The 61,521-nt window shown below is 45.7% G+C and overlaps 4 non-coding genes across 4 annotated transcripts; all 4 read right to left on the bottom strand.

Moving 5' to 3' along the window:
* Window positions 1-20,926: 20,926 nt before the first annotated feature.
* TRNAW-CCA (transfer RNA tryptophan (anticodon CCA)) lies at window positions 20,927-20,998 on the bottom strand. Its single transcript has one exon. It is a non-coding gene; the product is annotated as a tRNA-Trp (tRNA).
* Window positions 20,999-49,326: 28,328 nt separating this feature from the next.
* Window positions 49,327-49,398, bottom strand: TRNAW-CCA (transfer RNA tryptophan (anticodon CCA)). The gene has a single exon. It is a non-coding gene; the product is annotated as a tRNA-Trp (tRNA).
* Window positions 49,399-50,328: 930 nt separating this feature from the next.
* On the bottom strand, window positions 50,329-50,400 carry TRNAW-CCA (transfer RNA tryptophan (anticodon CCA)). Its single transcript has one exon. It is a non-coding gene; the product is annotated as a tRNA-Trp (tRNA).
* Window positions 50,401-50,822: 422 nt separating this feature from the next.
* TRNAW-CCA (transfer RNA tryptophan (anticodon CCA)) lies at window positions 50,823-50,894 on the bottom strand. The gene has a single exon. It is a non-coding gene; the product is annotated as a tRNA-Trp (tRNA).
* Window positions 50,895-61,521: the final 10,627 nt, after the last annotated feature.

The following is a 61,521-nucleotide window of genomic DNA, read 5'->3' on the forward strand; positions in this document are numbered from 1 at the left end:
AATTAAAAATAATTTTTTTCTTCATTTATCTCTGAAAAAATATTTGGGCTTCTAGCAGCGTGTGGGACTTGTTCTATTAGTCCATCTATACTGACCTCCATCAGGTTGCAAATTAAAAATAATTTTTTTATGCATCTAGCTCTGAAAAAATATTTGGGCTTCTAGCAGTGTGTGGGACTTGGTCTATTAGTCCATCTATACTGACCTCCATCAGGTTGCAAATTGAATAAAAAAATTTTCTGCATCTAGCTCTGAAAAAATATTTGGGCTTCTAGCGCTGTGTGGGACTTGGTCTATTAGTCCATCTATACTGACCTCCATCAGGTTGCAAATTAAAAATAATTTTTTTCTTCATTTATCTCTGAAAAAATATTTGGGCTTCTAGCAGCGTGTGGGACTTGTTCTATTAGTCCATCTATACTGACCTCCATCAGGTTGCAAATTAAAAATAATTTTTTTATGCATCTAGCTCTGAAAAAATATTTGGGCTTCTAGCAGTGTGTGGGACTTGGTCTATTAGTCCATCTATACTGACCTCCATCAGGTTGCAAATTGAATAAAAAAATTTTCTGCATCTAGCTCTGAAAAAATATTTGGGCTTCTAGCGGTGTGTGGGACTTGGTCTATTAGTCCATCTATACTGACCTCCATCAGGTTGCAAATTAAAAATAATTTTTTTCTTCATTTATCTCTGAAAAAATATTTGGGCTTCTAGCAGCGTGTGGGACTTGTTCTATTAGTCCATCTATACTGACCTCCATCAGGTTGCAAATTAAAAATAATTTTTTTATGCATCTAGCTCTGAAAAAATATTTGGGCTTCTAGCAGTGTGTGGGACTTGGTCTATTAGTCCATCTATACTGACCTCCATCAGGTTGCAAATTGAATAAAAAAATTTTCTGCATCTAGCTCTGAAAAAATATTTGGGCTTCTAGCGGTGTGTGGGACTTGGTCTATTAGTCCATCTATACTGACCTCCATCAGGTTGCAAATTAAAAATAATTTTTTTCTGCATCTAACCCAGCCAATAGTTTTGGCCTAATACCACAGTTTGGCCACTCAGCTCTGCTCGGTTACCATCCATTGTTTTTTTGTGCAAACAACTCCAGGGTTGTGAATTAGTTAACCACCAAAATGAGTGGAAAAAGGCCTGCTGCTGGTGGAAAGGGGAATAGGCGTGTTGGGAAGGGGAAAAAAGGTTGTGTCCGTGGGGTAGGTGCAGAAGAAAGACCATCTTCCAGCCAAACTAAAATGTCTACTTCTTTTAGCGGACAATGTGATAAGATCCCTTTCTTACGGCCACGCCAATCGCTACAAATTCCAGATGAGGCACAAAAACAGCAGGTGCTTCAACGGATATCAAGTGCTCCTTTAAGTGGGCTCTCCTCCACATCAACTTCAACATCACAAATACTCCAGTCCTCAAAGGTGTCACCCAAATCGCACTTGCTTCCTCACAGCTCCCAAATCTCCAGCTGCCGTCTGAGTATGAGGTATAACAGATGGTTGAGTCTGCAGAGCTGTTTACTCATACTATAGCCTGGGAATCAGAGGTCGACTCCAGCGCTTCTGTGAATCCAGACGAGGAAATGATCTGCACTGATGCCCAGAATCTTTATGAGTCGGATCCAGGACCAGACGCAGAAGGTTCTGACCATAATGTAGACCCTCATTCCCAAAGTGTAACTCCTGTTGGTGGAGACAATGAGGAAGACGATGATAAGACTCAAATACCTGATTATAGCGACAACTTTAGTTTTTTGTCAGGGCAGGAACAGGTTGGCTCTGAGGACGACGGGTGTGATAACGCACAGGGTGATGATGATGAGGTCGGAGATCCCACTTACTGTCAACCCACAGTCAGCCAAGAGATGAGGTCAGCAGAGGAGGTGGAGGAAGATGCTAGTGACGACGAGGTCAGGTTGCGCCTTCCTGGACAGAGACGTAGTACTGGAAGCACGTCAACAACTGCATCCTCAAACACAACTCTGCCTCTCACCACAAGTCGTGGTGGCTCTTCAGGTCGCATGGGTGCTAAGCCTTGCATAGCCTGGGCATTTTTTCAGATCGATAAAGATGACCCAACTCGTGTTATCTGTAACATTTGTCAGCAAAAGCTAAGTAGAGGCCAAAAAATACATAGTTTGAGTACTTCATGCATGAACCGGCACATGGACATGAAGCATAAGTTGCAGTGGGAAGCTCAGTGTGCTACAATGCGGTCTAGCCGGCCGGGCCAACCACCGTCTGCCATATCTTGTGCATCCGCGGCCTCTTCATCCTCTGTGACTGGGGGGACAGCAGTCACACCTGTTTTGGGGCGCAGACCTGCCACCTCTTTACCCGCAACAGCCAGCGTGATTGGCAGGTCATCATTTTCTTTGGAGGTGGTAACACCAGCTGGTCTTGAGCGCTGTCCGACATCGATAGCACCAAATTTGGATCAAGGCAACCTAACATGTCCGCCTGCATCTTCCTCACAGACCGGCAGTTTGCCGGGGACGCCCTTATCAACACCGTCTAAGCACAATAGCCAGCCCTCGGTCCCTCAGATGTGGACAAGTAAAAGACCATTTCCTCCTAGCCATGAGAAAGCTAAGAGGTTGAATTTCACCATCTGCAAGCTCTTGGCTACAGAAATGCTGCCTTTCCGCCTGGTGGACACAGATGATTTTCGAGACCTTATGTCCGTCGCAGTGCCCCAGTACCAGATGCCCAGTCGGCACTACTTCTCAAAGAAAGGTGTGCCTGCGCTCCACCAGCATGTCGCACACAACATCAACGCTTCTTTGAGAAACTCTGTGTGTGACAGGGTGCATTTCACCACAGACACTTGGACGAGTAGGCATGGACAGGGGCGTTACATGTCGCTGACTGGGCACTGGGTAACTATGGTGACAGCAGGACAAGGGGCTGCTGTCGAAGTCTTGCCGTCCCCACGAGTTGTGCGTCAATCCTCTTTATGTCATTTTTCCTCCACTGCTTCTGCCTCCTCAACCTCCTCTCGGTCTTCCACCTGCACCCAAAGGCTGTCTGGTCATGCCACAAGCTTTCTAACTGCGCAGAAGGGATCCTGCACACCTCCTTACTATGCTGGCAGTAGGGCTCAACGTCATCAGGCGGTTTTTACATTGAAATGTCTGGGAAATGTGAGTCACACAGCTGAGGAGTTGTGGTCAGCTCTGGAGAACCAATTTCATGAATGGTTGTCTCCACTGGACCTGAAACCAGGGAAGGCCGTGTGCGACAATGCTGCAAACCTGGGTGCGGCCCTTCGCCGGGGCAATGTCACACACGTGCCTTGTATGGCTCACGTGTTGAACCTGGTTGTTCAGCAATTTTTAGCCCACTATCCCAGACTAGATGGCCTTCTGCAGAGGGCACGGTCGCTGTGTGCTCACTTCCGCCGTTCGCATCCCGCAGCTCAGCGACTTACATCTCTACAGAAGTCGTTGGGCCTGCCACTTCACCGGCTAAAATGCGATGTGCCTACCCGGTGGAATTCAACTCTGCACATGTTGCAGCGACTGTGGCAGCACCAACAAGCCCTGGTGCAATACGTTCTGACGTATAGCCTGGGCCAACGAGATTCAGAGGTGGGGCAAATCACGCTGGAGGAGTGGTCTCAGATCAGGGACCTATGCACCCTTCTGCACAGTTTTGAAATGGCGACGAAGATGTTTAGTGCTGACGATGCCATTATCAGCATGACTATTCCGGTGATTTACATGCTGGAGCACATGTTAAACAGAATTCGGAGTCAGGTGGTGGCACAAGAGGAGGTGGAGGAAGTAGATGAGGAGGAGTTGTATGCGGAAGGGCTAACATCTGCAAGGTCCAGACGGTCGGCAGCACCAAGGCGGCAGGCATGTGAGGGTGGGGGAGATGATTTTACCAGGGCGCATGGTAGCAGCCAAACTAGTGAGGAAGGTGCAGGAGCCCAGGAAGAAGTGGAGGACGAACTGATGGAAGACTCATCAGATGAGGGAGACCTTGATCACATTTCTGTTGTGCGAGGTTGGGGGTAGAGGACAGAGGAAGGAAGCATGATTGTTACCTCGCCACCAACACAACAGGGACTTGGTGCTCCTGGATGCGCAACACACATGAGTGCCTTCTTGCTGCACTACCTGCAACATGACCCTCGAATTGTGAGAATTAGAAATAATCCTGACTACTGGGTTGCCTCACTGTTAGATCCCCGGTACAAAAGTAAATTTGCAGAAATTATTCCTGCCATAGAAAGGGATGCACGCATGCAGGAGTATCAGCAGAGACTGTTGCAGAATCTTACATGTGCTTTTCCACAAAATACCAGTGGTTCACGTAGTGAATCTTACAGTTCTAACTTGCCAACCGTGGTCTGTATGGAATTGTTCAATAAAGGGCCCAAAATTAAGATAACATAGATGGGAGAGGTCTCTATGAATAGGAATTCCTAAGTATTTGATACCCTGTGAGGGCCAGGCAAAGGGAAAGTTGGACTGGATGGAATCCTATATGGATTTAGGGAGGGAGACATCGAGGGCCTCAGACTTCGCTGCATTGATTTTAAAATTTGACCATGTAACAAAGTGATCTATTTCAGCCATAACAGCAGGGATGGATATATGTGATTGAGTGATATATACTAGGACATCATCAGCAAATAGAGAGCACTTGTACTCGGTGCCTCCCACCTCAATCCACCTAATATTGGGGTTATGGCGAATTGATGAGAGCAGGTGCTCCGTCACTAGGATGTATAAGAGAGGGGACAGAGGACATCCCTGCCTTGTCCCATTGGTGATTGTGAAAGGTGATGAAAATGTTCTGACGCACCCCCTGGGCCTTGGGACACCCGGAGCCGGACCCTTTTTGGTGGATGCTGGTGGTTGTAGTCTTCGTGGCGGCGATCCGGTTCCGTGGCTCAGGGCGGTCAAACCAGTGGCGGAACTATTTATGTGGTTTTGATGTTTAAATGTCCGACTACGCCACCCGTGGATTGCGGTCAGAGTGAACCGCCGCTACAGGGCAGACCGCTAAGGCTGGTGTTGTGGGTGCAGCAGAGCGTAGCATAACTCCCCACGGGAGGAGTATAGCCTCAGGGCAGTGTATGCGGAGGATGGGGGTGATGGAGCAGGGCAGCAGCAGTAACGACACGGAGTCAGTGATGCAGTTCAGGGCCTTTACTCACAGTTCTTATTATCCAGACCACTTCTGCAGGTAACGGCTGCCCACGTCGTACTGTGCTCACCAGGTGAGGGGCTCAGACAACTCCCAGATAACTTTGGAGCGCTTCACAGGACCCCCTTTGTGTGTCCTTTGTCTGGCCTTTCTTACCAACACTTCTGTCCGGCTGCCTCGGGCCTCCTCTTAGTAAACTTGGCGCCAGTTTCCCTGACCCTATGTGGTGCCTTCCTAGCGGGTGGAGCAAGGGGCTGCGCCACATAAAATGTCAGAGCCTCCGGTTTCTAGCTGAGGGTCGTTTCCTGCCTCCACTAGTTCGGGGACCGGTCTCCCCCTTTGGCCTGACCCCTCCACGCAGGTGGATTCGGGCGTGCGGTGGCGACTCGCCCGTCCGCACCCCTGGGATCCCTTCATTCCTCGTTCCTGGAGCCTTCTCCGCTCCTCTTCCTTCCTTCTCCCTCTTGCAGGCCTGGGCCTCTGTTACTAGGCCCGCCTCCGGAGCAGAGCTCATGCAGAGCCCCTGCTCCCTGCCACTTCTGCTCAGACTTCTCTGCACTGAACTAAGATGGTGCCCACCTTTTATACTCCCTTCTCAATGCACCCAGGAACTGCTTCCTCCCTGCCCCTGCACTGCAGGGTTCCCCTTCCTCAGTGTTCCCTCCCCCCACTCCAGCCAGGGACAGGGACTGTCGTGCCCATCTCAGGGGCATATTGGTCGCTGTGCCCCACGGCAATGTGGTGTAATGCATGCAGGTGTCGGGTCCTGATCCACACTCCATCCTTATCTGAGAGTGAGATATCACACCTCTGTGTGAGGTGCAATACGTCTGTAGCAACCGAGCCCTCGGTGCTACAGTTCCATTTATCTTCAGCCTAGGTGACGTATTGTGATACAGGGCCGTGATTTTGGCTATAAAAGGGTCCCCTAGACCCCTACCCCAAGCTTTTTAAGAGAATCATATATGGCGTGCCAGGAGACTCTATGGAATGCTTTCTCAGCATCCAACGAGAGTATCTACTTACAAATTTTTAACTGCATCTAGCCCAGGAAATACTTTGTGCCTAGTAGCAGTGTCTGCTAGTCAGCGGATTATCCCGGCTGTTAAGCAAGCTACACCACCTGTAGTTTGGACACTTAATTTTTTCAAAGGAAATGCTTCGGGACCACGGGATACTTAGTGAAGAGCATCAGGAGGCACCCCAAGGCATAGGGGCTGGGACTGGCACTAGGATGCCTTGCGGTGGACAGCCGAGCTCGATCCTTATAAAAGCTTTTTAACTGCAGCAGCTTTAGTGGACGCTACTGGAGCTGGAATTACGCGGCTGCTGGCATGAGACTTGCCCTCCAATAGATCCTTGTAAATGGATTTAAAGTGTATTCATTCAAATTAGAGGGACAATTTAAATTAAAAAGCTTAGAGCTGCCTCCACCACAGGGGGGCTCTCTCGACCCACCAGCGGACAGGCACCAGTATTGGGAGAGGGGGGCTGGCCGTCAGGGTTCACCGCGGCTCTGGCACAAACCCGGCGACACGGAGGTGGCACGGGCAGGAGCGGACTGGCCGTCTCGGCTTCTCACTTTTTGGATTTTAGAAGGGCATGACATGCCTATATCTGTGTCTCCCCCTCCTTTTACTCCTCCACCTCTTTTCTTTTCGCATGACTATATGTACTTGTCACTTTTCCATGTGTTAGTTGTGTCTTCTGAGCAGTTTGTCAGCTTTTGGACACCTTTGAAGGTGTTTTCTATGTGTTTCTATGTGTTTTTGTTTGCCTGCCATTGGTTTTAACGGTGTTCGAAGGTGTTCGACGAACAGTTCGACGAACAGTTCGACGAACACACGGGTGTTCGACGAACCGAACCGAACTCGAACACTACGGGGGTGGCTCAACACTAGTTTCTAGCTGTGTGTGGGACTTGTTCTATTAATCCATCTATACTGACATCCATCAGGTTGCAAATTGAATATAATTTTTATCTGCATCTAGCTCTGAAAAAATATTTGGCCTTCTAGCAGTGTGTGGGACTTTCTCTATTAGTCCATCTATACTGACCTCCATCAGGTTGCAAATTAAAAATAATTTTTATCTGCATCTACCTCTGAAAAAATATTTGGGCTTCTAGCTGTGTGTGGGACTTGTTCTATTAATCCATCTATACAGAACTCCATCAGGTTGCAAACTGAATATAATTTTTTTCTGCATCTAGCTCTGAAAAAATATTTGGCCTTCTAGCAGTGTGTGGGACTTGTTCTATTAGTCCACCTATACTGACCTCCATCAGGTTGCAAATTCAAAATAATTTTTTGTCTGTATCTAGCTCTGAAAAAATATTTGGCCTTCTAGCAGTGTGTGGGACTTTCTCTATTAGTCCATCTATACTGACCTCCATCAGGTTGCAAACTGAATATATTTTTTTTCTGCATCTACCTCTGAAAAAATATTGGGCTTGTAGCTGTGTGTGGGACTTGTTCTATTAATCCATCTACACAGACCTCCATCAGGTTGCAAACTGAATAAAAAATTTTTCTGCATCTACCTCTGAAAAAATATTTGGGCTTCTAGCTGTGTGTGGGACTTGTTCTATTAGTCCATCTATACTGACCTCCATCAGGTTGCAAATTGAATATAATTTTTTTCTGCATCTAACCCAGCCAATAGTTTTGGCCTAATACCACAGTTTGGCCACTCAGCTCTGCTTGGTTCTCATCCATTGTTTTTTTGTGCAAACAACTCCAGAGTTGTGAATTAGTTAACCACCAAAATGAGTGGAAAAAGGCCTGCTGCTGGTGGAAAGGGGAATAGGCGTGTTGGGAAGGGGAAAAAAGGTTGTGTCCGTGGGGTAGGTGTTAAAGCAACATTAACATCTGCAGAAGAAAGACCATCTTCCAGCCAAACTAAAATGTCTACTTCTTTTAGCGGACAATGTGATAAGATCCCTTTCTTACGGCCACGCCAATCGCTAAAAATTCCAGATGAGGCACAAAAACAGCAGGTGCTTCAACGGATATCAAGTGCTCCTTTAAGTGGGCTCTCCTCCACATCAACTTCAACATCACAAATACTCCAGTCCTCAAAGGTGTCACCCCAATCGCACTTGCTTCCTCACAGCTCCCAAATCTCCAGCTGCCCGTCTGAGTATGAGGTATAACAGATGGTTGAGTCTGCAGAGCTGTTTGCTCATACTATAGCCTGGGAATCAGAGGTTGACTCCAGCGCTTCTGTGAATCCAGACGAGGAAATGATCTGCACTGATGCCCAGAATCTTTATGAGTCGGATCCAGGACCAGACGCAGAAGGTTCTGACCATAATGTAGACCCTCATTCCCAAACTGTAACTCCTGTTGGTGGAGACAATGAGGAAGACGATGATAAGACTCAAATACCTGATTGGAGCGACAACTTTAGTTTTTTGTCAGGGCAGGAACAGGTTGGCTCTGAGGACGACGGGTGTGATAACGCACAGGGTGATGATGATGAGGTTGGAGATCCGACTTACTGTCAACCCACAGTCAGCCAAGAGATGAGGTCAGCAGAGGAGGTGGAGGAAGATGCTAGTGACGACGAGGTCAGGTTGCGCCTTCCTGGACAGAGACGTAGTACTGGAAGCACGTCAACAACTGCATCCTCAAACACAACTCTGCCTCTCACCACAAGTCGTGGTGGCTCTTCAGGTCGCATGGGTGCTAAGCCTTGCATAGCCTGGGCATTTTTTCAGATCGATAAAGATGACCCAACTCGTGTTATCTGTAACATTTGTCAGCAAAAGCTAAGTAGAGGCCAAAAAATACATAGTTTGAGTACTTCATGCATGAACCGGCACATGGACATGAAGCATAAGTTGCAGTGGGAAGCTCAGTGTGCTACAATGCGGCCTAGCCGGCCGGGCCAACCACCGTCTGCCATATCTTGTGCATCCGCGGCCTCTTCATCCTCTGTGACTGGGGGGACAGCAGTCACACCTGTTTTGGGGCGCAGACCTGCCACCTCTTTACCCGCAACAGCCAGCGTGATTGGCAGGTCATCATTTTCTTTGGAGGTGGTAACACCAGCTGGTGTTGAGCGCTGTCCGACATCGATAGCACCACCTTTGGATCAAGGCAACCTAACATGTCCGCCTGCATCTTCCTCACAGACCGGCAGTTTTCCGAGGACACCCTTATCAACCCCGTCTAAGCACAATAGCCAGCCCTTGGTCCCTCAGATGTGGACAAGTAAAAGACTATTTCCTCCGAGCCATGAGAAAGCTAAGAGGTTGAATTTCACCATCTGCAAGCTCTTGGCTACAGATATGCTGCCTTTCCGCCTGGTGGACACAGAGGATTTTTGAGACCTTATGTCCGTCGCAGTGCCCCAGTACCAGATGCCCAGTCGGCACTACTTCTCAAAGAAAGGTGTGCCTGCGCTCCACCAGCATGTCGCACACAACATCACCGCTTCTTTGAGAAACTCTGTGTGTGACAGGGTGCATTTCACCACAGACACTTGGACGAGTAGGCATGGACAGGGGCATTACATGTCGCTGACTGGGCACTGGGTAACTATGGTGACAGCAGGACAAGGGGCTGCTGTCCAAGTCTTGCCGTCCCCATGAGTTGTGCGTCAATTCTCTTTATGTCAAAGTTCCTCCACTGCTTCTGCCTCCTCAACCTCCTCTCGGTCTTCCACCTGCACCCAAAGCCTGTCTGGTCATGCCACAAGCTTTCTAACTGCGCAGAAGGGATCCTGCACACCTCCTTACTATGCTGGCAGTAGGGCTCAACGTCATCAGGCGGTTTTTACATTGAAATGTCTGGGAAATGTGAGTCACACAGCTGAGGAGTTGTGGTCAGCTCTGGAGAACCAATTTCATGAATGGTTTTCTCCTCTGGACCTGAAACCAGGGAAGGCCGTGTGCGACAATGCTGCAAACCTGGGTGCGGCCCTTCGCCGGGGCAATGTCACACACGTGCCTTGTATGGCTCACGTGTTGAACCTGGTTGTCCAGCAATTTTTAGCCCACTATCCCAGACTAGATGGCCTTCTGCAGAGGGCACGGTCGCTGTGTGCTCACTTCCGCCGTTCGTATCCCGCAGCTCAGCGACTTACATCTCTACAGAAGTCGTTGGGCCTGCCACTTCACCGGCTAAAATGCGATGTGCCTACCCGGTGGAATTCAACTCTGCACATGTTGCAGCGACTGTGGCAGCACCGACAAGCCCTGGTGCAATACGTTCTGACGTATAGCCTGGGCCAACGAGATCCAGAGGTGGGGCAAATCACGCTGGAGGAGTGGTCTCAGATCAGGGACCTATGCACCCTTCTGCACAGTTTTGAAATGGCGACGAAGATGTTTAGTGCTGACGATGCCATTATCAGCATGACTATTCCGGTGATTTACATGCTGGAGCACATGTTAAACAGAATTCGGAGTCAGGTGGTGGCACAAGAGGAGGTGGAGGAAGTAGAGGAGGAGGAGTTGTATGCGGAAGGGCTAACATCTGCAAGGTCCAGACGGTCGGCAGCACCAAGGCGGCAGGCATGTGAGGGTGGAGGAGATGGTTTTAACAGGGCGCATGGTAGCAGCCAAACTAGTGAGGAAGGTGCAGGAGCCCTGGAAGAAGTGGAGGACGAACTGATGGAAGACTCATCAGATGAGGGAGATCTTGATCACATTTCTGTTGTGCGAGGTTGGGGGGAGAGGACAGAGGAAGGAAGCATGATTGTTACCTCGCCACCAACACAACAGGGTCTTGGTGCTCCTGGATGCGCAAGACACATGAGTGCCTTCTTGCTGCACTACCTGCAACATGACCCTCGAATTGTGAGAATTAGAAATAATCCTGACTACTGGGTTGCCACACTGTTAGATCCCCGGTACAAAAGTAAATTTGCAGAAATTATTCCTGCCATAGAAAGGGATGCACGCATGCAGGAGTATCAGCAGAGACTGTTGCAGAATCTTACATGTGCTTTTCCACAAAATACCAGTGGTGCACGTAGTGAATCTCACAGTTCCAACTTGCCAACCATGGGACCGTCAAGTGTTCAGCACTCAAACCGTAACAGAACCACAGTATCTGCTGGTAACATCAATTTTGCGGAATCATTTCACCACTTTTTTAGCCCATCCTTTGCAAGGCCACAGGAGACAAGAAGTCTGACACATAGTCAACGCCTAGAGACGATGGTACAGGAGTATCTCCAAGTAAACATTGAAGCCATGACTGTGTCACTGGACCCTTGCTCTTTTTGGGCTTCCAATCTGGATAAATGGCCGGAGCTAGCCACTTACGCCTTGGAGATCTTGTCATGCCCCGCAGCCAGCGTTCTGTCTGAATGTGTGTTCAGCGCTGCTGCTTGTGTGCTGACAGATAAGCGCACGCGGCTCTCCACTGATAATGTAGACAGACTCACGTTCATAAAGATGAACAAATCATGGATCCGAAACGACTTTTCTACCCCTGTGTCATCCTGGGGAGAGTAAAAGCTTGATGATTGGTTAAAATCACCCTACCAACCGTTTTAAGCTTTCAAATTACTAATCATGTTTATCTGTATCTTGGCTGGAAAATAATTTGGGCTTTGTAGCAGTGTGCAGCACTGATTCTATTAGGCCATCTATAATAAGCTCCACCTGATTTAAAATTACTAATCATGTTTATCTGTATCTTGACTGGAAAATAATTTGGGCTTTGTAGCAGTGTGCAGCACTGATCCTATTAGGCCATCTATACTAAAGCTTCACCAGATTTAAAATTAATAATAATTTTTAGCTGCATCTAGCACGGAAAATAATTTTGGGGCTCCGAGATGCGCAAGACACATAAGTGCCTTCTTGCTGCACTACCTGCAGCATGACCCTCATATTGTCAGAATTCGAAGTAATCATGACTACTGGGTTGCCACACTCTTAGATCCCCCAAACTTTTCGATCAACCTTTTCATTTTAATAAAGACCAAAAAAATGGTCATTTTTGAAATTTTAAGCATTAGCAGGTTATTAGAAACTGAAATCAAACAGTTTTCAACTCAAAACTTTATTCTAGGTGATGTTACATTTTCACATAGGACCCCTTGTTCGAAAGGAGCTTCTGAACTCTCTCGTCCATTGAATTTGTCAGGTTTTGGATGGTTTCTGCTTCAATTGTTTTGCATGAGGACAGAATACCCTCCCAGAGCTGTTGCTTAGATGTGAACTGCATCCCGCCATCATAGACACTCCTTTTAATGATGCTCCAAAGGTTCTGAATGGGGTAGAGGTCAGGGGAGCATGGGGGTCACACCATAAGTTTGTCCCCTTTTATGCCCATATAAGCCAGAGATGCAGATGTTTTAAGTGCAGCATGAGATGGTGCATTATCATGCAAAAAAATGATCTTGCTGTGAAATACACGGTTCTTCTTCTTGATCCATGGCAGGAAGTGCTATTTGAGAAAATCCACATGCATTATGGAGTTCATCTTTAGCGCCTTCAGGGATCCTAAAGGGGCCGACAATCTCTCTCCCCATGATTCCAGCCCAAAACATTACTCCACCTCCTCCTTGTTGGCGCTGTAGCCGTGTTTGCGTGGGGTGTCCATCAACCAGCCATCCTCCACTCCATCCATCTGTACCATCGAGCGCTGCACGGCACTCATCCGTGAACAAAACAGTTTTGAAATCAGTCTTCATGTAATGTTTGGCCCACTGGAGCCGTTTCTGCTTGTGTGAAGTGGATAGAGGAGGTCGACAGGATGGCGTATGCACAGCTGCAAACCTCTGAAGGACCCTGCATCTTGTTGTTTGGGGGACGTTGGAGGCACCAGCAGCTTCAAAAACTTGTCTGCTGCTATGACAAGGCTTTTTTGCCGCTGCTCTTTCAACCTGACGTAATTGCCTGTAGGAAAGAGTCCTCAATTTGCCCTTATCAGCACGCACACGTGTGTACTGTGAATCAGCTACATACTTCTTGATTGCCAAGACACTTCATCCTGATCATCTCACAATGTTGATTGTAGTCATGCCTTGACCTAAACACTCCACAATTTGTTGCTTCTCAGCAGCCGACACATCCTTTTTCTTTCCCATTTTGGCAGAAAATGTAGGCTGCTTAATAATGTGAGACAGCCTTCTTAAGTAGTCTTGCCTTTCATTGGACACACCTGCCAAACTAATTAGCACAGGTGTCTGCAATTGCTTACAGTGATATAAAGAGCCCTGACACACATCACCATCAATGAGTTTAACTGACAAACAAACAAATTCTTCCCTTATCACTCCTAAACACTTTTTGCATAATAATTTGGAACACAGTGTACATGTGCTCTTCCACAAACACCAGTGGTTCAAGTAGTGAATCTTACAGTTCTAACTTGCCAACCGTGGTCTGTATGGAGTTGTTCAATAAAGGGCCCATAATTAAGATAACATAGATGGGAGAGGTCTCTATGAATAGGAATTCCTAAGTATTTGATACCCTGTGAGGGCCAGGCAAAGGGAAAGTTGGACTGGATGGAATCCTATATGGATTTGGGGAGGGAGACATCGAGGGCCTCAGACTTCGCTGCATTGATTTTAAAATTTGACCATGTAACAAAGTGATCTATTTCAGCCATAACAGCATGGATGGATATATGTGATTGAGTGATATATACTAGGACATCATCAGCAAATAGAGAGCACTTGTACTCGGTGCCTCCCACCTCAATCCACCTAATACTGGGGTTATGGCGAATTGATGAGAGCAGGTGCTCCGTCACTAGGATGTATAAGAGAGGGGACAGAGAACATCCCTGCCTTGTCCCATTGGTGATTGTGAAAGGTGATGAAAATGTTCTGACGCGCCCCCTGGGCCTTGGGACACCCGGAGCCGGACCCTTTTTGGTGGATGCTGGTGATTGTAGTCTCCGTGGCGGCCACCCGGTTCCGTGGCTCAGGGCGGTCAAACCAGTGGCGGAACTATTTATGTGGTTTTGATGTTTAAATGTCCGACTACGCCACCCGTGGATTGCGGTCAGAGTGAACCGCCACTCCAGGGCAGACCGCTGAGGCTGGTGTTGTGGGTGCAGCAGAGCGTAGCATAACTCCCCACGGGAGGAGTATAGCCTCAGGGCAGTGTATGCGGAGGATGGGGGTGATGGTGCAGGGCAGCAGCAGTAATGACACGGAGTCAGTGATGCTGTCCAGGGCCTTTACTCACAGTTCTTATTATCCAGACCACGTCTGCAGGTAACGGCTGCCCACGTCGTACTGTGCTCACCAGGTGAGGGGCTCAGACAACTCCCAGATAACTTTGGAGCGCTTCACAGGACCCCCTTTGTGTGTCCTTTGTCTGGCCTTTCTTACCAACCCTTCTGTCCGGCTGCCTCGGGCCTCCTCTTGGTAAACTTGGCGCCAGTTTCCCTGACCCTATGTGGTGCCTTCCTAGCGGGTGTAGCGAGGGGCTGCGCCACATAAAATGTCACAGCCTCCTGTTTCTAGCTGAGTGTCGTTTCCTGCCTCCACTAGTTTCGGGGACCGGTCTCCCCCTTTGGCCTGACCCCTCCACGCAGGTGAAGTCGGGTGTGCGGTGGCGACTCGCCCGTCCGCACCCCTGGGATCCCTTCGTTCCTCGTTCCTGGAGCCTTCTCCGCTCCTCTTCCTTCCTTCTCCCTCTTCCAGGCATGGGCGTCTGTTACTAGGCCCGCCTCCGGAGCAGAGCTCATGCAGAGCCCCTGCTCCCTGCCACTTCTGCTCAGACTTCTCTGCACTTAACTAAGATGGTGCCCACCTTTTATACTCCCTTCTCAATGCACCCAGAAACTGCTTCCTCCCTGCTCCTGCACTACAGGGTTCCCCTTCATCAGTGTTCCCTCCCCCCACTCCAGCCAGGGACAGGGACTGTCGTGCCCATCTCAGGGGCATATTGGTCGCCCTGCCCCACGGCAATGTGGTGTAATGCATGCAGGTGTCGGGTCCTGATCCACACTACATCCTTACCTGAGAGTGAGATATCACACCTCTGGGTGAGGTGCAATACCTCTGTAGCAACCGAGCCCTCAGGGTGCTACAGTTCCATTTATCTTCAGCCTAGGTGACGTATTGCGATACAGGGCCGTGATTTTGGCTATAAAAGGGTCCCCTAGACCCCTACCCCAAGCTTTTTAAGAGAATCATATATGGCGTGCCAGGAGACTCTATGGAATGCTTTCTCAGCATCCAACGAGAGTATCTAATTACAAATTTTTAACTGCATCTAGCCCAGGAAATACTTTGTGCCTAGTAGCAGTGTCTGCTAGTCAGCGGATTATCCCGGCTGTTAAGCAAGCTACACCACCTGTAGTTTGGACACTTAATTTTTTCAAAGGAAATGCTTCGGGACCACGGGATACTCAGTGAAGAGCATCAGGAGGCACCCCAAGGCATAGGGGCTGGGACTGGCAGTAGGATGCCTTGCGGTGGACAGCCGAGCTCGATCCTTATAAAAGCTTTTTAACTGCAGCAGCTTTAGTGGACGCTACTGGAGCTGGAATTACGCGGCTGCTGGCATGAGACTTGCCCTCCAATAGATCCTTGTAAATGGATTTAAAGTGTATTCATTCAAATTAGAGAGACAATTTAAATTAAAAAGCTTAGAGCTGCCTCCACCACAGGGGGGCTCGCTCGACCCACCAGCGGACAGGCACCAGTATTGGGAGAGGGGGGCTGGCCGTCAGGGTTCACCGCGGCTCTGGCACAAACCCGGCGGCGCGGAGGTGGCACGGACAGGAGCGGACTGAACGTGTCGGCTTCTCACTTTTTGGATTTTAGAAGGGCATGACATGCCTATATCTGTGTCTCCCCCTCCTTTTACTCCTCCACCTCTTTTCTTTTCGCATGACTATATGTACTTGTCACTTTTCCATGTGTTAGTTGTGTCTTCTGAGCAGTTTGTCAGCTTTTGGACACCTTTGAAGGTGTTTTCTATGTGTTTCTATGTGTTTTTGTTTGCCTGCCATTGGTTTTAACGGTGTTCGAAGGTGTTCGACGAACAGTTCGACGAACATTTCGGCGAACACATGGGTGTTCGACGAACCGAACCAAACTCGAACACTACGGGGGTGGCTCAACACTACTACCCAGCTTATCCAAATCCCTCTGTAGGTCTGCACTGTCCTCTTTAGTATTAATTGTTTTATATAACTTTGTGTCATCTGCAAATATTGATATTTTACTATTTATCCCGTTGACTATGTCATTAATAAAGATATTAAATAACATTGGGCCTAGTACAGACCCCTGTGGTCCCCCTCTAGTGACGCTTACCCAATCTGAGTATATTCCATTATAACCACGCTCTGCCTTCTATCCTTTAGCCAGTTAGCTACCCACTTGCAAACATTTTCCCCCAGCCCCATCATTCTCATTTTGTATACCAACCTATTATGTGGCACACTATCGAACGCTTTTGAGAAGTCGAGATACACAACATCCACTGGTTCCCCCTGATCTACTCGAGAGCTAACCTCCTCGTAGAAGTCAATCAGGTTTGTTTGGCAGGAGCGATTCCTCATGAATCCATGTTGGTTCAGGGTTAATAGATTATTAGCATCAAGATGCTCCATAATTGCCTCATTAATAAAGCCTTCAAAAATTTTGCCCACAACGGACGTCAGACTCACCGGCCGATAGTTTCCGGCGTCACTTTTTGCTTCCTTTTTGAATATTGGCACTACATTCGCCTGTCGCCAATCAAGTGGTACAGACCCAGTCTCAACAGAGTCCTTAAATATAAGATATAACGGTCTGTCTATCACATTACTTAGTTCCCTTAGTACCCGTGGGTGTATGCCATCAGGTTCTGGTGATTTGTTTATTTTAATGTTACTGAGGCGTTTCTGTACCTCAACTTGGGCTAGATTAGTCATACTTAGTGGAGGATTAAGCTTGTCACTTCTCATTTCACCTGTTAGTTCTTTTTCCTTTGTGAAAGTTGACGAAAAAAATTTATTTAATATATTAGCTTTATCCTCATCTTTCTCTATGATTTTGCCTTCCTCACTTTTTATCGGTCCAATATTATCAGATTTCATCCTTTTATTATTTATATACGTAAAGAACAGTTTGGGATTTGATCTACTTTCCCTAGCAATACATCTCTCTGTTTCCTCCTTTGCTATTTTTATTTGCTTTTTTGCAGGTTCTCGTTTTTACCTTGTAACACATTAGTGCCTCCTTACTGTTTTCCTGTTTTAATCTCTTGAATGCCTCTTTTTTGCTATTTAACGCCCCTTTTACGTTCTTATTCATCCATATTGGTTTCTTCTTATTTCTGGCCCTTTTATTCCCATACGGTATATACCTCTCGCACTGAGTATTCAGAATTCTTTTGAAAGTTTCCCATTTACTATTCGTATTTCCTTGATTAAGAACTTTGTTCCAGTCAATAAGTTGAAGGTTTTCTTTCAGCTGATCAAACTTCGCCCTCCTAAAGTTTAATGTTTTAGTTGTTCCCTTATTGATAACCCTACTGAAGGGCATTTTGAAATTGATAATATTATGATCGCTATTACCTAGGTGCCCCCCTATCTGTACCTCAGTTATTCTATCAGGCCTATTAGTCAATATTAAGTCCAACACGGCCTTCCCTCTCGTTGGTTCCTGCACTAGTTGGGAGAGATAATTATCCTTGATATTTGTCAAGAACCTTTTTCCTTTCTGCGCTCTACAGGTTTCTGTTTCCCAGTCAATATCCGGGTAGTTGAAATCCCCCATTACAATCACTTCATTATGTTTAGCTACTTTGTCTATTTGTCCTAATAGCAGATTCTCATTCTCCTCTGTTATATTTGGTGGCTTATAGTAGACCCCCAGTAATATTTTATTATTATTTTTTGCCCCCTCTATCTCTACCCACATGGACTCGACCCCCTCTTCTCCCTCTCCTATATCTTCCCTTAGTCTGGGCTTTAGACGTGACTTTACATATAAGCAGACTCCTCCGCCCTTCCCCTGTTTCCGGTCCCTTCTAAATAATCTATAATCTATTAAATTTACCGCCCAGTCGTAGCTATCATCTAGCCAAGTCTCTGTTATACCTACGATGTCATACCTCACCTCCGATATAAGCGCCCGCAGCTCATCCGCCTTATTGGTCAGGCTTCTTGCGTTGGTCAGCATGCAAGATAAAACTTTGGGGTTATTTAGCATCCTATTCTTCTCTAACGATCTAACTGTACTATCCCCACCCCCCTCTCCACCCTCATTATATTCACTTCTCCCCTTCCCCCTTGCTTGCCTCACATCCCACCTATTTCCTTGGTTTCCCCCCCGTCTCTAGTTTAAAAACTCCTCCAACCTATTAGCCATCTTCTTCCCCAGCACCGCTGCACCCTCCCCATTGAGGTGCAGCCCGTCCCTACGGTAGAGCCTGTAGCCGACAGCGAAGTCGGCCCAGTTCTCCATGAACCCAAACCCTTCTGCCTTGCACCAACTCTTTAGCCACTTATTCACCTTCCTAACCTCCCGTTGGCGCTCCTGTGTGGCTCGCGGGATTGGTAGTATTTCTGAGAAAACTACCTTGGAGGTCCTTGCCCTAAGCTTCCTACCTAGATCCCTGAAATCATTTTTAAGGACCCTCCATCTACCACTCACTTTGTCATTGGTGCCAATGTGGACCATGACCGCTGGGTCTTCGCCAGCCCCACCCAGTAACCTGTCAACCCGATCCGTGATGTGCCGGACTCGAGCGCCAGGGAGGCAGCACACCGTTCGGCGATCCCGGTCTTTGTGACAGATTTCCCTCTCTGTCCCCCTAATAATAGAGTCACCCACTACCAGGACCTGTCTAGCCTGCCCTACACTGCCCCCCTCCCCCTCATTACTGGAGCATACAATCCCCCGGCGGTCAGAGGATCTGTCGTGCTCCAATAATGCCGGTTCTGAACCAGCCTTCCTATACTTATTCCCTCTATCCCTTCTAACTGTTACCCAGCTCTCTGCCTGTTCAGCCTGCGCTTCCCCACTAAGCTCCACCCCCAGTGTTGACCCATTGAGTGTCTGCTCGGTGAGCAGCATACTCCGTTCCATGTTGTCGATGCTCCTCAGTACCGCTATCTGAGCACTTAGATCCAGGATTTGGGCTTCCAAGTGCACGATATGCTCACATCTCTCGCAGCAGTATGGATCCTTGAGCGGTAGCTCAGGGAATGCATACATTGCGCAAGATGTACACTGCACGGCTCCGGCCAACATGGACGTCATTCTAAATGTGGGGATACAGTCAGTATATGTACAAGTACAAAACACAATTATATATATATAGGTGTATGGACGGGGATCAATTAGGGATGTGCAAGTGTATCGATTAGATATCGGCGCGGGATCAGTTAAGTATGGACGGGGGATCAATTAAGTATGGACGGGGGATCAGCTGAGTGGGTCAGGTGGATTAATTAAGTATGGACGGTGTGTCAATTAACTATGGACTGGGATCAATAAGTATGGACTGGGGAAATAATTAATTGTGGACTAGGGAATCAATCAATTAATTATGGACAGGGGGTTAAATAAATAGGATGGGGGGTAAAGCAAATAAATAGGTATGGACGGTGGGTCAATTAACTAAGGACTGGGGATCAATAAGTATCAATAATATCAATAAATATGGACTGGGGAAATAATTAATTGTGGACTGGGGAATCAATCAATTAATTATGGACAGGGGTTAATTAAATATGGTGGGGGATAAGGCAAATAGATAGGGACTGGGGATGAGTAAAAGTGGACAAGGGGAATCTATTGAATAGGACAAGGGGGATCAATCAATTATGGGCTGGGGGGTCAATCAGTTAAATGTGGTCAGGGGGATCACATTAATATGGACGGGGGGTGGTCGGGGATCAATTAAATGAGGACGGGGGGTCAATTTAACGTGGTCAAAGGGATCAGTTAAATATGGACAGGGGTGTTCAGGGGAATCAATTTAAATATGGACGAGGGGTGATCAATTAAATATGGACGGGGGGTGATCAATTAAATATGGACTAGGGAATACAATACAATTACAATACAGATACAAATACAATACAGTACAGTACACACTTGGGTTCAATAGGGCCGCTTATCGCGGCCTCCTGCCCCTCACTCACCTCCTCTAGGGACGCTGCTCGCTATCACAGCGCGCTCGTCCCTCCGGTCGCCTCTTACCGGTCCTCCTGATCACCTCCTGGTCACCACCACCTGGCACCCTCCTCCGGCCGGCACTGCACGCTGCCACAGCGCTCTCTTGTGCTCGTCCCTCCGGTCTCCTCCTACCGGTCCTCCCGGTCCGCTCGGTCACCTCCGCCTGCCTCTCCTCCCTTCCCAGGAGCTCTCTCCACACACAGCACAACTCTTGCAGCACACGGTTACAAAAAGTAACTTTCCACCCATAATATAACTCACTTAAAAAGTGCATGAAGAAATCGTGGCACACCTTCTCGAAATTTGCTACTTTTACTTAAAGACTGAAAAAGAAAAAAAACACGGACGAATGAACATCTTGATATTGGGAATGCAGGGATTTCCAGTTTAAAATTTAGAGTCTAGTAAAGAACGCTTTTTTCTTATGGATTCAAAGATAACAATGCTATGATCAAAATGAAAGGAGATCCCAACATACCTTAAATATTCAATGTTTTGATTTTGCTTCCTGATTATTTTTCTCATGAAATAATTGTTTATAAGATATTAATCTATAAAATTCAACTAAAAGACACTTTTTCAGACACTGTGCTGACAGATAGCAACACAGCTTCAATTTTAATCCAGACATGGGTTAAGTAATGAAAAAGTTGCTTGAACTTGGCGTGATTTGAACACGCAACCTTCTGATCTGGAGTCAGATGCGGTACCGTTGCACCACAAGATCATTCAAAAAGAAACTTTCCGCCCATAATTCACTTGAAAAGTATGTGAAGAAATTGCGCAAACCTTCTCGAAATTTGCTACTTTTGCTCACAGACTGAAAATGACATAAACAAGGACGAATGAACATCTTGACATTGGGAATGCAGGGTTTTCATGTTTAAAATTTAGAATCTAGTAAAGAACCCTTTTTTCTTATGGATACAAAGATGACAATGCTATGATCAAAGTGAAAGGAGATCCCGACGTGCCTAAAATATTCAATGTTTTGCTTTTGTTCCCCGATGATTTTTCTCATCAAAGAATTGTTTGTAAGATATTAATCTATAACATTCAACTAAAAGACACTTTTTTAGACACTGTACTGACAGATAGCAATAAAGCTTCAATTTTAATCCAGACATGGGTTAAGTTATGATTAGTGTTGAGCCACCCCCGTAGTGTTCGAGTTCGGTTCGGTTCGTCGAACACCCGTGTGTTCGTCGAACTGTTCGTTGAACTCCTTCGAACACCGTTAAAACCAATGGCAGGCAAGCAAAAACACATAGAAACACATAGAAAACACCATTAAAGGTGTCCAAAAGCTGACAAACTGCTCAGAAGACACAACTAACACATGGAAAAGTGACAAGTACATATAGTCATGCGAAAAGAAAAGAGGTGGAGGAGTGAAAGGAGGGGGAGACACAGATATAGGCATGTCATGCCCTTCTAAAATCCAAAAAGTGAGAAGCCGACACGTTCAGTCCGCTCCTGCCCGTGCCACCTCCATGTCGCCGGGTTTGTGCCAGAGCCGCGGTGAACCCTGATGGCCAGCCCCCCTCTCCCAATACTGGTGCCTGTCCGCTGGTGGGTCGAGCGAGCCCCCCTGTGGTGGAGGCAGCTCTAAGCTTTTTAATTTAAATTTCTCTCTAATTTGAATGAATACACTTTAAATCCATTTACAAGGATCTATTGGAGGGCAAGTCTCATTCCAGCAGCCGCGTAATTCCAGCTCCAGTAGCGTCCACTAAAGCTGCTGCAGTTAAAAAGCTTTTATAAGGATCGAGCTCGGCTGTCGACCGCAAGGCATCCTACTGCCAGTCCCAGCCCCTATGCCTTGGGGTGCCTCCTGATGCACTTCACTGAGTATCCCGTGGTCCCGAAGCATTTCCTTTGAAAAAATTAAGTGTCCAAACTACAGGTGGTGTAGCTTGCTTAACAGCCGGGATAATCCGCTGACTAGCAGACACTGCTTCTAGGCACAAAGTATTTCCTGGGCTAGATGCAGTTAAAAATTTGTAATTAGATACTCTCGTTGGATGCTGAGAAAGCATTCCATAGAGTCTCCTGGCACAACATATATGATTCTCTTAAAAAGCTTGGGGTAGGGGTCTAGGGGACCCTTTTATAGCCAAAATCATGGCCCTGTATCACAATACGTCACCTAGGCTGAATATAAATGGAACTTTAGCACCCTGAGGGCTCGGTTGCTACAGAGGTATTGCACCTCACCCAGAGGTGTGATATCTCACTCTCAGGTAAGGATGGAGTGTGGATCAGGACCCGACACCTGCATGCATTACACCACATTGCCGTGGGGCAGGGCGACCAATATGCCCCTGAGATGGGCACGACAGTCCCTGTCCCTGGCTGGAGTGGGGGGAGGGTACACTGAGGAAGGGGAACCCTGTAGTGCAGGAGCAGGGAGGAAGCAGTTCCTGGGTGCATTGAGAAGGGAGTATAAAAGGTGGGCACCATCTTAGTTCAGTGCAGAGAAGTCTGAGCAGAAGTGGCAGGGAGCAGGGGCTCTGCATGAGCTCTGCTCCCGAGGCGGGCCTAGTAACAGAGGCCCAGGCCTGGAAGAGGGAGAAGAAAGGAAGAGGAGCAAAGAAGGCTCCAGGAACGAGGAACGAAGGTATCCCAGGGGTGCGGATGGGCGAGTTGCCACCGCACGCCCGAATCCACCTGCGTGGAGGGGTCAGGCCAAAGGGGGAGACCGGTCCCCGAAACTAGTGGAGGCAGGAAACGACCCTCAGCTAGAAACCGGAGGCTGTGACATTTTATGTGGCGCAGCCCCTCGCTACACCCGCTAGGAGGGCAGCACATAGGGTCAGGGAAACTGGCCCCAAGTTTACCAAGAGGAGGCCCGAGGCACCCGGACAGAAGGGTTGGTAAGAAAGGCCAGACAAAGGACACACAAAGGGGGTCCTGTGAAGCGCTCCAAAGTTATCTGGGAGTTGCCTGAGCGCCTCACCTGGTGAGCACAGTACGACGTGGGCAGCCGTTACCTGCAGACGTGGTCTGGATAATAAGAACTGTCAGTAAAGTCCCTGGACTGCATCACTGACTCCGTGTCATTACTGCTGCTGCCCTGAACCATCACCCCCATCCTCCGCATACACTGCCCTGAGGCTATACTCCTCCCGTGGGGAGTTATGCTACGCTCTGCTGCACCCACAACACCAGCCTCAGCGGTCTGCCCTGGAGCGGCGGACATTTAAACATCAAAACCACATAAATAGTTCCGCCACTGGTTTGACCACCCTGAGCCACGGAACTGGGTCGCCGCCACGAAGACTACAACCACCAGCATCCACCAAAAAGGGTCCGGCTCCGGGTGTCCCAAGGCCCAGGGGGTGCATCAGAACATTTTCATCACCTTTCACAATCACCAATGGGACAAGGCAGGGATGTCCTCTGTCCCCTCTCTTATACATCCTAGTGATGGAGCACCTGCTCTCATCAATTCGCCATAACCCCAATATTAGGTGGATTGAGGTGGGAGGCACCGAGTACAAGTGCTCTCTATTTGCTGATGATGTCCTAGTATATATCACTCAATCACATATATCCATCCATGCTGTTATGGCTGAAATAGATCACTTTGTTACATGGTCAAATTTTAAAATCAATGCAGCGAAGTCTGAGGCCCTCGATGTCTCCCTCCCCAGATCCATATAGGATTCCATCTAGTCCAACTTTCCCCTTGCCTGGCCCTCACAGGGTATCAAATGCTTAGGAACTCCTATTCATAGAGACCTCTCCCATCTATGTTATCTTAATTTTGGGCCCTTTATTGAACAACTCCATACAGACCACGGTTGGCAAGTTAGAAATGTAAGATTCACTACGTGAACCACTGGTGTTTTGTGGAAAAGCACATGTACACTGTGTTCCAAATTATTATGCAAAAAGTGTTTAGGAGTGATAAGGGAAGAATTTGTTTGTTTGTCAGTTAAACTCATTGATGGTGATGTGTGTCAGGGCTCTTTATATGACTGTAAGCAATTGCAGACACCTGTGCTAATTAGTTTGGCAGGTGTGTCCAATGAAAGGCAAGACTACTTATGAAGTCTGTCTCACATTATTAAGCAGCCTACATTTTCTGCCAAAATGGGAAAGAAAAAGGATGTGTCGGCTGCTGAGAAGCAACAAATTGTGGAGAGTTTAGGTCAAGGCATGACTACAATCAACATTGTGCGATGATCAGGATGAAGTGTCTTGGCAATCAAGAAGTATGTAGCTGATTCACAGTACACACGTGTGCGTGCTGATAAGGGCAAATTGAGGACTCTTTCCTACAGGCAATTACGTCAATTTAAAAGAGCGGCAAAAAAACCTTGTCATAGCAGCAGACAAGTTTTTGAAGCTGCTGGTGCCTCCAACGTCCCCCGAAAAACAAGATGCAGGGTCCTTCAGAGGTTTGCAGCTGTGCATAAGCCATCCTGTCGACCTCCTCTATCCACTTCACACAAGCAGAAACGGCTTCAGTGGGCCAAACATTACATGAAGACTGATTTCAAAACTGTTTTGTTCACGGATGAGTGCCGTGCAGGGCTCGATGGTCCAGATGGATGGAGTGGAGGATGGCTGGTTGATGGACACCCCACGCAAACACGGCTACAGCGCCAACAAGGAGGAGGTGGAGAAATGTTTTGGGCTGGAATCATGGGGAGAGAGATTGTCGGCCCCTTTAGGATCCCTGAAGGCGCTAAAGATGAACTCCATAATGTATGTGGATTTTCTCAAACAGCAATTCCTGCCATGGTTCAAGAAGAAGAACCGTGTATTTCACAGCAAGATCATTTTTTTGCATGATAATGCACCATCTCATGCTGCACATAAAACATCTGCATCTCTGGCTGATATGGGCATAAAAGGGGACAAACTTATGGTGTGACCCACATGCTCCCCTGACCTCTACCCCATTCAGAACCTCTGGAGCATCATCAAAAGGAGTGTCTATGATGGCGGGAGGCAGTTCACATCTAAGCAACAGCTCTGGGAGGGTATTCTGTCCTCATGCAAAACAATTGAAGCAGAAACCATCCAAAACCTGACAAATTCAATGGACGAGAGAGTTCAGAAGCTCCTTTCAAACAAGGGGTCCTATGTGAAAATGTAACATCACCTAGAATAAAGTTTTGAGTTGAAAACTGTTTGATTTCAGTTTCTAATAACCTGCTAATGCTTATAATTTCAAAAATGACCATTTTTTTGGTCTTTATTAAAATGAAAAGGTTGATCGAAAAGTTTGGGGGATCTAAGAGTGTGGCAACCCAGTAGTCATGATTACTTCGAATTCTGACAATATGAGGGTCATGTTGCAGGTAGTGCAGCAAGAAGGCACTTATGTGCCTTGCGCATCTCGGAGCCCCAAAATTATTTTCTGGGCTAGATGCAGCTAAAATTTTAAAATTAATTTTAAATCTGGTGGAGCTTATTATAGATGGCCTAATAGAATCAGTGCTGCACACTGCTACAAATCTCAAATTATTTTCCAGTCAAGATACAGATAAACATGATTAGTAATTTTAAATTTGGTGGAGCTTATTATAGATGGCCTAATAGAATCAGTGCTGCACACTGCTACAAAGCCCAAATTATTTTCCAGCCAAGATACAGATAAACATGATTAGTAATTTGAAAGCTTAAAACGGTTGGTAGGGTGATTTTAACCAATCATCAAACTTTTACTCTCCCCATAATGACACAGGGGTAGAAAAGTCATTTCGGATCCATGATTTGTTCATCTTTATGAACGTGAGTCTGTCTACATTATCAGTGGAGAGCCACGTGTGCTTATCTGTCAGCACACCACCAGCAGCGCTGAACACACGTTCAGACAGAACGCTGGCTGCGGGGCATGACAAGATCTCCAAGGCGTAAGTGGCTAGCTCCGGCCATTTATCCAGATTGGAAGCCCAAAAAGAGCAAGGGTCCAGTGACACAGTCATGGCTTCAATGTTTACTTCGAGATACTCCTGTACCATCATCTCTAGGCGTTGACTATGTGTCAGACTTCTTGTCTCCTGTGGCCTTGCAAAGGATGGGCTAAAAAAGTGGTGAAATGATTCCGCAAAATTGATGTAACCAGCAGATACTGTGGTTCTGTTACGGTTTGAGTGCTGAACACTTGACGGTCCCACGGTTGGCAAGTTGGAACTGTGAGATTCACTACGTGCACCACTGGTGTTTTGTGGAAAAGCACATGTAAGATTCTGCAACAGTCTCTGCTGATACTCCTGCATGCGTGCATTCCTTTCTATGGCAGGAATAATTTCTGCAAATTTACTTTTGTACCGGGGATCTAACAGTGTGGCAACCCAGTAGTCAGGATTATTTCTAATTCTCACAATTCGAGGGTCATGTTGCAGGCAGTGCAGCAAGAAGGCACTCATGTGTGTTGCGCATCCAGGAGCACCAAGTCCCTGTTGTGTTGGTGGCGAGGTAACAATCATGCTTCCTTCCTCTGTCCTCTCCCCCCAACCTCGCACAACAGAAATGTGATCAAGGTCTCCCTCATCTGATGAGTCTTCCATCAGTTCGTCCTCCACTTCTTCCTGGGCTCCTGCACCTTCCTCACTAGTTTGGCTGCTACCATGCGCCCTGGTAAAACCATCTCCCCCACCCTCACATGCCTGCCGCCTTGGTGCTGCCGACCGTCTGGACCTTGCAGATGTTAGCCCTTCCGCATACAACTCCTCCTCCTCTACTTCCTCCACCTCCTCTTGTGCCACCACCTGACTCCGAATTCTGTTTAACATGTGCTCCAGCATGTAAATCACCGGAATAGTCATGCTAATAATGGCATCGTCAGCACTAAACATCTTCGTCGCCATTTCAAAACTGTGCAGAAGGGTGCATAGGTCCCTAATCTGAGACCACTCCTCCAGCGTGATTTGCCCCACCTCTGGATCTCGTTGGCCCAGGCTATACGTCAGAACGTATTGCACCAGGGCTTGTCGGTGCTGCCACAGTCGCTGCAACATGTGCAGAGTTGAATTCCACCGGGTAGGCACATCGCATTTTAGCCGGTGAAGTGGCAGGCCCAACGACTTCTGTAGAGATGTAAGTCGCTGAGCTGCTGGATGCGAACGGCGGAAGTGAGCACACAGCGACCGTGCCCTCTGGAGAAGGCCATCTAGTCTGGGATAGTGGGCTAAAAATTGCTGGACAACCAGGTTCAACACGTGAGCCATACAAGGCACGTGTGTGACATTGCCCCGGCGAAGGGCCGCACCCAGGTTTGCAGCATTGTCGCACACGGCCTTCCCTGGTTTCAGGTCCAGTGGCGACAACCATTCATGAAATTGGTTCTCCAGAGCTGACCACAACTCCTCAGCTGTGTGACTCACATTTCCCAGACATTTCAAAGTAAAAACCGCCTGATGACGTTGAGCCCTACTGCCAGCATAGTAAGGAGGTGTGCAGGATCCCTTCTGCGCAGTTAGAAAGCTTGTGGCATGACCAGACAGGCTTTGGGTGCAGGTGGAAGACCAAGAGGAGGTTGAGGAGGCAGAAGCAGTGGAGGAACTTTGACATAAAGAGGATTGACGCACAACTCGTGGGGACGGCAAGACTTGGACAGCAGCCCCTTGTCCTGCTGTCACCATAGTTACCCAGTGCCCAGTCAGCGACATGTAACGCCCCTGTCCATGCCTACTCGTCCAAGTGTCTGTGGTGAAATGCACCCTGTCACACACAGAGTTTCTCAAAGAAGCGGTGATGTTGTGTGCGACACGCTGGTGGAGCGCAAGCACACCTTTCTTTGAGAAGTAGTGCCGACTGGGCATCTGGTACTGGGGCACTGCGACGGACATAAGGTCTCGAAAATCCTCTGTGTCCACCAGGCGGAAAGGCAGCATTTCTGTAGCCAAGAGCTTGCAGATGGTGAAATTCAACCTCTTAGCTTTCTCATGGCTAGGAGGAAATGGTCTTTTACTTGTCCACATCTGAGGGACCGAGGGCTGGCTATTGTGCTTAGACGGGGTTGATAAGGGTGTACCCGGCAAACTGCCGGTCTGTGAGGAAGATGCAGGCAGACATGTTAGGTTGCCTTGATCCAAAGGTGGTGCTATCGATGTCGGACAGCGCTCAACACCAGCTGGTGTTACCACCTCCAAAGAAAATGATGACCTGCCAATCACGCTGGCTGTTCCGGTTAAAGAGGTGGCAGGTCTGCGCCCCAAAACAGGTGTGACTGCTGTCCCCCCAGTCACAGAGGATGAAGAGGCCGCGGATGCACAAGATATGGCAGACGGTGGTTGGCCCGGCCGGCTAGGCCGCATTGTAGCACACTGAGCTTCCCACTGCAACTTATGCTTCATGTCCATGTGCCGGTTCATGCATGAAGTACTCAAACTATGTATTTTTTGGCCTCTACTTAGCTTTTGCTGACAAATGTTACAGATAACACGAGTTGGGTCATCTTTATCGATCTGAAAAAATGCCCAGGCTATGCAAGGCTTAGCACCCATGCAACCTTGTCGGGGTAAAAGAGAATATATATTTTTGTAACTTTTATACTTTTGTAACTTTTATACGCTTTTTTGCTTATGTACTAACCACCATTTTGTGTCATATAACAATAAGCTTTCCTTGCTACATATTACTCAAATCGAAACTTAAACTAAGACAGTTCCAGTGTTGCCAAGATTTATTTCAGAGAAACGAAACAAGATTATAAGCTGACGGCTGCAATATCTGCCCAGAGACTGAGATAAGGAGATGTGGACCAATCAGGAGTGGCCACACACTGGACTTTCATGGCTTACCCCGCCCCGGACAACCCCTTTCCCCTCCCCATTATGTAGTGTATTTAGTTTTGTGTATGTAGGAATAAACACAGAACATTGCTGAGAACGTTGTCTGTAGTAGTCTTTTGAGCATGCTCTGAGTTTGAACCAGCTTGTTGTCTGACTCATTCTTTGAATGGTTGACCCATGCTCATAGTTTGAATTTGGAGTGACTGGAGGATGAGTGGAATGTCATCACGACCCCCACAAATGGCGCCCAACGTGGGGCGTGGCTAGCGGTACGCCGCCCTCCCGGACCCATATTGCTTTCTTCCCTGGTGGTGACCGCGGTGGCTGAATTTGAGGCCTGATCAACCTCCATCGAACACGGTAAGTTGAGATGTATTTTATATGTCTCACTTGCCTGTGTGTCAGCCGCAGTTTCTGTGGGGCTGTCAGGTTGGATCTGGGTGGGTGATCGGTCGAGTGGTGAGACCTCAGGCGTCCCGCACCACGTCCTGAACCAGCAAGTGTTAAAACGAGTGACGTCGCATGCCTGCGCGTGCTCGTGTGCACACCACCTCCTCCTCCCCCGGTCACTGTACTTTTCTTAGATAGCTGCCTCCCGTAACTGATAGTCGAGGTTTCAAAGCATTCCTGAATTGTAGTGTAAGGGAGAAAGAATCTGTGACAAATTGAGGAGTGCTCTTCGTCTAACACAGAGACTGCTGTAAAGTCAAGGTTAGGAAACAGTGTATTGAGGTGTCTCTACACTGTCGGGTGGTGCCGTGGTAGGAAAGGAGATAGATCGAGGTGTACTCTCTATCTCATCAGTGTATTGAGGTGTACTCTACACTGACGGGTGGTGCCTTAGTAGGAAAAAAGACGGATTGAGGGGTACTCTTCGTCTTATACAGAGAAACCTCATAAGGAGGGGTTCTGCTGTCAGTCAGGGTGCCGTGGTGAGTCGTACTGTAAAGTCGCCATTCAAGGTTAGGGAAGGGACAGATTGAGGTGTACTCTCTGTCTTATCAGTGTATTGAGGAGTACTCTACACTGACGAGTGGCGACCTGTAGACTGCACCAGTGATCTGAGTCGCGACAGATCATTGCATTCTATAAGAAAATGTTGTGTATATTCAAATTTGAAAGATCTCGTAAGTTGTGGAATGCTGCTGTAGGAGTTAAGCCAATTAGTGGAGTTACGGGAAGGCAAGAAGGCAAGAAGAATGTTAGGAATTTGTATAACATGATAAGCTTATCTAGTACAGGCAGGCTCCAGCCTTCAGTTTGGAAAGAATGTGTTACACAGAGAAAGGGAAAGTTGAGTGATTTAGGACTCCTGCACCAGGCTCAGACACATTTTAGAGTAGATGGTGCAGGGGGGAACAGAGAATGCCGAGCCTTTGTTCGGATACATGAAAGCTGCAGAATGTGATTTGTTATGTGACCCTAAATTGGCCGTAACCCCGTTGATGCCTGTTACTACACCTTTTTCCTGCCTCCAAGAACAATCCCACTTCCACTCTAACTCCTCCCTCCCACGGCCATCTTGCTACACCTCTTACTTGTTGTGGGAGGCCCGGAAAGCCCCAATCCGGCCTATATCCACTACTACATCCGTCCGGTGCATATTACCAGCCACCAGCACAGGTGGAAAAGCCCGCAGTCCCAGAGCACCCATCTGAAACTAATGTGACACTTTCTGCTCCAGTCCACGATGCTGAGACGCTTCCCCTGTTTCCTATGGGAGTCACTCACAACCCTGGGGATATCCTCCTCAACTCCCCAGAATTTCAGGCCAGACTGCTCTCCCTCCGCCAACATACTGTTACTCGAGACGATACGGAGCCAGATGAGGGATGGGCTCAAGATACTCCAGCCCCCCCTCCTTTACCCCATACGTCTCCTATGGCATCCTCCACCCCACATCCATTACCCGTACTCCGGCCCTTGCTCCAAGCAACTGCTGAAAGAGCACCACCCCCCAGCCTCTCAGAAGTTTGGGACCCCTGCCGCTCCCGTAATTTAGTAGACCCATCAGGACGCCCTGTCACTCTGTCAATAGGCTATGGTGACATCCTTACACATCGGGTGGGGGCCATTGTCAACCCTGCAAACACCTGTATGAGCCATGTTGGAGGATTGGCTCGCAAAATTTCCCTTGCTGCTGGTTCTACTCTGGCTGCAGAATGCCAGGCTCACTTAGCCGAAAACGGAGAGCTTTCAAAAGGCAATGGATTCCACAAAAGCAGGATCCCTTAGTACGTATGAATCCGGCCTAGAATACATGAAACAGTTAAAAGTCTGGGCTCAGGATCGCTTGTCAGATCAAGCTGGGTCTGTACAAGATGTTCAACAAGACCCTGATGAATCAGTGGAAAGATATGCTGCAAGACTCAGCATGCATTTTAAGGATCTCGGATACAGTCCTCACGTCAAGACGCAGGCCGCCCTGTTGGTTCAGGCCCTAGTAGATGGCCTACAAGACGCTCTCAGAGATGAAGTCCTGAGAGTACGGCCCGAGATTCGTTCTTCTTCCTTCAACGACGCGGTGGACATCGTTAAAGCTTTCCAAAAATCAATGCTAAAAATGAAAAAGGATACTAAGCCAAAAAAAAAAGCCGCTCCTGCCATGGTATATCAAGCTCAAGAAAGCTACCCACCCCCTGGCAACCAACATGGAATCAAGTGAGTAATGGTTAAAGGCATAGGTGATGATACTCCTCCCACATATAGAAAACAAGACAGAAGAGATGACAAGGGACCATCTAGAAACAGAAGACAACCTCGTGATTCTGAAGGACGAATGTTGTGTTGGGAGTGTGGTAACCCTAATCACATTCTCAGAGACTGTCCAACCCGCAGACAGTACCATGACCGCTCATTTCATGACGGTCCACACAACCATGGACCTTCCCGTGAACCATCTCATCCACGCCAATGACGGCTCGGTCAACCAGTGTCCACTTTCCCGGCTACGCATCTCACGGCCGCCTGTGGGACTGTCACTTTACAGGGGGACCATCAACCACTGGAGTTCCTGGTGGACACTGGGGCGGCCACATCTGTTATTTCCCCTGCACAGCTCCCTCCTTCTGTATCCCTATCATCGGATACCCTCACCTGTGTTGGGGTGGAAGGCCAACATATTTCTTCTCCACTCACAGTCCCTGTGTCTGCAGGACCGTTCACCGGAGTACTCACAAGATTCTTGGTCTCTGAAACTTGCTCTGTCAATCTGTTGGGAGCCAATCTCTTAGAGCGGATGAAGGCAACAATTACCTTCGGAAACCATGGTATGGAGCTTCTTTTGCGGGACCCTCATTCCGAACAAGGGACAGAAGACCGCTGTGTTCTTAAAGCCTTCCCTCTCATGATGATGACCATACAACCTCACTCTCTGTGGTCCAGTGGGCCAGAGGACGTCGGCCTCCTGCAGGTTCCCCCGGTCCGAGTACACCTCAAGCCTGGACACAGGTACCCACGGTTGCCACAATACCCCCTCAAGGCTGCACAAGAACAAAGCTTGGGTACCCAAATCGCTTCCCTCCTGGAATCAGGAGTCCTTGTCAGATGTGTATCTCCATGCAATACACCCCTCTTTCCTGTAAAAAAAAGAAAACCGCTCCGGGAGAACCTCCAAGATACCGGTTGGTTCAGGATCTCAGAGCCGTCAATGCAGCTACCATTTTAGAAACTCCAGTGGTACCCAACCCAAACACCCTCTAGTCTCAGGTGCCTCCAACGGCCACCTTGTTTACGGTGTTAGATCTGGCCAACGCCTTCTTCAGTATACCCTTACATGAAGATTCGTGGTTTCTTTTTGCCTTCACCTTTCAAGGAGCACAGCTTACATGGAACAGGACTCCGCAAAAAGCCCAGAACTCTCCTAACCAATTCACTCATTCTATGAAGTCTATTCTGGAGCCATGGGTTCAAGAGAACCCTCAGGTCACCCTTCTACAGTATGTGGATGATCTTTTACTCTGTGGCACTGAAGAAAATTTGCCAGAGATGTCAGCATCCCTTCTCTGGTTTCTTCACTCAGCTAACTGTAAAGTCTCGAAAGGCAAAGTCCAATGGTGTCTGCCCAAGGTCATTTTCCTCGGATATTGTATATCACAAGGTACTAAACATCTGACTGAAGAAAGAAAACAAGCCATCATGGATATCATTTTCCCAACCACCTACTCCGCTATGCAGACTTTCCTTGGCCTCATCACTTACTGCAGGCAATGGATCCCTGATGCCTCAAAGCTCATGCAACCTCTGTACGACTGTCTCAAGAATGAAGGCTCAGTTTGGTTTCATGCTGAAGATCCACGTGTTTCTCATGAACACAGACTATGTTTTGACCGCCTTAAACAGGCTGTTGTCTCTGCCCCGGCCTTGGGCTTACCAGACTATACTCAGCCATTTCACCTTTTTTGTCTCGGAATCGGAAGGTCATGCCTCTGGAGTTCTAGCACAACGCTATGATCATAAGTATCGGCCTTTGGGCTACTACTCAGCCCGCCTGGACCCTGTCGCCCGAACTGTCCCCACGTGCCTTAAGGCGGTCCACGCTGCTCACATCCTCCTTGACAAGTCAGCTGATATCGTCCTTGGACATGATCTAGTTATACAGGCCGGCCATGATCTCTCAGCTGTTCTGCAACAAACATCTCCGAAACATCTAACCAACCAAAGACACCTGCGGCTGCAGTGTTCCCTATTGTTGCCCTCCAATATAACATTTACCAGATGTCTGACTATCAATCCTGCCACTTTGCTTCCACCTTCTAGGGGGGAAGGTGAAGAGGGTGAAGGTCCATTGGTGGAACCTCATGATTGTATAAAAATTTTGCAGGAAGAGACTTCTGCTCCAGAGAATATGGTGGCACATCCGCTCGCAGACCCTCAAGGGAAGTTCCACACGGGATATGCTGTCACAACGGACCTAACAGTCCTCAAGGCTGAAGCTCTACCACCATACATGTCTGCACAAGAAGCTGAACTTGTGGCTCTCACAGAGGCCTGCCACCTGGCAGCAGGAACAACGGCGAATATATATACCGATTCCAGGTATGGACATGGAATTTGCAATGATTCTGGACTCTTGTGGAAGTCTAGAGGATTCATCACAGCTGCAGGTACACCAGTGGAACATGTCTCATGGATTAAGGCCCTAATGAAGGCCCTGGAACTACCCATTCAGGTTGCTGTTATCAAGGTCAAGGCTCATGGAAGACTAGAATCCAGAGAAGCCAGGGGCAACCACCTAGCTGACCAAGCAGCCAAGACTGCAGCAGTAGAGAATGTGTCATCAAAGTGGCAGGAAAAGGAAGAAGAGATGGGGGAGACCCTGCAAACCGTAGCTGTGGCGCTCACTAGAGCAAGAGCAAAAGAACAGCCGGCGGAAGACCATACAAGTCCAGCGGAGACATGAGTGGAATCCAGGGGGGTCAGGATGCCTGAAGAAAAATTGTGTGAGGAACAAAGGAAGACCCCCCACTGAAGAAGTTAAGCAATGGAAAGCGGCAGGAGCCGTGCTGGCAAGTCACAAAGATTCAAAGGTCAACTCGACTCTTTACCAAGTGGATGGGAAGCCTTGCTTGCCTAGACGCATGTACTCAGCTGTGGCAGCATGGGCTCACGGGCCTACACACAGAGGAAAGAATCAAGCCTTGGCATGTATCAAGAAACTGTACTTTGCACCCGGAATCTCTTCCACTGTGACTGCGTACTCAAAATCCTGCTCTGTCTGCGCTACCTGCAACCCAACGTGTACGGCACGGGTCCCTTTTCAACACCTGGCTAAACCATACTACCCTTGGCAGAGAATACAAGTCGACCATATCCAAATGCCTAAAGCAGGAAAATAGGAGTACGTTTTGGTAGCCGTGGATATGTTCTCAGCCTGGCCCGAGGCCTACCCGGTTGTCAACATGACTGCTAAAGTCACAGCCAAGAAACTGATCACCGAAATTGCCTACAGATTTGGAGTTCCCCAAGTCATAGAATCGGACCAAGGACCAGCTTTCACAGCAAATATCTACGAAGAACTCTGGAACATGTTGGGAACAGATTTGGGCCTCCACACTCCATACCATCCTGCCAGTTGAGGCAAAGTGGAGAGAATGAATTCCACACTCAAGACCCAGCTCTTGAAAATGACCCAAGATCATCCCCTCCCCTGGCCCGACCTACTCCCTATAGTATTGTATCATATCACACACACTCCTCAGGCCAAACATGGGCTGACTCCCTATAAAATTTTGTTTGGGACCCCACCCAAGATAGGAGAGATTAGGCCCCAAGAGTTGTCTGAAACACATGATAGAGTAGTAAAATTTGTGATTGCCTTGTCTAGAGAATTGACTAACACCCGCTCTCCAGTATCTGCTTCTCTCCCAGAATCTACAGGTGATGCAGTACATGATTTCATCCCAGGCGATCTAGTGTATGTGAAGAAGTTTGTCCGGAAAGACTGCCTCCAGCCGCGGTTCGAGGGACCGTACACTGTGCTTCTCACCACCCCGACGGCTCTGAAGCTTAAGGGCAAGAGCACCTGGATTCACACCTCCCACTGCAAGAGAGACAGAACGAGTCTATAAAAGATGACTACCTTCTTCTATATCCTTTCCATATGCTTACTGTCTGTCCCAGGGTGGACAGCTACCACACAGGGGTAGATACCTCCTTTTTCTCAGGTTGGTTGGGAGAACTCCATGTGTCACCCAGGATAGGGCTCGATTGTCTGGGGGCGTCCCATAAGGGGGCAGTTTCTAAGATGATTGGGTGAAGAAATCCACCTCCCCTCTCCCCACACATGGACAGTCTCAAAGGCCCCGAAGCAAAGGAAAGCTTAGTGTTTAGGGGGGAATGTCGGGGTAAAAGAGAATATATATTTTTGTAACTTTTATACTTTTGTAACTTTTATACGCTTTTTTGCTTATGTACTAACCACCATTTTGTGTCATATAACAATAAGCTTTCCTTGCTACATATTACTCAAATCGAAACTTAAACTAAGACAGTTCCAGTGTTGCCAAGATTTATTTCAGAGAAACAAAACAAGATTATAAGCTGACGGCTGCAATATCTGCCCAGAGACTGAGATAAGGAGATGTGGACCAATCAGGAGTGGCCAGACACTGGACTTTCATGGCTTACCCCGCCCCGGACAACCCCTTTCCCCTCCCCATTATGTAGTGTATTTAGTTTTGTGTATGTAGGAATAAACACAGAACATTGCTGAGAACGTTGTCTGTAGTAGTCTTTTGAGCATGCTCTGAGTTTGAACCAGCTTGTTGTCTGACTCATTCTTTGAATGGTTGACCCATGCTCATAGTTTGAATTTGGAGTGACTGGAGGATGAGTGGAATGTCATCACGACCCCCACAACCTGAAGAGCCACCATGACTTGTGGTGAGAGGCAGAGTTGTGTTTGAGGATGCAGTTGTTGACGTGCTTCCAGTACTACGTCTCTGTCCAGGAAGGCGCACCCTGACCTCGTCGTCACTAGCATCTTCCTCCACCTCCTCTGCTGACCTCATCTCTTGGCTGACTGTGGGTTGACAGTAAGTGGGATCTCCAACCTCATCATCATCACCCTGTGCGTTATCACACCCGTCGTCCTCAGAGCCAACCTGTTCCTGCCCTGACAAAAAACTAAAGTTGTCGCTCCAATCAGGTATTTGAGTCTCATCATCGTCTTTCTCATTGTCCCCACCAACAGGAGTTACAGTTTGGGAATGAGGATCTACATTATGGTCAGAACCTTCTGCGTCTGGTCCTGGATCCGACTCATAAAGATTCTGGGCATAAGTGCAGATCATTTCCTCGTCTGGATTCACAGAAGCGCTGGAGTCGACCTCTGATTCCCAGGCTATAGTATGAGTAAACAGCTCTGCAGACTCAACCATCTGTTCTACCTCATACTCAGACGGGCAGCTGGAGATTTGGGAGCTGTGAGGAAGCAAGTGCGATTGGGGTGACACCTTTGAGGACTGGAGTATTTGTGATGTTGAAGTTGATGTGAAGGAGAGCCCACTTAAAGGAGCACTTGATATCCGTTGAAGCACCTGCTGTTTTTGTGCCTCATCTGGAATTTGTAGCGATTGGCGTGGCCGTAAGAAAGGGATCTTATCACATTGTCAGCTAAAAGAAGTAGACATTTTAGTTTGGCTGGAAGATGGTCTTTCTTCTGCAGATGTTACTGTTGCTTTAACACCTACCCCATGGACACAACCTTTTTTCCCCTTCCCAACACGCCTATTCCCCTTTCCACCAGCAGCAGGCCTTTTTCCACTCATTTTGGTGGTTAACTAATTCACAACTCTGGAGTTGTTTGCACAAAAAAACAATGGATGGGAACCGAGCAGAGCTGAGTGGCCAAACTGTTGTATTAGGCCAAAACTATTGGCTGGGTTAGATGCAGAAAAAAATTATATTCAGTTTGCAACCTGATGGAGGTCAGTATAGATGGACTAATAGAGAAAGTCCCACACACTGCTAGAAGGCCAAATATTTTTTCAGAGCTAGATGCAGATAAAAATTATTTTTAATTTGCAACCTGATGGAGGTCAGTATAGATGGACTAATAGAGAAAGTCCCACACACTGCTAGAAGGCCAAATATTTTTTCAGAGCTAGATGCAGAAAAAAATTATATTCAGTTTGCAACCTGATGGAGGTCAGTATAGATGGACTAATAGAACAAGTCCCACACACAGCTAGAAGCCCAAATATTTTTTCAGAGGTATATGCAGAAAAAAATTATATTCAGTTTGCAACCTGATGGAGGTCTGTATAGATGGATTAATAGAACAAGTCCCACACACAGCTAGAAGCCCAATATTTTTTCAAAGGTAGATGCAGAAAAAAAAATATATTCAGTTTGCAACCTGATGGAGGTCAGTATAGATGGACTAATAGAGAAAGTCCCACACACTGCTAGAAGGCCAAATATTTTTTCAGAGGTAGATGCAGATAAAAATTATTTTTAATTTGCAGCCTGATGGAGGTCAGTATAGATGGACTAATAGAGAAAGTCCCACACACTGTTAGAAGGCCAAATATTTTTTCAGAGCTAGATGCAGAAAAAAATTATATTCAGTTTGCAACCTGATGGAGGTCAGTATAGATGGACTAATAGAACAAGTCCCACACACAGCTAGAAGCCCAAATATTTTTTCAGAGGTAGATGCAGAAAAAAATTATATTCAGTTTGCAACCTGATGGAGGTCTGTATAGATGGATTAATAGAACAAGTCCCACACACAGCTAGAAGCCCAATATTTTTTCAGAGGTAGATGCAGAAAAAAAATATATTCAGTTTGCAACCTGATGGAGGTCAGTATAGATGGACTAATAGAGAAAGTCCCACACACTGCTAGAAGGCCAAATATTTTTTCAGAGGTAGATGCAGAAAAAAATATATTCAGTTTGCAACCTGATGGAGGTCAGTATAGATGGACTAATAGAGAAAGTCCCACACACTGCTAGAAGGCCAAATATTTTTTCAGAGCTAGATGCAGACAAAAAAATATTTTTAATTTGCAACCTGATGGAGGTCAGTATAGATGGACTAATAGAGAATGTCCCACACACTGCTAGAAGGCCAAATATTTTTTCAGAGCTAGATGCAGACAAAAAATTATTTTTAATTTGCAACCTGATGGAGGTCAGTATAGATAGACTAATAGAACAAGTCCCACACACTGCTAGAAGCCCAAATATTTTTTCAGAGCTAGATGCAGAAAAAAATTATATTCAATTTACAACCTGATGGAGGTCAGTATAGATGGACTAATAGAATGATGCTATGCCCAATAGATTTTACTTCACTAGGTGCAGTAAAAAAATTGGTATTCTATACACAGGTGGTATATCTTGCAACACAGATAGGCTACTCCACTGACTAACACACTCTGCAATAGGCCAAAAAGGATTAGCTTTGCTAGATTCAGCCAAATGCTGTGAAAAAAACTTGCACAGCACTGGCACAGACCTGCCTGGCAAAAACTGATAGGAACTGATGTAACCTAGTCCTGAAAAGGACTCCAATTACAATTAGTCTTTACTCCCACAATCTATCTATTTAAGAGCACAGACCTGCCTGATAAAAGTCGTAGGAAATGCTGTAACCTAGTCCTTAAAATTACTGCAATCACAACTATTCCCTACTCCCAAGCTATCTGTAGATTTGTGCAAAAATTGGCTTGAAATTAACAAGGTATAACGCACACAGCAAAAGCGGTGCCGTCTAACACGCAGCTGCAGCAGTGAGAAAATGGTGGCGACGGGGAAAATGGCTTGGTCTTATAGGGCAAGGATATGTGACATACACTGCCAATGACACATGCCCTTGCTTGTGTGAAAAAAAGCACTTCGCTCCGTGTGTGCTCTGCTGATAGGCTGACAGATTGCACCTCCCCACTGTAAATGCGGGAAAGAGAAAAAAAAATGGAGATCTTCATTATTCCTGCAGAGATCCATCCCCTGCCCCTCCCCCCACCCCGCTGTACACTCAAACTGCGTATTAACATTAATTTTCATCATTACTGAGAAAAAATCCAGTTATGATTTTGGTGCACGAACAGTTATCGAACATAACCTCGAACAGCCGAATTTTTCTCAAATCGTTCGTGTTCGCCGAACGGCTCGAACACCGCCCAAAACAGCTCGAATTTGAGATTGGCGAACAGTTCGAGTAGAACAACGATCATCTCTAGTTATGATAAAGTTTTTTGACCCCGACATGATTTGAACACGCAACCTTCTGATATGGAATCAGACGCGCTACAGTTGCACCTCGAGGTAATATGAAAAGAAGCTTTCCGCCCATAATATAACTCACTTAAAAATTGCATGAAGAAATCGTGGCACACCTTCTCGAAATTTGCTACTTTTACTTACAGACTGAAAAAGACATAAACAAGGACGAATGAACATCTTGATATTGGGAATGCAGGGATTTCCAGTTTAAAATTTAGAATCTATTCATGATCCCTTTTTTCTTATGGTTTCAAAGATGACAATGCTATGATCAAAGTGAAAAGAGATCCCGAAATGCATTAAATACTCAATGTTTTGATTTCGTTTCACCATGATTTTTCTCATCAAAGAAATGTTTATAAGATATTAATCTATAACACTCAACTAAAAGACACTTTTTTAGACACTGCGCTGACAGATAGCAAAACAGTTTCAATTTTAATCCAGACATGGGTTAATTAACGAAAAAGTTGCTTAACCCTGGCGTGATTAGAACACGCAGCCTTCTGATTTGGAGTCAGATGCGCTACCGTTGCACCACAAGATCATACAAATAGAAATTTTCCGCCCATAATTCACATGAAAAGTGTATGAAGAAATCGCGCAAACCTCGAAATTTGCTACTTTTGCTCACAGACTGAAAATGACATAAACAAGGATGAATGAACATCTTGATATTGGGAATGCAGGGTTTTCATGTTTAAAATTTAGAATCTAGTAAAGAACCCTTTTTTCTTATGGATACAAAGATGACAATGCTATGATCAAAGTTAAAGAAGATCCCGATGTGCCTTAAATATTCAATGTTTTGATTTTGTTCCCCGATGATTTTTCTCATCAAAGAATTGTTTGTAAGATATTAATCTATAACATTCAACTAAAAGACACTGTTTTAGACACTGTGATGGCAGATAACAACACAGCTTCAATTTTAATCCAGACATGGGTTAAGTTATGAAAAAGTTTTTTGACCCCGACATGATTTGAACACACAACCTTCTGATATGGAGTCAGATGCACTACAGTTGCACCTCGAGGTAATATAAAAAGAAACTTTCCGCCCATAATATAACTCACTTAAAAGTTGCATGAAGAAATCGTGGCACACCTTCTCGAAATTTGCTACTTTTACTTACAGACTGAAAAAGACATAAACAAGGACGAATGAACATCTTGATATTGGGAATGCAGGGAATTCCAGTTTAAAATTTAGAATCTATTCATGAACCCTTTTTTCTTATGGTTTCAAAGATGACAATGCTATGATCAAATTGAAAAGAGATCCCGAAATGCATTAAATATTCAATGTTTTGATTTCGTTTCACGATGACTTTTCTCATCAAAGAATTGTTTATAAGATATTAATCTATAACAATCAACTAAATGACTCTTTTTTAGACACTGCGCTGACAGAAAGCAACACAGTTTAAATTTTAATGGAGACATGGGTTAAGTTATGAAAAAGTTTTCTGACCCCGACGTGATTTGAACACGCAATTTTGTGATACGGAGTCAGCGGCGCTACCGTTGCACCACAAGATGAGATGAAAAGAAGCTTTCCGCCCATAATATAACTCACGTAAAAAGTGCATGAAGAAATCGTGGCACACCTTCTCGAAATTTGCTACTTTTACTTAGACTGAAAAAGACATAAACAAGGACGAATGAACATCTTGGTATTGGGAATGCAGGGTTTTCCAGTTTAAAATTTAGAGTCTAGTAAAGAACCCTTTTTTCTTATGGATTCAAAGATGACAATGCTATGATCAAAGTGAAAAGAGATCCCAACGTGCCTTAAATATTCAATGTTTTGATTTTGCTTCCTGATTATTTTTCTCATCAAATAATTGTTTATGAGATATTAATCTATAACATTCAACTAAAAGACACTTTTTCAGACACTAGGCTGACAGATAACAACACAGCTTCAATTTTAATCCAGACATGGATTAAGTTATGAAAAAGTTTTTTGACCTTGACCTGATTTGAACACGCAACCTACTGATCTGGAGTCAGACGCGATACCTTTGCGCCACGAGGTCATATGAAAAGAAACTTTCCGCCCATAATATAACTCACTTAAAAAGTGCATGAAGAAATCGTTGCACACCTTCTCGAAATTTGCTACTTTTACTTACAGACTGAAAAAGACATAAGCAAGGACGAATGAACATCTTGAAATTGGGAATGCAGGGATTTCCAGTTTAAAATTTCGAATCTAGTAATGAACACTTTTTTCTTATGGTTTCAAAGATGACAATGCTATGATCAAAGTGAAAGGAGATCCCGACGTGGCTTAAATATTCAATGTTTTGATTTTGTTTCCAGATGATCTTTCTCATCAAAGAATTGTTTGTAAGATATTAATCTATAACATTCAACTAAAAGACACTTTTTTAGACACTGTGACGACAGATAACAACACAGCTTCAATTTTAATCCAGACATGGGTTAAGTTATGAAAAAGTTTTTTGACCCCAACATGATTTGAACACGCAACCTTCTAATATGGAGTCAGATGTGCTACAGTTGCACCTCAAGGTCATATCAAAAGTAACTTTCCGCCCATAATATAACTCACGTAAAAAGTGCATGAAGAAATCGTGGCACACCCTCTCGAAATTTGCTACTTTTACTCACAGACTGAAAAAGACATAAACAAGGACAAATGAACATCTTGATACTGGGAATCCAGGGTTTTCCAGTTTAAAATTCAGAGTCTAGTAAAGAACCCTTTTTCCTTATGGATTCAAAGATGACAATGCTATGATCAAAGTGAAAAGAGATCCCAATGTGCCTTAAATATTAAATGTTTTGATTTCGCTTCCCTATCATTTTTCTCATCAAATAATTGTTTATAAGTAATGTTGAGCATTCCGATTCTGAAATATCGGGTATCGGCCGATATTCGCGGTATCGGAATTCCGATACTTAATTCCGATACTTTTACAATATCGAATACCGGAATCGTAAGTTCCCATAATGTCTGCGCTCTGCAGTGTCTCTGAAGGATGACAAGCTGGATGGCAGCGCTCAGCTGAGATCCAGCCTGTCATCATAACGCCATCCCAGCGTGAGAGAATTCTCCTGATTGTTTAAAAGCCGGCGGGCGGTAAAAAGCCGCCGGCTTTTAAACAATCACACAGCCCCATACTGCTTCCCCGCAGCCTCCCACCCCGATCCTCCGCTCCCCTCGCCACCTCCCATCCCGATCGTAAGTTAGGACCGGGCGGGGAGCACAGCACCAAGGAGCGGGGAGCAAAGGACCCGGGCGGGGAAGCCGGCAGTGAAAAGACTTCACCGCCGGCTTTCTCGTTCTGTGCTGCACTTTCCCGCCGGATATTTCAAATGAACAGCTGAGGTATCAGCTGATGCCGATCAGCTGTTCATTTGAAGTCGCCGTGTTGCCCTCAGAGGGTTCATGTGAGTTCATGCTTGACTGCATGAACTCACATGAACTTTCCCACGGCCGCACAGGTCAGCCTCACCTCCCAGACCCGTCATGATTGGTGTGTGTGGGTGTCTGTGCGATGTGTGCGGGTGTGCGCGGTGTCTGTGCGATGTCTGCGGGTGTGTGCGATGTCTGTGCGATGTGTGCGGTGTCTGTGCGATGTGTGCGGATGTGTGCGGTGTCTGTGCGATGTGTGCGGGTGTGTGCGTGCAGGCAGACATAGGCCGATGTGACACTACTACTCCCATCGGCCTATGTCTGTCCCCCGTCCACTCGTGCCAGCAGGATCAGCTTGATGGGAGCAGTAGTTCCCATCAGCCTGATCCTGCTATTTAAATTGCCCTACTGTGTCCCCAATAAATGTTAAATACATGTCATTGGTGGCCAGTGGTTACCTAAAAGAAATTAGTTCATACATTACCTGTCCCCGCCGAACGCCACCTAAAATAAAGTAAAAAATAAAAAACTACACCTATACTCACCTAGACACCTAATTCCCTGAAGCCATCGATCTCCTGTAATAAAATATAAAATAATAAACCACAACCTTATCCTTACCCCTCCATAGTAGTCCACGAGTGTCTCACGAAGATCTCCAGTTCAGAGCAGCCACATAGAATGTGACCGCTCTGAACAGCTGCCGCCGCTAGAATGATGGGGCCCCGTCATTGCATAAGCGGGTTCGCCGGAGTTCAGGCAGCGCTGCTCCGGCTAGCTGCTTTACGGCCCTGCTGTATCGTGAGAAATTCCCACGGTACAGCAGTGCAGTAAAGGAGGTCTCCGGAGCTGCGCTGCCTGAATGCACTCCGGTGACCTCAGTCAGTGGCTCCCGCTGCCGGGAGCAGACGTGTTCCCGGCAGCGAGAGCTTACAGCAGCCATGCACAGCTGTCACCTTCTCCAGATGTGACAGCTGTGCATGGGAGATCAGCGCAGGAACGTGGACAGGTAACTATTTTTTTTTAGTAAATTAAGAATTAAATAAAATGGTGTGTTTTATTTCAAATAAATTATTTTATTCTGGGTGTAGTGTGTTTTTTCTTTTTAACACTTTGTAGGTTAGTAATGGGGGTGTCTTATAGACGCCCATCATTACTAACCTGGGCTTCATGGCAGCTGGCACTGACATGAACCCCAGCCCTATTACCCCCTCCACCGCACCAGGGCAGCGTGGAAGAGCGAGGCTAAGTGCCAGAATTGGCGCATCCTATGGATGCGCCATTTTTGGGGCGGCTGACGGCTGGTGTTTCTAGCCTGGGAGGGGGCCAATATTCATGGCACCCTTCCTGGGCTATTAATATCAGCCCCCAGCTGTCTGCCTAGCCTTTGCTAGCTATTAAAATAGGGGGGACCCCACGTCATTTTTTTGGGGGGGTCCCCCATTTTAATAGCTAGTAAAGGCTAGGTATTCAGCTGGGGGCTGATATTAGTTGCCCGGGAAGCTCCGTGGGTATTACCCCCTTCCCAGGCTTCAAACATCTTCCCCAGCCGTCTGCTTAACCTCCGCTAGAGACTAAAATTATGGGGGATCCCACGCCAATTTTTTTTAAAATAAATCCTTTATTTTAACACTAAATGACATTTGATAAGTTAATAAAGATGCAGTCCCTAAATTATTATTTATTTTTTAATTAATTTTTCCCAAAAATTTTGACGTGGGCTTTGCCATATTTTTTTATGCCAGCCAGGTACAGCATCCAGCTTCTATGAACGCGCCATTTTCCGGGGTGGCTGCGGGCTGCAATTTGCAGCAGGTGGGGCCCAGAAAGCTTGGGCCTCCCTGCGCTGCGGATTCCAGCCCCCAACTGCCTAGTTGTACCTGGCTGGACAAAAAAATAGGGCGAAGCTCCACGTATTTTTTTTTTTAATTATTTCATGAAATTCATGAAATAATAAAGAAAAAAAGGGCTTCCCTATATTGTTGTGTCCGGCCAGGTACAAATAGGCAGCTGGTGGTTGGGGGCAGCCCGTTCCTGCCTGCTGTACCTGGCTGGACCCAAATATAGTGCGAAGCTCCACGTCAATTTTTTTTTAATTATTTCATGAAGTAATTTTTTTAAAAAAGGGCTTCCCTATATTGTTGTGTCCGGCCAGGTACAAATAGGCAGCTGGTGGTTGGGGGCAGCCCGTTCCTGCCTGCTGTACCTGGCTGGACACAAATATAGCGCAAAGCCCCACGTCAATTTTTTTTTAATTATTTCCGAAAATTCATGAAATAATTTAAAAAAAATTGATGTGGGGCTTCATCCTATATTTGTGTCCAGCCAGGTACAGCAGGCAGGAACGGGCTGCCCCCAACCACCAGCTGCCTATTTGTACCTGACCGGACACAACATTATAGGGAAGCCCTTTTTTTCTTAATTATTTCATGAATTTCATGAAATAATTAAAAAAAAAAATACGTGGGGCTTCGCCCTATTTTTGTGTCCAGCCAGGTACAACTAGGCAGCTGGGGGCTGGAATCTGCAGCGCAGGGAGGCCCAAGCTTTCTGGGCCCCACCCGCTGCAAATTGCAGTCCACAGCCGCCCCGGAAAATGGCGCATTCATAGAAGCGCCATCTTCTGGCGCTGTACCCAACTCATCCAGGGCCCTGGTGCGGTGGCTCACTGGGTAATAAAGGGGTTAAGGCCAGCTTGGCATTATCAGCTGGCCCTAAGCCCGAAATTCATGGGGTCACGCCAATATTAGACGTGACCAGCATGAATTTCTAGTAAAGAATTTAAAAAAAACACAACACCCAGAATAAAGTCCTTTAATTGAAATAAAGACACAATTCTTTATTCTTCTAAATTAAACTATACTTACCAGCACGCCCATTCCAGCTGAAGCCAACGATCTCCTGCAATAAAAGAAAAATAATAAACCAACCTCATCCTTACCTTTCCATGGATCCCACGACAGCTCCAGCTCTGCTACATTGAGATGACAGGCTGGACCGCAGCAGAACGCTGCCATCCAGCCTGTCATCCCGCAGACACTGAGAAGTGCAGGCATGCTTGCGCTCCTTAGTGTCTCTCTGTGACGGCATAAAGATGAGCCGAGTTCATGTCCAATGAACTCAGCTCACCTCATGCACGTCACTGACAGCGTGAGAAAATTCTCCTGCACTCAGCGCTTCAGTGTGAGAATACTCCCACGCTGTCAGTGACGTGCATGAGGTGAGCCGAGTTCATTGTCGGCTCATCTGGATGCCGTCACAGAGAGACACTGAGGAGCGAAAGCATGCCTGCGCTTCTCAGTGTCTGCGGGATGACAGGCAGGATGGCAGCGTTCTGCTGCGGTATAGCCTGTCATCTCAATGTAGCAGAGCTGGAGCCATCGTGGGAACCATGGAAAGGTAAGGATGATGTTGGTTTATTATTTTTCTTTTATTGCAGGAGATCGTTGGCTTCAGCTGGAATGGGCGTGACGGTAAGTATGGTTTAATTTAGAACAATAAAGAATTGTGTGTTTATTTTAATTAAAGGACTTTATTCTGGGTGTTTGTGGGGTTTTTTTAACTTTCACTATGGGGTTAGTAATGGGGGTGTCTTATAGACGCCTCTCCATTACTAACCTGGGCTTGAAGTCAGCTGGCGTTATAAGCTGACATCAACCCCAGCCCTATTAAGCCACTGCCACCGCCACAGGGCAGTGGGAAGAGCGAGGCTAAGTGCCAGAATTGGCACATCCTATGGATGCGCCATTTCTGGGGCGGCTGACGGCTGGTGTTTCTAGCCTGGGAGGGGGCCAATATTCATGGCTCCCTTCCTGGGCTATTAATATCATCCCCCAGCTGTCTGCCTAGCCTTTGCTAGCTATTAAAATAGGGGGGACCCCACGTCATTTTTTTGGGGGGTCCCCCATTTTAATAGCTAGTAAGGGCTAGGTATTCAGCTGGGGGCTGATATTAGTAGCCTGGGAAGCTCCGTGGGTATTACCCCCTTCCCAGGCTTCAAACATCTGCCCCAGCGGTCTGCTTAACCTCCGCTAGAGACTAAAATTAAGGGGAACCCCACGCCAATTTTTTTTAAAAGAAATCCTTTATTTTAACACTAAATGACAAGTACAGTAATCAACACTATCACTGTACTTCATATATATGTGACTGACATGTTTCTATCTATCTAATCTATGTATGATTCTCTATTCCTTCTATTCTAAATTGTCGGATACCGCTGCTGAATTGCCTGCCGGCTTTCTTAAAGAGACGGTGCATGAAAACACTATTATTTTTTTAAATAAATCCTTTACACTAAATGACAAGTACAGTAACCAACACTGTCACTGTGCTTCTTATATATGTGACTGACATGTTTCTATCTATCTAATCTATGTGTGAAGCTCTATTCTGTCTGTTATAAATTGTCGGGTAGAGATGCTGAATTGCCGGCCGGCTTTTTTAAAGAGACGGTGCATGAAAACACTATTATTTTTTTAAATAAATCCTTTACACTAAATGACAAGTACAGTAACCAACACTGTCACAGTACTTCATATATATGTGACTGACATGTTTCTATCTATCTAATCTATGCGTGAAGCTCTATTCTGTCTGTTATAAATTGTCGGGTACAGATGCTGAATTGCCGGCCGGCTTTTTTAAAGAGACGGTGCATGAAAACACTATTATTTTTTTAAATAAATCCTTTACACTAAATGACAAGTACAGTAAGCAACACTGTCCCTGTACTTCATATATATGTGACTGACATGTTTCTATCTATCTAATCTATGTGTGAAGCTCTATTCTTTCTGTTGTAAATTGTCGGGTACCGGTGTATGCGCTGATGAATTGCCGGCTTTTCGCATAATACATTCTACATTATTCTTAGTTGTTTTACTTCATGTAGAATTAACCTACAAGGAAAGAAAGGGTTTATTTTCATTCCGATATTAGTGTCCCATTGACTTGCATTGGTTTCCGGTATCGGAATCGGCGATATCCAATACTTTTTGAGTATCGGTCCGATCCAATCCGATACGATATTTCCTGATATCGGAAGGTATCGCTCAACACTATTTATAAGATATTAATTTATAACATTCTACTAAAAGACACTTTTTTAGACACTGCGCTGACAGATAGCAACATAATTTCAATTTTAATCCAGACATGGTTTTAGTAATGAAAAAGTTGCTTGACCCTGGTGTGATTTGAACACACAACCTTCTGATCTGAAGTCAGACGCGCTACCGTTGCACAACAAGATCATTTGAAAAGAAACATTCCGCCCATAATTCACATGAAAAGTATGTGAAGAAATCGTGCAAACCTTCTCGAAATTTGCTACTTTTGCTCACAGACTGAAAATGACATAAACAAGGACGAATGAACATCTTGATATTGGGAATGCAGGGTTTTCCTGTTTAAAATTTAGAATCTCGTCAAGAACCCTTTTTTATTATGGATTCAAAGATGACAATGCTATGATCAAAGTGAAAGGAGATCCCGACGTGCCTAAAATATTCAATGTTTTGCTTTTGTTCCCCGATGATTTTTCTCATCAAAGAATTTTTTGTAAGATATTAATCTATAACATTCAACTAAAAGACACTTTTTTAGACACTGTGCTGACAGATAGCAACAAAGCTTCAATTATAATCCAGACATGGGTTAAGTTATGAAAAAGTATTTTGACCCCAACATGATTTGAACAGGCATCCTTCTGATATGAAGTCAGAAGCGCTACATTTGTGCCACGAGATCATATGGAAAGTAAATTTCGGCCCATAATATAACTCACTTAAAAAGTGCATGAAGAAATCGTGGCACACCTTCTCGAAATTTGCTACTTTTACTTACAGACTGAAAAAGACATAAACAAGGACGAATGAATATCTTGGTATTGGGAATGGAAGGTTTTCCAGTTTAAAATTCAGAGTCTAGTAAAGAACCCTTTTTTCTTATGGATTCAAAGATGACAATGCTATGATCAAAGTGAAAGGAGATCGCAACGTGCTTTAAATATTCAATGTTTTGATTTTGCTTCCTGATTATTTTTCTCGTCAAATAATTGTTTATGAGATATTAATCTATAACATTCAACTAAAAGACACTTTTTCAGACACTGTGCTGACAGATAGCAACAAAGCTTCAATTTTAATCCAGACATGGGTTAAGTTATGAAAAAGTTTCTTGACCCCGACGTGATTTGAATACGCAACCTTCTGATCTGGAGCCAGACGCGCTACCGTTGCGCCACGAGGTCATACGAAAAGAAGCTTTCCGCCCATAATATAACGCACGTGAAAAGTGCATGAAGAAATCGTGGCACACCTTCTCGAAATTTTCTACTTTTACTCACAGACTGAAAGAGACATAAACAAGGATGAATAAACATCTTGATATTGGGAATGCAGGGTTTTCCAGTTTAAAATGCAGAGTCTAGTAAAGAGCCCTTTTTTCTTATGGATTCAAAGATGACAATGCTATGATCAAAGTGAAAAGAGATCCCAACGTGCCTTAAATATTCAATGTTTTGATTTTGCTTCCTTATGATTTTTCTCATCAAATAATTGTTTATAAGATATTAATCTATAACATTCAACTAAAAGACACTTTTTCAGACACTGTGCTGACAGATAGCAACACAGTTTGAATTTTAATCCAGACATGGGTTAAGTTATGAAAAAGTTTTATGATCCTGACGTGATTTGAACACACAGCCTTCTGTTCTGGAGTCAGACGTGCTACCGTCGCACCACAAAGTCATATGATAAGAAACTTTCCGCTCATAATATAACTCACTTAAAAATTGCATGAAGAAATCATGGCACACCTTCTCGAAATTTGCTACTTTTACTTACAGACTGAAAAAGAGATAAACAAGGACGAATAATCATCTTGATATTGGGAATGCAGGAATTTACAGTTTAAAATTTAGAATCTATTCATGAACCCTTTTTTCTTATGGTTTCAAAGATGACAATGCTATTATCAAAGGGAAAAGAGATCCCGAAATGCATTAAATATTCAATGTTTTGATTTCGTTTCACCATGATTTTTCTCATCAAAGAATTGTTTATAAGACATTAATCTATAACACTCAACTAAAAGACTTTTTTAGATACTGCGCTGACAGATAGCAAAACAGTTTAAATTTTAATCCAGACATGGGTTAAGTAATGAAAAAGTTGCTTGACCCTGGCGTGATTTGAACACGCAACCTTCTGATCTGGAGTCAGACGCGCAACCGTTGTACCACAAGATCATACTAAAAGAAACTTTCCGCCCATAATTCACATGAAAAGTGCATGAAGAAATCGTGGCACACCTCGAAATTTGCTACTTTTACTTACAGACTGAAAAAGACATAAACAAGGACGAATGAACATCTTGATATTGGGAATGCAGGGATTTACAGTTTAAAATTAAGAATCGAGTAATGAAGCCTTTTTTCTTATGGTTTCAAAGATGACAATGCTATGATCAAAGTGAAAAGAGATACCGAAATGCATTAAATATTCAATGTTTTGATTTCGTTTCACGATGATTTTTCTCATAAAAGAATTGTTTATAAGATATTAATCTATAAAATTCAACTAAAAAACACTTTTTTAGACAATGCGTTGACAGATAGCAATACAGTTTCAATTTTAATCCAGACATGCGTTAAGTAATGAAAAAATTGCTTGACCCTGGTGTGATTTGAACACACAACCTTCTGATATGGAGTCAGACGCGCTACCGTTGCACCACAAGATCATATGGAAAGAAAGTTTCCGCCCATAATTCACGTGAAAAGTGTATGAAGAAATCGCGCAAACCTTCTCGAAATTTGCTACTTTTGCTCACAGACTGAAAATGACATAAACAAGGACGAATCAGCATCTTGGTATTGGGAATGCAGGGTTTTCTTGTTTAAAATTTAGAATCTAGTAAATAACCATTTTTTCTTATGGATTCAAAGATGACAATGCTATGATCAAAGTAAAAGGAGATCCCGATGTGCCTTAAATATTCAATGTTTTGATTTTGTTCCCCGATGATTTTTCTCATCAAAGAATTGTTTGTAAGATATTAATCTATAACATTCAACTAAAAGACACTTTTTTAGACACTGTGCTGACAGATAGCAACACAGATTTAGTTTTAATCCAGACATGGGTTAAGTTATGAAAAAGTTCTTTGACCGCGATGTGATTTGAACACGCAACCTTCTGATCTGGAGTCAGACGCGCTACCTATGCACCACGAGATCATACAAAAAGTAACTTTCCACCTATAATATAACTCACTTAAAAAGTGCATGAAGAAATCGTAGCACACTTTCTCGAAATTTGCCACTTTTACTTACAGACTGAAAAAGACATAAACAAGGACGAATGAACATCTTGGTATTGGGAATGCAGGGTTTTCCAGTTTAAAATTTAGAGTCTAGTAAAGAACCCTTTTTTCTTATGGATTCAAAGATGACAATGCTATGATAAAAGTGAAAGGAGATCCCAACTAGAGATGAGCATTGTTCTACTCGAACTGTTCGCCAATCTCAAATTCGAGCTGTTTTGGGCGGTGTTCGAGCCGGTCGGCGAACACGAACAATTTGAGAAAAATTCGGCTGTTCGAGGTTATGTTCGATAACTGTTCGTGCACCAAAATCATAACTGGATTTTTTCTCAGTAATGATGAAAATTAATGTTAATACGCAGTTTGAGTGTACAGCGGGGCGGGGGAGGGGCAGGGGATGGATCTCTGCAGGAACAATGAAGATCTCCATTTTTTTTTCTCTTTCCCGCATTTGCAGTGGGGAGGTGCAATCTGTCAGCCTATCAGCAGCGCACACACGCAGCGAAGTGCTTTTTTTCACACAAGCAAGGGCATGTGTGATTGGCAGTGTATGTCACATGTCCTTGCCCTATAAGACCAAGCCATTTTCCCCGTCGCCACCATTTTCTCACTGCTGCAGCTACATGTTAGACGGCACCGCTGTTGCTGTGTGCGCTATACCTTGTTAATTTCAAGCCAATTTTCGCACAAATCTACAGATAGCTTGGGAGTAGGGAATAGTTGTGATTGCAGTCCTTTTAAGGACTAGGTTACAGCATTTCCTACGACTTTTATCAAGCAGGTCTGTGCTCTTAAATAGATAGATTGTGGGAGTAAAGACTAATTGTAATTGGAGTCCTTTTCAGGACTAGGTTACATCAGTTCCTATCAGTTTTTGCCAGGCAGGTCTGTGCCAGTGCTGTGCAAGTTTTTTTCACAGCATTTGGCTGAATCTAGCAAAGCTAATCCTTTTTGGCCTATTGCAGAGTGTGTTAGTCAGTGGAGTAGCCTATCTGTGTTGCAAGATATACCACCTGTGTATAGAATACCAATTTTTTTACTGCACCTAGTGAAGTAAAATCTTTTGGGCATAGCATCATTCTATTAGTCCATCTATACTGACCTCCATCAGGTTGCAAACTGAATATAATTTTTTTCTGCATCTAGCTCTGAAAAAATATTTGGGCTTCTAGCAGTGTGTGGGACTTGGTCTATTAGTCCATCTATACTGACCTCCATCAGGTTGCAAATTAAAAATAATTTTTTTCTTCATTTAGCTCTGAAAAAATATTTGGGCTTCTAGCAGTGTGTGGGACTTGTTCTATTAGTCCTTCTATACTGACCTCCAGCAGGTTGCAAATTGAATATAATTTTTTTCTGCATCTAGCTCTGAAAAAATATTTGGGCTTCTAGCGGTGTGTGGGACTTGGTCTATTAGTCCATCTATACTGACCTCCATCAGGTTGCAAATTAAAAATATTTTTTTTCTTCATTTATCTCTGAAAAAATATTTGGGCTTCTAGCAGCGTGTGGGACTTGTTCTATTAGTCCATCTACACTGACCTCCATCAGGTTGCAAATTAAAAATATTTTTTTTCTGCATCTAGCTCTGAAAAAATATTTGGGCTTCTAGCAGTGTGTGGGACTTGGTCTATTAGTCCATCTATACTGACCTCCATCAGGTTGCAAATTAAAAATAATTTTTTTCTGCTTCTAGCTCTGAAAAAATATTTGGGCTTCTAGCAGTGTGTGGGACTTGGTCTATTAGTCCATCTATACTGTCCTCCATCAGGTTGCAAATTAAAAATAATTTTTTTCTGCATCTAGCTCTGAAAAAATATTTGGGCTTCTAGCAGTGTGTGGGACTTGGTCTATTAGTCCATCTATACTGACCTCCATCAGGTTGCAAATTAAAAATAATTTTTTTCTTCATTTATCTCTGAAAAAATATTTGGGCTTCTAGCAGCGTGTGGGACTTGTTCTATTAGTCCATCTATACTGACCTCCATCAGGTTGCAAATTAAAAATAATTTTTTTCTGCATCTAGCTCTGAAAAAATATTTGGGCTTCTAGCAGTGTGTGGGACTTGGTCTATTAGTCCATCTATACTGACCTCCATCAGGTTGCAAATTAAAAATAATTTTTTTCTGCATCTAGCTCTGAAAAAATATTTGGGCTTCTAGCAGTGTGTGGGACTTGGTCTATTAGTCCATCTATACTGACCTCCATCAGGTTGCAAATTAAAAATAATTTTTTTCTTCATTTATCTCTGAAAAAATATTTGGGCTTCTAGCAGCGTGTGGGACTTGTTCTATTAGTCCATCTATACTGACCTCCATCAGGTTGCAAATTAAAAATAATTTTTTTCTGCATCTAGCTCTGAAAAAATATTTGGGCTTCTAGCAGTGTGTGGGACTTGGTCTATTAGTCCATCTATACTGACCTCCATCATGTTGCAAATTAAAAAGAATTTTTTTCTGCATCTAGCTCTGAAAAAATATTTGGGCTTCTAGCAGTGTGTGGGACTTGGTCTATTAGTCCATCTATACTGAGGTCCATCAGGTTGCAAATTGAATAAAAAAATTTTCTGCATCTAGCTCTGAAAAAATATTTGGGCTTCTAGCGGTGTGTGGGACTTGGTCTATTAGTCCATCTATACTGACCTCCATCAGGTTGCAAATTAAAAATAATTTTTTTCTGCATCTAGCTCTGAAAAAATATTTGGGCTTCTAGCGGTGTGTGGGACTTGGTCTATTAGTCCATCTATACTGACCTCCATCAGGTTGCAAATTAAAAATAATTTTTTTCTGCATCTAGCTCTGAAAAAATATTTGGGCTTCTAGCAGTGTGTGGGACTTGGTCTATTAGTCCATCTATACTGACCTCCATCAGGTTGCAAATTGAATAAAAAAAATTTCTGCATCTAGCTCTGAAAAAATATTTGGGCTTCTAGCGGTGTGTGGGACTTGGACTATTAGTCCATCTATACTGACCTCCATCAGGTTGCAAATTAAAAATAATTTTTTTCTGCATCTAGCTCTGAAAAAATATTTGGGCTTCTAGCGGTGTGTGGGACTTGGTCTATTAGTCCATCTATACTGATCTCCATCAGGTTGCAAATTAAAAATAATTTTTTTCTGCATCTAGCTCTGAAAAAATATTTGGGCTTCTAGCAGTGTGTGGGACTTGGTCTATTAGTCCATCTATACTGACCTCCATCAGGTTGCAAATTGAATAAAAAAAATTTCTGCATCTAGCTCTGAAAAAATATTTGGGCTTCTAGCGGTGTGTGGGACTTGGACTATTAGTCCATCTATACTGACCTCCATCAGATTGCAAATTAAAAATAATTTTTTTCTGCATCTAACCCAGCCAATAGTTTTGGCCTAATACCACAGTTTGGCCACTCAGCTCTGCTCATTTACCATCCATTGTTTTTTTGTGCAAACAACTCCAGAGTTGTGAATTAGTTAACCACCAAAATGAGTGGAAAAAGGCCTGCTGCTGGTGGAAAGGGGAATAGGCATGTTGGGAAGGGGAAAAAAGGTTGTGTCCGTGGGGTAGGTGCAGAAGAAAGACCATCTTCCAGCCAAACTAAAATGACTACTTCTTTTAGCGGACAATGTGATAAGATCCCTTTCTTACGGCCACGCCAATCGCTACAAATTCCAGATGAGGCACAAAAACAGCAGGTGCTTCAACGGATATCAAGTGCTCCTTTAAGTGGGCTCTCCTCCACATCAACTTCAACATCACAAATACTCCAGTCCTCAAAGGTGTCACCCAAATCGCACTTGCTTCCTCACAGCTCCCAAATCTCCAGCTGCCCGTCTGAGTATGAGGTAGAACAGATGCTTGAGTCTGCAGAGCTGTTTACTCATACTATAGCCTGGGAATCAGAGGTCGACTCCAGCGCTTCTGTGAATCCAGACGAGGAAATGATCTGCACTGATGCCCAGAATCTTTATGAGTCAGATCCAGGACCAGACGCAGAAGGTTCTGACCATAATGTAGACCCTCATTCCCAAACTGTAACTCCTGTTGGTGGAGACAATGAGGAAGACGATGATAAGACTCAAATACCTGATTGGAGCGACAACTTTAGTTTTTTGTCAGGGCAGGAACAGGTTGGCTCTGAGGACGACGGGTGTGATAACGCACAGGGTAATGATGATGAGGTCGGAGATCCCACTTACTGTCAACCCACAGTCAGCCAAGAGATGAGGTCAGCAGAGGAGGTGGAGGAAGATGCTAGTGACGACGAGGTCAGGTTGCGCCTTCCTGGACAGAGACGTAGTACTGGAAGCACGTCAACAACTGCATCCTCAAACACAACTCTGCCTCTCACCACAAGTCGTGGTGGCTCTTCAGGTCGCATGGGTGCTAAGCCTTGCATAGCCTGGGCATTTTTTCAGATCGATAAAGATGACCCAACTTGTGTTATCTGTAACATTTGTCAGCAAAAGCTAAGTAGAGGCCAAAAAATACATAGTTTGAGTACTTCATGCATGAACCGGCACATGGACATGAAGCATAAGTTGCAGTGGGAAGCTCAGTGTGCTACAATGCGGCCTAGCCGGCCGGGCCAACCACCGTCTGCCATATCTTGTGCATCCGCGGCCTCTTCATCCTCTGTGACTGGGGGGACAGCAGTCACACCTGTTTTGGGGCGCAGACCTGCCACCTCTTTACCCGCAACAGCCAGCGTGATTGGCAGGTCATCATTTTCTTTGGAGGTGGTAACACCAGCTGGTGTTGAGCGCTGTCCGACATCGATAGCACCACCTTTGGATCAAGGCAACCTAACATGTCCGCCTGCATCTTCCTCACAGACCGGCAGTTTGCCGGGGACACCCTTATCAACCCCGTCTAAGCACAATAGCCAGCCCTCGGTCCCTCAGATGTGGACAAGTAAAAGACCATTTCCTCCTAGCCATGAGAAAGCTAAGAGGTTGAATTTCACCATCTGCAAGCTCTTGGCTACAGAAATGCTGCCTTTCCGCCTGGTGGACACAGAGGATTTTCGAGACCTTATGTCCGTCGCAGTGCCCCAGTACCAGATGCCCCGTCGGCACTACTTCTCAAAGAAAGGTGTGCCTGCGCTCCACCAGCATGTCGCACACAACATCACCGCTTCTTTGAGAAACTCTGTGTGTGACAGGGTGCATTTCACCACGGACACTTGGACGAGTAGGCATGGACAGGGGCGTTACATGTCGCTGACTGGGCACTGGGTAACTATGGTGACAGCAGGACAAGGGGCTGCTGTCCAAGTCTTGCCGTCCCCACGAGTTGTGCGTCAATCCTCTTTATGTCAAAGTTCCTCCACTGCTTCTGCCTCCTCAACCTCCTCTCGGTCTTCCACCTGCACCCAAAGCCTGTCTGGTCATGCCACAAGCTTTCTAACTGCGCAGAAGGGATCCTGCACACCTCCTTACTATGCTGGCAGTAGGGCTCAACGTCATCAGGCGGTTTTTACATTGAAATGTCTGGGAAATGTGAGTCACACAGCTGAGGAGTTGTGGTCAGCTCTGGAGAACCAATTTCATGAATGGTTGTCTCCACTGGACCTGAAACCAGGGAAGGCCGTGTGCGACAATGCTGCAAACCTGGGTGCGGCCCTTCGCCGGGGCAATGTCACACACGTGCCTTGTAAGGCTCACGTGTTGAACCTGGTTGTCCAGCAATTTTTAGCCCACTATCCCAGACTAGATGGCCTTCTGCAGAGGGCACGGTCGCTGTGTGCTCACTTCCGCCGTTCGCATCCCGCAGCTCAGCGACTTACATCTCTACAGAAGTCGTTGGGCCTGCCACTTCACCGGCTAAAATGCGATGTGCCTACCCGGTGGAATTCAACTCTGCACATGTTGCAGCGACTGTGGCAGCACCGACAAGCCCTGGTGCAATACGTTCTGACGTATAGCCTGTGCCAACGAGATTCAGAGGTGGGGCAAATCACGCTGGAGGAGTGGTCTCAGATCAGGGACCTATGCACCCTTCTGCACAGTTTTGAAATGGCGACGAAGATGTTTAGTGCTGACGATGCCATTATCAGCATGACTATTCCGGTGATTTACATGCTGGAGCACATGTTAAACAGAATTCGGAGTCAGGTGGTGGCACAAGAGGAGGTGGATAAAGTAGAGGAGGAGGAGTTGTATGCGGAAGGGCTAACATCTGCAAGGTCCAGACGGTCGGCAGCACCAAGGCGGCAGGCATGTGAGGGTGGGGGAGATGATTTTACCAGGGCGCATGGTAGCAGCCAAACTAGTGAGGAAGGTGCAGGAGCCCAGGAAGAAGTGGAGGACGAACTGATGGAAGACTCATCAGATGAGGGAGACCTTGATCACATTTCTGTTGTGCGAGGTTGGGGGGAGAGGACAGAGGAAGGAAGCATGATTGTTACCTCGCCACCAACACAACAGGGACTTGGTGCTCCTGGATGCGCAACACACATGAGTGCCTTCTTGCTGCACTACCTGCAACATGACCCTCGAATTGTGAGAATTAGAAATAATCCTGACTACTGGGTTGCCACACTGTTAGATCCCCGGTACAAAAGTAAATTTGCAGAAATTATTCCTGCCATAGAAAGGGATGCACGCATGCAGGAGTATCAGCAGAGACTGTTGCAGAATCTTACATGTGCTTTTCCACAAAATACCAGTGGTGCACGTAGTGAATCTCACAGTTCCAACTTGCCAACCGTGGGACCGTCAAGTGTTCAGCACTCAAACCGTAACAGAACCACAGTATCTGCTGGTAACATCAATTTTGCGGAATCATTTCACCACTTTTTTAGCCCATCCTTTGCAAGGCCACAGGAGACAAGAAGTCTGACACATAGTCAACGCCTAGAGACGATGGTACAGGAGTATCTCCAAGTAAACATTGAAGCCACGACTGTGTCACTGGACCCTTGCTCTTTTTGGGCTTCCAATCTGGATAAATGGCCGGAGCTAGCCACTTACGCCTTGGAGATCTTGTCATGCCCCGCAGCCAGCGTTCTGTCTGAACGTGTGTTCAGCGCTGCTGGTGGTGTGCTGACAGATAAGCGCACGCGGCTCTCCACTGATAATGTAGACAGACTCACGTTCATAAAGATGAACAAATCATGGATCCGAAACGACTTTTCTACCCCTGTGTCATCCTGGGGAGAGTAAAAGCTTGATGATTGGTTAAAATCACCCTACCAACCGTTTTAAGCTTTCAAATTACTAATCATGTTTATCTGTATCTTGACTGGAAAATAATTTGGGCTTTGTAGCAGTGTGCAGCACTGATCCTATTAGGCCATCTATAATAAGCTTCACCAGATTTAAAATTAAAAATAATTTTTAGCTGCATCTAGCCCGGAAAATAATTTTGGGGCTCCGAGTTGCGCAAGACACATAAGTGCCTTCTTGCTGCACTACCTGCAGCATGACCCTCATATTGTCAGAATTCGAAGTAATCATGACTACTGGGTTGCCACACTCTTAGATCCCCCAAACTTTTCGATCAACCTTTTCATTTTAATAAAGACCAAAAAAATGGTCATTTTTGAAATTATAAGCATTAGCAGGTTGTTAGAAACTGAAATCAAACAGTTTTCAACTCAAAACTTTATTCTAGGTGATGTTACATTTTCACATAGGACCCCTTGTTCGAAAGGAGCTTCTGAACTCTCTCTTCCATTGAATTTGTCAGGTTTTGGATGGTTTCTGCTTCAATTGTTTTGCATGAGGACAGGATACCCTCCCAGAGCTGTTGCTTAGATGTGAACTGCCTCCCGCCATCATAGACACTCCTTTTAATGATGCTCCAAAGGTTCTGAATGGGGTAGAGGTCAGGGGAGCATGGGGGTCACACCATAAGTTTGTCCCCTTTTATGCCCATATCAGCCAGAGATGCAGATGTTTTATGTGCAGCATGAGATGGTGCATTATCATGCAGAAAAATGATCTTGCTGTGAAATACACGGTTCTTCTTCTTGAACCATGGCAGGAAGTGCTGTTTGAGAAAATCCACATACATTATGGAGTTCATCTTTAGCGCCTTCAGGGATCCTAAAGGGGCCGACAATCTCTCTCCCCATGATTCCAGCCCAAAACATTACTCCACCTCCTCCTTGTTGGCGCTGTAGCCGTGTTTGCGTGGGGTGTCCATCAACGAGCCATCCTCCACTCCATTCATCTGGACCATCGAGCGCTGCACGGCACTCATCCGTGAACAAAACAGTTTTGAAATCAGTCTTCATGTAATGTTTGGCCCACTGGAGCCGTTTCTGCTTGTGTGAAGTGGATAGAGGAGGTCGACAGGATGGCGTATGCACAGCTGCAAACCTCTGAAGGACCCTGCATCTTGTTGTTCGGGGGACGTTGGAGGCACAAGCAGCTTCAAAAACTTGTCTGCTGCTATGACAAGGCTTTTTTGCCGCTGCTCTTTCAACCTGACGTAATTGCCTGTAGGAAAGAGTCCTCAATTTGCCCTTATCAGCACGCACACGTGTGTACTGTGAATCAGCTACATACTTCTTGATTGCCAAGACACTTCATCCTGATCATCGCACAATGTTGATTGTAGTCATGCCTTGACCTAAACACTCCACAATTTGTTGCTTCTCAGCAGCCGACACATCCTTTTTCTTTCCCATTTTGGCAGAAAATGTAGGCTGCTTAATAATGTGAGAGAGCCTTCTTAAGTAGTCTTGCCTTTCATTGGACACACCTGCCAAACTAATTAGCACAGGTGTCTGCAATTGCTTACAGTGAAATAAAGAGCCCTGACACACATCACCATCAATGAGTTTAACTGACAAACAAACAAATTCTTCCCTTATCACTCCTAAACACTTTTTGCATAATAATTTGGAACGCGGTGTACATGTGCTTTTCCAGAAAACACCAGTGGTTCACGTAGTGAATCTTACAGTTCTAACTTGCCAACCGTGGTCTGTATGGAATTGTTCAATAAAGGGCCCAAAATTAAGATAACATAGATGGGAGAGGTCTCTATGAATAGGAATTCCTAAGTATTTGATACCCTGTAAGGGCCAGGCAAAGGGAAAGTTGGACTGGATGGAATCCTATATGGATTTAGGGAGGGAGACATCGAGGGCCTCAGACTTCGCTGCATTGATTTTAAAATTTTACCATGTAACAAAGTGATCTATTTCAGCCATAACAGCAGGGATGGATATATGTGATTGAGTGATATATACTAGGACATCATCAGCAAATAGAGAGCACTTGTACTCGGTGCCTCCCACCTCAATCCACCTAATATTGGGGTTATGGCGAATTGATGAGAGCAGGTGCTCCATCACTAGGATGTATAAGAGAGGGGACAGAGGACATCCCTGCCTTGTCCCATTGGTGATTGTGAAAGGTGATGAAAATGTTCTGACGCACCCCCTGGGCCTTGGGACACCCGGAGCCGGACCCTTTTTGGTGGATGCTGGTGGTTGTAGTCTTCGTGGCGGCGATCCGGTTCCATGGCTCAGGGCGGTCAAACCAGTGGCGGAACTATTTATGTGGTTTTGATGTTTAAATGTCCGACTACGCCACCCGTGGATTGCGGTCAGAGTGAACCGCCGCTACAGGGCAGACCGCTAAGGCTGGTGTTGTGGGTGCAGCAGAGCGTAGCATAACTCCCCACGGGAGGAGTATAGCCTCAGGGCAGTGTATGCGGAGGATGGGGGTGATGGTGCAGGGCAGCAGCAGTAACGACACGGAGTCAGTGATGCAGTCCAGGGCCTTTACTCACAGTTCTTATTATCCAGACCACGTCTGCAGGTAACGGCTGCCAACGTCGTACTGTGCTCACCAGGTGAGGGGCTCAGACAACTCCCAGATAACTTTGGAGCGCTTCACAGGACCCCCTTTGTGTGTCCTTTGTCTGGCCTTTCTTACCAACACTTCTGTCTGGCTGCCTCAGGCCTCCTCTTGGTAAACTTGGCACCAGTTTCCCTGACCCTATGTGGTGCCTTCCTAGCGGGTGGAGCAAGGGGCTGCGCCACATAAAATGTCAGAGCCTCCGGTTTCTAGCTGAGGGTCGTTTCCTGCCTCCACTAGTTCGGGGACCG

Source organism: Phyllobates terribilis, unplaced genomic scaffold, assembly GCF_046119375.1.
Source record: "Phyllobates terribilis strain yellow unplaced genomic scaffold, ASM4611937v1 Scaffold_11__3_contigs__length_659146591, whole genome shotgun sequence".
NCBI lineage: Eukaryota > Metazoa > Chordata > Amphibia > Anura > Dendrobatidae > Phyllobates > Phyllobates terribilis.